Here is a 72089-nt window from a genome sequence, read left to right as displayed (position 1 = left end):
TTCGAGGTATATCGTGAATAGAATTAGACTCAAGCTGTCTCCTTGAGGGGATCCAATTTAGGTTGATATTGTTGTTAATTCTCTGCCGGATTCAAATTGTAATGAAGTATTTGATAATAGGTATCTTATGGAGTATATATATATATATATATATATATATATATATATATAAATATGTACACACACACACACACACATATATATATATATATATATATATATATATATATATATATATATATATACATTAATGCTCACCACCTTTTGGGTTTCTATTCTAATTCTCCCAATTACGGATTTCATTTAGTAATAAATAAAAATTGTAAAACTTAATAACAAGAGAGAGGAAAGTTCCTGACAGAATTTGTGCTCTTGAATTTTGGAGTAAAAATTCAAAAGATGGACGTTCAAAACAGTCGGGGGTAAGACTGTTCCCATTTCTATTATTAATGAGTATGTCCCTACCAGCCAGCGGGCAGATATATACCCTAGCTAATGTCACTTTTACCTTTATCTTTTGGTTTGATGATTTGGTGTACCGTGTAGATTACAGTTTTGAGTAATAAATGTGTTGGTTATTTCAAGGATTCGTTGTCTGTAGACAAACCCACCCATTCACGAAATACTTTGTTATACTTGGAGCTCATTTTATAGTAGACGATTATATTGATGCTACTGTTAAATGTCTCCATAAAGAATGTCAGCGAATACATTACCATGGCCAAGTTATGATATTTTCCTAAAATTCGTATATCACTATTTATCGTATACATAAGCAGGAATGTGAAATCTGGAATGTAACAAAATAAAAATATTACTGATATAGAGACAATCATTGTAATTAGTTTCTTCTCTTTTTGCATTTTGGAGCTTGACATGACATTCTGTTGAGACGCCGTCCCTGATTTCGTACTTATATCAGCATCACCTGCTTTTGTTTCAACAGCACCTCCAGTTACCATAGAGCTCCGCCATGTTTTTGAAAGTTGGACACGTGACGCGGTGATGAGTGTACAGATTAAGACAATGGCCACCGATCCGACATTGAAGGCGATAGAGTTAATGTACCACATGATGTCAACAACGTATTGCCAATCTGACGCCAGTACGAGTACAATTCGTGACCTATTTACTATAGGATCGTGTTTGTACATTAGCTTTTGTTTTATAAATGCTGGAGAGAAACTGAGCACAAAGCAAACGAAAATGGAGATGCTTATGACTATAGAGCGTTTAGGTGACAGGATAGTCTTAACTTTGAAAGGAAAGACGACACACATACACCTTTCAAAAGCGACATACGCAGTTATCGTTCTTGTAATCTGGGCAACCATTAAATGAGGCCATCCTGCCGTGACGTATTTAAAGGCAAAAGGCTCCCACGGGTGATTTGGAGGTTCAAATAAGACAAAAGAAAAACAAAAGCTGACGTACAGCATAGTGATGGCCACGAGCAAATCTGAGACGGCTAATCCAAGAAGATTTACGGTACCACACTCTTTATAGGCACCTTGTTTAACGAACACTATTATGTTGATGATGTTTGTGATTATTCCAAAGATACTGATTAACGCGCCCAGAACGACATAAAAAAGTAAAAGAAGAACAAATGCTGCATTGTCGCTGAGAATGACATCTTTGTAAATAGATTGGTTTATGGGAATTGTATCATGGCTGTCTTGGAATGGTGAGACGATCTCGCTGGAATGAGACGAGGATCCGTTCATTTCTCTTGTTGATTTTCCCGTGTTCACACCCTTCGGTTTTGATTAAAAGAAATAATAGGTCTAGAGAGACACGAGAGATTATTTAAAAGATTTTGACTGGTCTCTCTATAAAATGAATAAATTTCAGACCATTTTCAACGGTCACCAGAGATTGAATATCCTTGCTTATTTTATTAAATGTAAACAGACTATATAGAATACTGTTCTATGACAAATTCCTAATAAATTGATTTTTCAACTAATGCCAATGTTAATTCTAATTTAAAGGTATTGGATTAAACCCGACGTGAACATGCTTGCAAATAAGTTCACATCGACTAAAAAATAGCTTTTAAATTGCTTTTTGTGGGGCGACATATTATGATTTCTAAGTTTTTTGAGACTGGTATTGGGTACTTATAAAGATTTTTAAAAAACTGTGTGCAGATAGATTTAAAAATAGAGAAACGCTATTGTATCCTGTATCGTGGATGGATTTAAATTATGTTAACTCTTTACTGGCTTGGATTCGATTATACTCTAATATAATACAATTATCCCGTGTTATCTCCAGCAGATCAATAAAACAGCATTATGACTGAGGGATTCCATTGAAGATGTCGCAACTCTTTTGATAAAAACGCTTATGTTATGTAGATCAAATAAACAAAACAAAAATTATGAATTATAAACATTCGCATGTAGAGGGTTAATAGGATACAAATGTAAAAAACAAATCAGGGTGTTTTCAACAAGTGGATTGACATATTCAATAACTGAGAATGTCTTCGATATTATCGATGTAACGCAAACTCGGATTATCAGAGAAAATATATAATATAAATGATAGGTCTCTATGTTATCCTATTAGCCCCCTATTGTTATATTCATAAAACTAAAACACTAAATTATGCTAAATTATCTTATTTTACACCGATTTTATGTGCAATTCTGTAGCCATGTTAGACTGATATAATAATAGTCCCAAATCGTTATATTCACGAAGATTGAAATACAAAATTATGCCAAATTATATAATTTTACACCGATTTTATTTACAATGTTGATAACCACAAAGTTCTCCCGTTGTTCATCCTTTTGATATGTTTATCTTGCCTATCCTTTTCTATTGAAGCAGGTCGATTGATAATAGGAGTAATCGATAAAGATGATATACAAGTATCTAACGCTCAATAAAATCATATACAATATAAAAATAAACATATCATGACGATAATGGATAATGATAACAGTTAAGAGATAACATATCTAAATTTCCTATAATATGCGAACCGCCGTCTCAAAGCGGCATAATGTTGGGATGCACTGGTTGATGGAAAATCAATTTATCAGTGCAAATACGAATCTGGAGCCTACCTTTGATATTCGTAATTTTGGAGAATAAATACAGTTTCATTCTTTGCAAAAAGACCCAAAGTTCGTATTTCGTCACAATTTAGTTGTAAATTCAATTTTGCTGGTCAAAATTATCTTGAAATAATACCGTTTTGGGACGATGGGTCACATATTTACGGGAAATGTATTCGTCATTATGAATCAATAAATCTAAAAATAAAGTGTTTAGATTACATAAAAGAAAAATAAACTTTATTTCAATATCGTAACAAATCATAGTGGGAGACTGAGAATAAAACATATGATCTCCGAATTCTTTCATAAATTACTTAATACTAAAAATAATCAATATAATGTTATCTCATTATAAAAAAATAGGTTGTTTGTTAGGATAAATCCAATATTATTATGAGTCATTTTTGTATCTTTAGTTTGTTTGACTTGACATCATAAATTGCGAGTTACGTAACAATCATGAAAGGGAATGAGAGATGAGAGGATAGTCTAATGATTGATTCCCCGTAACAATGCCAACTTCCCATCTCTCTCATTCGTCTTTAGTGTTTCATTCATCCTGTTTTGTTGACAAATGAAAAACCCGAAACGTTCCCTTCGTCTATCTTTGCAAATAAAATCGAATCTTCAATTTTGTTTTAATATTTCTTATTTATTTATTTTAGTTTCGAGCAGTTACATTTGCATTGAAGATCTAAAAACGTGTGTGTGAAACAACGCCAGACAAAGCAAGAAAGAAAAATAATAGGGACGAAAAACATCCCAAAAAATCTTTCTTTTTCGACCCAGTCAAGGAAGACCAATTTTTGGGATTTATATTTAAAAATTTTTCTATCTTGTTTTGTCTGGCACTGTTACATACACACTTTTTCAGATCTTTGTCTTACACCAGTACCTGATCCATAATTTGTCACTTTGATACTTTCAAAAAAGTGCATTTTATTGTGAGATGAAAGTTAATGTTAAGGGTAGAAATATTTTCCTTGAAGACTCGTATGACTCAAGGGAGGAATTAATATGAACAAATTTTAAGTTAAGTTACATATTTACAAAATACAAAACTTAAAAATAAATATTTTAAATACATCATTAAAATACAAAAAATTACGATTAATAGATAATAAAATAAATACATAAAATTCCCTTTACTCATCCCCATGAGGAAATTTGTCTTTAAGGTCTATTCCAAGGGAAGACTGGAATAACCCAGACGTCAGCCGCAAAGTGAGATAGAGCGAAGTGACTTGCGCGGCGGATGATCGAACTCGGTATCTTTCGGGTACGAAGCAACGACCGTACCGCTGAGCAACGCTGTCCTCTTCAATGTGAATGGATAAATATTAAGAATCGTTTCTATATTCTGGCGCAGGATATTTGTGATTTTTTAGTACGAGGAATCGGTGTAATCTTATTTACAGGTCTGATCGCCCAAATTGTTATGGGCCAATTGTTGTAATGGAAAATACTCTCTAACCAACGTGAACGTATTTACAGGTCTGATAGCCAAAATTGTTATGGGCCAATTGTTGTAATGGAAAATACTCTCTAACCAACGTGAACGTATTTACAGGTCTGATAGCCCAAATTGTTATGGGCTAATTGTTGTAATGGAAAATACTCTCTAACCAACGTGAACGTATTTACAGGTCTGATTGCCCAAAGTGTTATGGGCCAATTGATGTAATGGAAAATACTCTCTAACCAACGTGAACGTATTTACAGGTCTGATCATCCAAAGTATTATTGACTCATTTACTTCACTCCTGTCTTGGGATTCTAAGTTTCCACGAGACGCAAACCAAGCCACATCTGTTGCTCAATTCTGTAAGAAAATGTCTAGTGTATTCCGTCTTAGGATATTTCTGTGATATTTTAACGGTGTTCAATGTCTTTGTGTCGAGGTATATTCGAGTCCGAATTTTAAATGGGTGGAAATTTAGTCACCGGTTCCCTTGTAAATGCTTTTAATGATTGTTGAGCTACATTAAGAAGAATTATTGTCAATGTAAAAGAGGGACTGAAACATGAACTTAAAGATAATCTGTTTAGAAATTGGTAAACGAGAGACAGGAACATAAAGTTAAAATGATTTTAATAGAGTAAAAGAGAGGCTGAGATATAAAATTAAAGTTTTAAGAATTAGAAATGGTTAAAAGAGAGGCTGAAATATGAAAAAGTTGAAGCTGACTGTCCAATGAGTTCATTTATCGTAAAGATTCAAGGAGAAAATTGAAAATTGATGGTCCATATTTCTCAAATGATCTTTCACCGAATATCTTTAAATCTGTACTTGTATGTACAGAAAACAGATTGTGTGGGGATTGTCGCAAACAGCAGTTTTTGGTATTACGCGAGCAGGAAATCTTTTAGATTAATGGGTGCTGATGGATTTTTTATTGTCGTAAAACATAACACAACGACAAATACTCCTCCGATCGTGGGCAGGGAGGCACTTACTGTGTCTTCTATTCCCCTATATCTGTTTTCTATTCCAACATGCTTTCTGTCTTTGTCTTGGAGTGAGATTACTTGGTTTTTTCCTGGCCCTGGCCGGATACCCTGGCTGGAAGGGAAATAGTCAAATATATAGTTAGAGTTTTGGGAGATGATTTTTTTTCCGTTTAAATCGTCTCTCTATTATGTACTGAATTTTTTTTTTTCATTTTACATATAGAATGATTTGTAAACATCCGAGTGTGTTCTAATAGGTGGGGACCTGTACTTGTGCCTGGATGATACTTTTAGATGATCTCAACTAAGAACACAAGATAGTGTGCTCTTGGAATCTACATTTGTACCCTTTTTGAACCCTTCCTTTTTGTCTTACTTTTTCTCGTGTGCTTTCACTTGTAAATCTATAATTTTTTACTATCTTATTTTCTTCATTTTTACTGGCGCTGAAATAATCTAAATGTGTTGCAAGCGCCGTAAAACCCTTAAAAACAAAAACTAACAACGACAAACACTCGACGAGATTTCTGGCCTAAATTTAAAATGTATATTCTTTTTGTTTTTTCTTTCAGAGTACGGCAGAGTCTGAGTAAATAGGGAAGAAAGGTGTGATGTCAAAAAACTGGTTCATGTTTCAATGGAAGTGTAAAACCGCTCTTCAGAAGGACTTGGTATATCCCTTGTATAATTCACAATCTGTTTTCAGAGTGATGGTATCTTATTTTCTAGTTTAAATAGTATGATGATCGCCAATAAAGATCATCCATCTTCGGTCTTTTACGTCTCGTTATCCAAAGAATCTACCTATAGGGAATGAGATTAGCGGAAGAGTAGCATCCCTTGATTGGACGTCACCCATAGTCTGTGACGTCACCGGCAGAAAAGTTATTAGAGAGAGAACGTCATGTTAGTTGTGCGCATGCGTCTCTCGTCCTCGCTTCCGAATTACACAGACATTGCCAAGGCTTTAGGAACCATAAGAGTAGAGGTTTTTATGACTTTTATTTCCTATTCATACCATCAAAAACTACCTTCCCAAACAGCTGGGAGCTACAATCCTGAATAGTAGTAGCGTATGGCTACACCTCCAAATGTATTTCGTCAACCCAGCTTCTAAAGTCTTCCTCCGCCCTAAGGATGGTTTCGTAGCCACCTTCTAGTTTAGTGACTGGACAGTGGAGGACGATGTGATCGCTGGTCTCTGGGGCTGCCTGACATTTCTCGCGGGTTTCCAAGTTTCCATCTGCACATATTTGATGCAGTTCTGCCATGTCCAGTTAAGAGGCGGTTTGAGGAAATCCAGTATTTCCTGGCGTTATTGAATGCAGGCACTCTTTTGGTTGGATCTTTAATGATCTAAATACACACATCTTAAATGTATATACCTTTTTTTTCTCAAAGTGATAATAAGCTGCTAGAAGCTGTGAATAGTAACAAGAAATAAACAAAACTGAATTTCACAGCTTCAAAAGAGAAGTAAATCCCGAACAAACTCGTAGAACGTTTGGGCACAAAACCCGACTTCAGCCAATAACAGAAACAATAAAAACATACATTTGAAATTTTGATATCCTATTACTTACAGAAAGGACGAGCGCAGAGCATCTAGTTGAACGGTGTGTTGTGACGAAGCTTCCGGGAGGGTTTTCGACGCTTTACGAATGCGGTGAAGAATTTTCTGATTGGGTCGATCGTCATAGTAGTGTGAGCACCATTAGAAGCTGCTGGCGTCTGAAGGGATATAAACTCCTCGAAACTGGGGGGAGAAGTTGCCAGGTTTCTCCACCAGTAAGAGGAGGCACTGGGTGGCAGCGAATCGGTTTCGGTCAAGAACCTGCCTAATGGCAAAATCCCTCCATTAGTGGGACTTTCTTTCTGTCCAGTATGTACCCGTTGTGGACGGATAAGTGCGATTAATACCAGATAGAAAATAAGTTTACTGCATAATCACAACATTTCACTACATTAAACATATAACTTAAAGAGCGATTTTTATATTTTCAAAGATGCTTGCAAAATTAAATTCGTTAAAAGATGTCCTCGTTATATGTATATATATATATAATATATATATATATATATATATATATATATATATATATATATATTATATATATTATGTTTTTGTGTGTGTGTGTGTGTGTGTGTGTGTGTGTTTGAGAGAGTGTGTGTGTATGGAAGATGCCATCCGCTTTTTAAAAATTTATCTAAATATTTAGTCAGCTGTTCATTTATGAAAAATGTTCATTCAGTTATATATTTATATGCCGGGGTAAGAAGAAAGCAGGGATGTCGTGACGTCACATCCTTTACTCTTCCTGTTCGAAGCTTCTTAGAAAGGTTTATGTAAACATTCTGTCGGGGTATTAATAATGAAAAGGTTACGTATTTAATCAGAAGGTGGCATGCCTATTTTAGTATCATTATCAAGATATATAGAAAATTCTTAGGGTTGGGGAGCGAACGAGAGCGAAGATGGTTGACTTTATTGACGGCCAGCAATATTTAGACTAGGTAATCTGATGTCATCACTCTGAAACCAGACGACCAATTACACAAGGTATGTATCCAGTCCCCCTGAAGAGTGGTTTTACACTTCCATTAAGATTGGAACCAGTTTTTGACATCACACATTTCCCCCTATTGTCAGAGTGTGTTAGTTTGCTTTTTTTTGTAAATATAATTATCTAGTCAAATTTCGTGAATTTTGTTATGTATACATAATATAATATTTCAACATTTCAAAAATGAATTAAATGTTTTACGTTTTAACCTGAAAGAAACAATCAAAAATTGATAGCACATTATGCTGTGAAGGATTATCGTCAACTGTTCATAGATGAATGAATTTTATGTTCAGCTCTGCACACTCGTTTTTCAACTGGTAAATGAATGGGAGCGATCTGTTATCAGGTTTTCGTCTGAGTCATCGATCACGTGATTTGTTGCTGTCTCAGGATTGGATAGTTCTTAAGAAATGTAAACATGCTGCTTCGGTTATGAAAAGTGTACACATTTCCATGTGTCAAGCTGAAGAAAATGACCTATTATGATGATAGATATTATGAAAACACTTAAAACGTTTCACTATGTGGGTCACTTAGGGAATATTTTGTAATGTGACCAATGACCTCGAGCACGTGTTAAATGGAAAGGTAGAGAGTATCGATGCTTGCGTTTCTCCAAAATTCTCTCAACATCCGGCAGCCGGATATATCGTAACAACACACAAAATTATGTGTAACCTTGAACGTTTATTGGTGCTGTGCATTTAGTTTAAAAACTCATAACATCCGCCAGCCGGATACAAAGTACCAACATACAAAAAATGTGTAACATTGAATGTTTATAGTCTGATTGAGAGAATTTAGTGAGGAATACTCATAAAAATGGCAATGACAAAGAGCTGAGTGACGTCAATTTCGTTCCTTCTATGTGTGCATTTGGCTAAGGAACTCGCAGCATTGCCATCTGGAAATAAAACGGACCAACATAGAAAACTATGTGCAACCATGAACGTTTATAGAGTGGTTAATTCTGTTTGGAATCAGTGATAGAAATGGATGGCAAAAAAACAATAACAAAGATCTAAGTGACGTCAACTTCGTTCTATCTATAGGCCATTCCCATTGCTATTCATCAACTATTCGGTTACAAATTTGTTCTACTTCAGAAGAGGAGGTCACAATGTCCGATAGCAACATGTGTGTGTGTGTGTGTGTGTGTGTGTGTGTGTGTGTGTCGTGAAATTAATATTTTAGGGGCTACTATAATGGCCACCAAGAAGAAGAAGGTTAGATGGCAACCATAGTTGAGAACTGGAGGGCGCTATCGGCTCTGCAATGGAACTCTATTTCGATAGAACCCTGTGGTTCCCAGCTTATGATTGTTTCCATCCAATGAAAACAAAACAAATGATGGTTCCTCCGTCACCTGATGTTGAGATTAGCTACTACTACTAGGATATATCATTGCGTTGACAAGATAGGAGCTATTTTATAGATTGAGAGAGCTTCGATTGGGAAGGAAAATACGTTGGTTACGAATGACAGAGGCAAAAAAAGATTCCTGTTGCTATTGACACTGGCTTTCAAATTGTTAGCTAAGTGCAGATCGTCGAAAGTACACATTTTTGTGATGTTTTTAAACTAAAAAAACAGAATCTAATCTGAAATCGGGCTCGCGAGTTGCGAGTGAACGGAGACTCGAAGTCGAAAGTTCGCTTCAAAGAGCAACCAAAAATAACAATCAGAAAGTATAGTGCAGACAAAAGTTCTGCTGGTATTGTAACTGACTGAAATAATGTGATTCATCAGTACCTTTTTTTCTGGTTGTGTGTTTCTTTTTTGGTTCAAACTGTTCGAGTTTCAATGAAGATTTCATTGACTTAAATATATAATTGACAGTCTAACATGGACATCATTGTAGTCAGTCTGATCAGTCAACAGTCAATATCACGTGATTTGATCCATCATGGCAAAAGTAAGTTCAAATATGAAAAGGAACGAAATATATCAATACCGGATGTGTTTCTAATTTCCTCTTTGGAAATCTTTTTCGTTGAAAGTATGAAGGCCGGTATCTTACCAGCCATCGTCCACTAGAGAGCTTGATGTAACCAGCACAAATTAACCAAATTAAGCACCGTCCTTACAACGCCTAATTCTAATATATATAATATATATATTATATATATATATATATATATATATATATATATATATATATATATATATTAAAGTTATCGGAAAATCCTGAGAGTTTCGTATTTGGATCACAATAAGGATATATTAGAAGGGGTAGATTATCGAGCAGGAGGGCAGGAACCACTGTTGTCAATAGTGAAAAGAAGGAAACTGTAATGGCTCGGACACACTGTAGAAGGACAGGGGAGAAGAGGAAGACTGAAAACAACCATGACTAGTCAATATCATATAGTGGGTAGGCCTGGATCTTAATAGACTCATCTACTCCACTAAAAATAACTAAACGCTAGAGGGTTAAAAAGAAGACAGAACACGTTGCAGACTATGAGGCATCATATCCCCTATCGAAGAGAAAATGTAGAGCAACTGGTAATGAACATATCAACGACATCTTGTATATATGGTTTAATTCAAGCTACAAACCGTAAAATCAAGAAAAGGCCTACCAATACTGTCCGCAAATGTGTCATAGTCATAGCATAGAGAAGGTCGATCAAAGAGTGACCATTAAAATCACAGAACAGAAAATGTCAATCTGTATAGGGAAGGTCGATCAAAGAGTGACCATTAAAATCAAAGAACAGAAAATTCAATATGTGTAGAGAAGGTCGATCAAAGAGTGATCATTAAAATCATAGAACAGAAAATTTCAATCTGTATAGAGAAAGTCGATCAAAGAGTGACCATTAAAATCACAGAACAGAAAATGTCAATCTGAATAGAGAAGGTCGATCAAAGAATGACCATTAAAAGCTTAGAGCAGAAAATGTCAATCTGTATAGAGAAGGTCGATCAAAGAGTGACCATTAAAATCATAGAAAAGAAAAGTTCGATCTGTTCGATCCTATGTGTATGAGTCCCAGTAAATAAAAACATAGAGAAAGCCAAACTGTGTTATAAAATACTCAATGCTGCCCAATTGTCTTGCCCTGTTCGTGACAAATAGCAAGAAAAGTGTGTCGTAATATCAAATATCCATTTTAAAAAAGTGTGCCTTGGAACTTATTCGGTCAAATCTCTCTCAGACACAAAAGGATAGTGATAAGTCTTGCGTGAAGTACGCGTGTTCGGTCAAGAGTGAAGAAGTACCCCTACTACACATCTTCTTCACGAGAAGCCAGACCTACTGCCCTATAAGAAACAAAGGAGACAACACCAAGACAAGATTTGTGTGTGTGTGTGTGTGTATGTGTGTATGTATGTATGTGTGTGTGTGTGTGTGTGTGTGTGTGTGCAAACCTCAGATATTAAATGATGGCATAATATAGTGTTGCATCAATATTTAAATCTTATTGCTCCTATACTATAATATTGCATGAAGCCGACGAAAATATATTCAGCATCATCAGCCATTCAGTTTAAATTTTACGAGTACATAACGTAAACTTCACGTATCTACGTGAGATTTTAAATACAGTATTTTATGTGTAAGCCGGTCGTTCCTATTTATTTTGTCAAACTGGCAACCTGGCAATCTTTCCCCATGTATTGACGATGCAATGTGTACCGGTGACAGCGATGGTTTGTCAACGTTTCCTAAACGTATAATGATACTTTAATAGGGAACAAACATGTGATGTCAAAATACTGGCTCCAATCTCATTGAAAGTGTAAAACCACTCTTCCGGAGGACTGGATAAATACTTTGTTTAATTTATCTTCTTGTGTCCGAGTGATAACATCTTATTTTCTAGTCTTAATACATGCTGGTCGTCAGTAAAGATAATACATCCTCTCTCTTTTACGTCCCGTAATCCTAATAATCTGTCTAAATATCTACTAATAAAATAGTTTTGCCGCCTTATAATTCAATATGTAACTTACTCATTATTTGTCTGCGGAAGCAGTCCTCCTATTCAAGTTTATGTAAGTGCAGGAGGCACATCAACAATACCACGGCCGTAGGTTTTGTGACTTTTGCCATCGTATAAGAGAAAAGTCTACAAGACAGAAGTAGGAACATGAATCAGGTCTCTCAGAAACAGCGTGTTTTCAGACCTCGTATCCTAACTAGGTAAAGGATTCTCCACAAAAGCAAACCAAATTTTATATGTTGTCAGAGATTGGGATATTTCACATGGTTTCTAGCGATTTATTGAAATAAATAAGAGTAAAAATCCCATACATCCAGATTAAGAGAAAGGTTGTATAAACAATTTCCTATCCCCGTTAATCTTCTATAGGAGGGGGTAGGGTTTGAAGGTGATATTTTTAATTTTTTAATCTATTAAACACAACTCTACTGAGAACAGGACAGCCAAGATACTGTAAATATAATGGGTCCTGTAAAATGGATTGAAGTGTTTTAATGAGTGGTCAGTTTATGGTTTTTCCGGTCTTTAGTCAATGTTATTCTATATCCCTAATTCTTTGGATGGCCACTCCCTTCTTTGTTACCAAATGTTATGCTTTGACCACGATATGCACAATTTTGGCCCTACTGGCCTTCACTAATAACTATTACGTATTCAATGCTTTTGTGGTGGTTGGTATCAATGGATATTGAAGCAAAGCCTTATTCAAATTTCAGTGTTTATGTCCAGACCATTATCTTTTAAATTAATTTGTCAATTACTCTTTGATATTTTTATATTTCCCCTGCCAGTAAATCAATATAACTACTATGTTATTATTCAAAGATTACTCCACCCATCCCATTGGAAAACCCTATCATTACTTAATAGATACGTAATCGTTGAATAATGCTTTGAACGCGTTGAATAAATATTTTACTCAACGATTGCAGAATATATTTGCACATTTTATTCGTTTTTAGTTTTGGGTCAGAATGTCATTCAACTTACTTACTAAGGCCGCCCCTTGGGGCGCCCAACATGAGCCACAAGTCTTCGCCATTCTGTCCTGTCCTCCATAAGAATACGCAGCTCCCGGGTGTTGTCCATTTCTGTGTCATCTAGCAGACAGTCAATGTAAGTTTTATTCTACTGCCTCTGCTTCTGGTTCTCTCAGGTGGTTCCCATAGCACAAGACTGCTTGCAATCTCCTCCTTGTTTCTCCAGCAGTGCCCCGAAAGTCTCAGTCTTCTCTTTTGTATCTTCTTCACTGGGGGGGGGGGGGGGGTCACTGTAGAGCACTTCATTTGATATGCGCTCTTTCCATCTTACATTGAAGGTCATCCGCAGCATACGGGTGTAGCAGCCGTCCAGATGCTTCTCAAGGGCCTTAGTTATAGTCCATGTCGCTGCTCCATATAGAAGTACTGACTCTATCGTTGCCAGGAACAGTCTCTTCTTTATTTCCCTCTGTAGGTTTGAACTCCAGATTTTCCTGAGTTTGTGACAGGCACTCCAAGCCAATGCTTTCCTGACAGAGATATCAGAGGAACTGCTTTGGATCCAACCTCCTAAGTACTTGAAGTTGTCAACTTCCTTCAGCCATTCTCCATTCTTTGCCTGTATGCTAATTGGCCTTTCTTGGTTGTAGGTTTGGAAAATTGTCTTCTTAGCATTACAGCACAGTCCTACTCGTCCAGCCTCAGTTTCAAGTCTATTGAGGACTTCTTGTGCCTGGTCCATCTCCTCGTTCAGTAAAGCCAGATCATCTGCGAAATCTAGATCCGTGACAATCATAGCTGGATTACGGCTACTTTTTTGTCTATGTAGCGTAAAGCCCAGCTCGTTCTCCATGCCAGCGTAGGTCTTTCTCATCACATAGTCCAGTACAATTGCAAAGAGATAGGGGGCTAATGTATCACCTTGAAGCACACCTGATTTGATCTCAAACAGCACAGTTTCACCATCTGGAGAAATAACATTTGCCCGTGTGTTCTCATACATTCTTTTGATAGCAGGGAGAAGTTTAGGGTGTATACCATATTCTTTACAAAGAGAAATAAACTAATATGGAACAATGTGATGGGTTTTTTTTTTTGTTTGAGTGTTTTGTTTCAATTGTGTTTTTTGTTGTTTTTGTTTTGTTTTTGTTTTGTTTTGTTTTTTGTTGTTTTGTTTGTTGGTTTTTTGTTATTTTTTTTATTGGCACTTGAAAAAATTAATCTAAAATCTTCTTTTAATCTCGTCTTACTTAAAAATTCTATTTATTCTTCTGACATTTTATATTTATATGTAGATCTGGACTGTTATAATACAGTTTTTGACCAATATCGATTATTTCGTAACCTCGGAGAAGCCCTCCCAAGGTCGGACCGGTCTTTCGTCGAAAATCCAATAACGGTCAAGAACTGTATATTGTTGTTTGGGAACAAAGGCAGGCGACCCACTGAAGAGAGCAGCGGCATCCTCTACTGACTTCATCACTGCCTGCGTGTGGTGTGAGTTGATGGCCGTGGAAAGAGTGGGATTAGTCGGGCTTTTCTCAAAAAGCACTCCAATATGACGCTGCATATAAAAGTTACCAACTACTTGTAACAACGCAAAAAAATAAACTTTGACACCTTTCAGAGTCGTTCAAACACAGGTCCTTTTCTCACAAAGCCCTATTGATGCTTTGCATTTAGCCAAAATAAACTCATAATATCCGCCAGTCGAATATAGATAGTATGCGATGACGTACTCAGGCCTTTGTTATTGTTTTGCCATCCGCGTTTGTGAGTTGTTCTCACTAACTGTATAACCAGACTATATAAGTTCATGGTTACACAGAGTTTGTGTGTTGGTCCGTTATACTTCCGGATGGCAATGTTGAACTCCTTGGCCAAGCGCATTCTATATATATTGTACCACAACACAAACAACTATGTGTAACTTTGGACATTTATAGTCTGATCGATAGAATTTAGTGAGAACTACTCATAAAAACGGCTGGCTAAAACCCATAACTAAGAACTGAGTGACAACAATTATCTTTGTTTAATTAATAAGAACATAAAGTTGTTTTGTAGAGAGATTGAATAAGTTTTAAAAAGCATTTTTTATGCTGGGTAAGCCCGCCATGTTGGGGAAATACTGAAAATGATCGGTAAGGGGAGAGTTAAGCACGTTTAGTGGATATTCCAAAAGCGCAAGCAATCTATGTGTCGATGTGTTTTTGTGTGTCAATGTGTCTAGAGGGTGATGATTTGATTGGGTTTGTGTGTGTGGGGGGGGGATGTGTGTGGTTGTGTTATTGTGTATGTGTATGTGTGTGTGTGTTTGTGTGTGGAGGAGTAAGGGGGAGGATGAATGCAAGATGAGTGTATTGTTGATACTACGCATCAACTTTTACGGAATTCGAACGGTATTTCCTCTAATAACCCAAAACCTCTTTGCTTTTATTTATTTGCTTTTATTTGTGTTTATTTCAAGTCAATTTCAGGATGTGTTATACTTGTACTGAGTGTTAAAGTAGTTGTTTATCTTTGTCAAACTTTGGTTTTAAATGACTTTATTTATGGAATATGCTATTTGTAAAGATGTCGATAATCTTAAAACAACGTTTCATAGACTTACCCAAGAGGATAAACTAAAGATAGAATGTTTGGGAACGCATCAGGATTCAGCTGTTTTTTTCAGCTTGTGCAGCTGTGTGGTCTGGTGGTATGACACTTGCCTTCGGATCGGAAAGTCTTGGTTTCGATTCCTGAGCGGCGCATAGTTGAGTCCTTGGAAAATGTGTTCTTTACTCACATTTTGTCACCGTACTCATGTGTAAAATAAGTACCAGGACGTTCACAGCTTTGTCTTTGTCCGAAAAAAATTGTAATATCGCTCAAAAAGGCGTTATGTTTCGTCATAAACGTAAAGTATGCTGTTGGCTAAGGACCCCTTGTAAAGAGCTTTGAGAACGTTTAGTGGATTTTCCGCTTTATAAAAGCTCAAGTGTTTTGTTTTTTTGTTGTTTTTTTTTTCACTAAGGACAACGAGATTCAAAATAGAAAAGGACGTTTTTAAATATAGATTGAGAAATTTGAATTGGTGTCAGTGAGCTTGGAAAGATCTGCCTTTTTTGGTTGTTGTTGTTATTGTTGTTGTTTCTTATCCTTTAATATTTTCAAAACCATCACGGTACAAGGAGTTGAAACAACACAACACAACAGTTAAACGTTTAAACAATGCTTTGAAATTGAAAACTTTTGCCTACCCAAATATTTTGACAGACACCGATTATGGACACATGCTTTTAATACAAAAACACAATCAAGAATTTGGCAGAAATAGACACATTTTGATCAGAATTATTGCAATTAGCGACGGTATTTAAATACACATCAAACACAATTCAGAATGAAACATTATCACATATTTATTAAATCCATAATAAACAAATGAAATCAAATCTAAACGGGTTGATTTTCTATTGCTATCCTTGCTGATGAGATGGCAGACTTTTCGCGTGTGTCTCAATTTACCATTACACTTGAACGTTCATTGAAATCGATAAACATAAACCAGTTGAAGAATTTGTTACGTTTATCGTGGTGCATGACATATCCACTCCTGGATTACCTGCAGGTCTAATGTTCGATCTCCAGCCGAGGCAGACTGATTTTTTGGTATGTTTTATTTTCTTGTATATTACTTTTTTGCTTTCTCTGACACTGTGACATATCGAATGTCCAGTTGGCACTGTTTTATACACACTTATTTCAGTTCTTTATCAATATACGACGTCGAGAAGATTCTTCAGCGCTAACACTGCCGCCATTTTGGTCTGTGACATATCGAATGTCCAGTTAAATGAACGATTTGGTCATTCAAAGCTTATCCCTGCGTTCTCAACTGTTGAGTCTATACATTTTACAACCTACAATACTAATACCCCATTTCACCACGTCGTATTTCCCATTTTAGGGAAACCGATGCTTGATATACAGTTGCAAGTCATTTACAGCAATGAATTATGTCCTATAGATGTGTGTCCTCCTTAGACATTACTAACTGAATTCTAGCAAAATAAAATGTCCAGCACTATCTGCAATACGACACGCTGGAGCTGGTTGACCGAATAATTTGGTTTCTCCTACAAGCATCAGATTCGACACGCTTGAATTCTAGCACGCTTTTTTATTTTTCAGATAGCGCAGGTCCTAGACGCTAGCAAGTACTGTATGAATATGTGATGGAATATGATTAATTCATTTTTAACAAGGTTATATTAAAGTAATGCAAAAGTGATTTTCATCTGAATTTGATCATTCCTTTTTTTAAAAGAATCTGTTAAATCATTGCTCATAAAATAAAATTTGCTTATTTGGATGTTCCAACTATAACTAACAAGGTTTGACTTACTAATCGCCCAGTTAAGATTAAAATACCAAAATTGAGTTATCGCCCATTAAGAAGTTGCATACCTCGAAGAGAGTGGTTTGTCTCAGTGAAAATGGAGATATTGTTCTTAGGGATGGCAATCCGTTTGACGACCAGCGGAGGGATTTAGTTTCCTTTGATAACAAGGTCTGTGAATCTTCAGATTTAGCAATGTCAGAATACCCCATTAAATCTCTGGGAAAGATGTGATTTGACTTACTTGACGTATGCGTCCTGGCGAAGCAAGGGCCTCAACATCACTATTCCGTCTTCTTCTGTCCTTGGCACAGACCTCTGACTAACTCCGGGTACGTTTGGAGACACACACATCTTGGTGAAGGCTTGTCCTCAGTCTCTTTTGAACGACTCCGTTTCCTCTTGTCCTGCGGATTCCATTCGAGGGCCTCCTTGGTTATATTTCAAGGCTCATTCCGCATGGCATGGCCAATCCATCGCCACTTTCTGCGCCTGACCTGGGTATCTATTTGTTCTTGTTTGTTTGTGTCCAAAGATCAGCGATTGTCACTTTGTCAAACCATTTCAACTTGAGGATTTGTCGAAGACAGCGATTGACAAAAGTTTGTATCTTGGTAAAGGTTGTTAGCCAGTGCCCTAACCCATAGAGAGGATGTAATCCAATTCATACCCAAAATTTGTTTTAGACTCAGGGTAATCAATAATCTCAGCCCCAAAGAAGAAAAAGCAATTCTGAGTTGTGCAAAGAAAAAAGAGTTCGTAAAAAAACCCACAATATATCTAAAATTGAAATAAAAATAAGCAGCAATCAGAATATGAATTTTTTCTTATACTCGATAATGATAGCCGTGGTTGGTAATCTAAACCAATTCTTTAGGTTGACGGGCCATAGAACTACACGCTGCATGCTACTTTAAATGGATATAGAAAAGTGAAACCTCGTTGTCTCTTTTATGAGGGGCCATACAATTCACTACACGCTACACGGGACTCACTAAATTCTATACACGTGTATAAAGAAATGGACATGCTCACTTTTTTGCTACACGTGTAGTTCTAGATCCGGCAAACATGGACGAATACAATAAAAAAATGAAAAACATTGATAGAAAAGGTAGAGCAAGGCCCCTTCTCTGGGATCTGGGAAGAGTTCTTCATTTTCATCAGGATTCTCAAGAAGATGACGCTAGAACTCTCCTCGTGATTCTCCGAGAATGAAATGTTCTCGGCACCATATATGCTTTTTCTCTTTCGTTTTCTTCTCCTTCGTAACAAAAGCAAAATCAGAATATCTTCTTCGTCGGAAGAATTCATCTTCGGAGAAAATAAAACAAAATCCCTCTGTCTCTGGCAAAATATGAAGCATGTAACATGATAGTGTGAAGTGATATAGCCCATGGTATGAAACGTGAAGCGTGTAGCATGTAGCGTGTAGTTCTATGGTCCGTCAGCCTTAAGCATGAATCATCAACCATTCCTTCTGCTTTTTCATCTGGAGGATTATTCCATACATGCACAAAGTCGGATCTCTTAAAATGAATGATGGGTTCTTAGTAGGGGGGATTAGGCCCTTGAATTGTGCAAATTAGGGTTGAACGCATGAAATTTACATAGGTTGTAGAATATTTTTAAAATCCTGTAATTTATGATATAGAACCACTCTGAAAGATCAGTTTTACTTGAGATACAAGTCTTTTAAGATTGAAAAAATTTGAAATGGACGACAAAAAAATTCATTTGTGTAAACTGTCAAAACAAAGCGACCCAAGGTTGATTTACGTCATCCTTGGATTTCCATTCATGACTATTTTCGCGTCCTCTTACTTTTACTTAACTTTCGATTCACGAACTATCCAAACTGTTTAATCGTCAATCTCATTCAATTTTGCTAGTTTTGAGGTAATTCTATCGTGCAAAATTATATTATAATAGTTTTTATCAAGTAGTTATAATCAACTACACTAATAACCACGGGCAGACGGACAGACAAACAAACTCGCAGAACACAGCTGGATCAAATTTAAATGTCGGCAACCGGTGTTGACACAGACAGTGTTCTTTCTCCCTTGCGTCTAATTATATTTTTTTCTTTCCAAAAATACTGCGATAATCATTTTACGCGTTTTTATAGCCTATTTTTGTCAGACTTGGTGACACTTGGGAGTCAAGATAACTCAGTTGCTAGATAGAGCACTCGCTTCACACGCAAAGGGACGGAGATCGATCCCGAGTGCAGTCGAAATTATTTTCCTGACCTCTCAGCCCAGCCGGCAGTGATTGGGTAGCTGGGTCAGTTATATCTGGCGGAAAGTACTTGAAAGTGTTTCAATCAATTACTATTGTCCGTTTCATGCTATAGAAACCGGGATAAACTCCGGTTCCATGGACCGAATGGCTCTGAAGGACTACTACATTTGGATGACAGTATGGAGTCGGCATACCTATAAAATTGTATTAGAACGCTATGACTATAGCCATCATCATCATCATCATCATCATCATCATCATCATCATCATCATCATCATCATCATCATCAGTCGTTATGATGCAGTATTGTGTCAAGCTATTGATGTTACGTGAATGACCGCATGGTGACAATGGGAGCATGTTTCTATTTGTACTGTTGTGTCCTTGTGTCAGGCACTGCATACAAATTGGCTGCTCGTTCGGGCATAATTGAGTGCTCGGCTAAAAGCACCCTCGACTGTTCTATCTGTTGTTGTCCAAAAATCACTCTGTACTGATGGCTTGTTTTGTATGAAATAGGTCTTACGTGTTTTTCTCGTGAACCATTGTGCAGTTAATGTAGCTATAAAACTGTACCGCCAACTGGGGTGAATTAGGCATAGTGGGGTGACTAAGGCACGAAACAGAAAAATAAAATTACTACTTTTGAAACTCGTTTACAAGATAATAATTGAAAATGGGTGATGTTTTTTGTCATTTTCTAATCTGATAGTAATTTTTAATTAAATAAGATGGCAATGTGAATATGTCAACAGAATTTTTAGCGCGGTCCTTTTTTTTTCCCAAGATGACTGTCCCACGTTCTTGACAATTGACTGCTGCATTTTTCCTGTAAACATTGATGAGTACCAACTTTACTATTGTAGCTGTGTATCTATTTTTTTTAATTTCAGGTTTTTTATGACAAGATTGATAATTGTATGACAGCTTTTAAAACATTTTTATCCTTTAAAAGGTTTTACCTGGGGTTCCTTAGTCACCCCCTTATTTATCGGCAGTATTGGGGTGACTAAGTCCCCTCTTTAGAGGTATTTTAAAGTCCTCGTTTTCATAACAGTATACCTACAAAATTTAGAAAACAGCTTTTATCAAACAAATGAAAGTGACAGAGGTTTTGAGCCTGCAGCAACAGAAGTAAGGAAAGAAGTAAAGTAAAAGACGCCCTATCAGAAGCTACCACAACCACACACGAGCGGTTGTTATTCAGATGACTTGGTCAATATCATTGTGTGGTAGAAAGAAATGGGATCCTATGGGTAAGGTGTAAAAATAAATTACAAAGCCAATGTGCAAGCCAGGCATCACTGAATCTTTCTGTTTTTCCTTTTTCAATTCCAGAAGAGCTAACTGGCTGATTGATACAGATCACTCAACATGCCGAGACATCACAAACCCAAGCCTGGTGCACGAGTCTACACTAGAACACCAGAAGACATTTTTATTAAAGCATAGGAAGAATGTAAAGCTGGTACTTCACAAAAAGCTATTTGCTTAAAATGCAGCATCACTCGTTCAGTCGTTCAAAGATACCTCAATCGAAAGCAAAGTCATCAAACACAACGACCCCCAGGAGGGCACACTGTTTGGACCATTGAAAAAGAAAAAGCAATAGTTGAACACTTATTATTCATTTCCGATTGAGGCTTTCCTTTTACACTTTAGATTTGCGCATGACGTTGAAGATGGTACTTGAAAAACAAGGATTAACAGTTTAAAAATTCAAAAACAATGTACCAGGACAAGACTGGGTGTATTCTTTTATGAATCGTCATAAGGATCAAATATAAAATCGTCTATGCCAGAACATATCTAAAAAGCGAGCTGGTGTGAATCATGACACGGTGTCAGCTTATTTCAAAGAGTTAGAAAAGAGTCTTGCTGGTGTAAGTCCCGAGAACATAATAAATGATGATGAAACAAAGTTAACGGACGACCCTGGGCGAAGAAGAATGATCTTCAAACGTTGTTGCCGCTATCATCCGCTAAGTCATCGACCAGTCTTATGCTCACAGGCACTGCGGCAGGAACTGTCCTGCCAGCCTATATAGTGTATAAAAATGATCATTTATGGAATACATTACTAAGAGAGGTCCTCCCCAAGCAAGATATAACCACACTAAATCCGGGTGGTTTGATGTGATATGCTTTCAAGATTGGTTCAGGACAATTACATTGCCATACTGCAGGAAACTTGACCCAGATAGCAAAAAGGTCTTCATAAGGGATAAAATCTCATCACATTTTTTAAATGAAATCCTCCACGTATGCTAAAGAAACAATATTTCATCTGTGTGTTTGCTACCAAACTCAACACATTTATGCCAGCCATTGGATGTGGCTTATTTTGCAACAATGAAGAGACAATGGCGGAATTTCTAACAGAATACAAACTGTCTTCCAGGAAAAGTGCCGGAACTGTGCCAAAGGATATATTTCCAAAACTTATAAAGAAACTTATGCAACAGCTACCAAATCAGGAAGTGGATTTGATGTCAGGATTTCGCAAGTGCGGAATTTATCCAGTAGACCCACAACCCGTTCTGAATAGACTTCCAAAAGATCCTCATACAGCTGCTCAGAGGGATGCTAATTCCTCTATTTCTAGAATTTTGAAGCTTTTTTTGATCGTTTGCACAAAATGCTGTTTGGGGACTCTACAGCTTCCGCGAAGACTAAGCCACGTAAGAAAAAGATTATGTGATTCCTGGACGCAGTATTGGCGTTGAGGATATTAACCCATAAGCAGGACCTTCAACAGCGTCCGATGATTTTGAAGAATTGCCATCAGAAGCTATAGATGTCCTGGAGGCAGATAATATATCCGTACCACGTGTAGAAAGTGATGATGCCGAAGACAATGCAGTTTTATCAGAGGAGTCAGACACCGACTTCGAGGGTGAAAACCATCATAAAGAAGATGACAATCATAGATCGCAATATTTTAAAACAATTTAATTAATATTAATATTAGAGTACCATTTTCTTGTTCCTTAAAGGGTCCAGATGGGTCTGGATGCTGATCCAATGTTAGTTTTTAAGTTGGCTCTACAATGGTGTTTTCTGCTTACTGATACAGTATTATTATTATGAGTTATTTTTACACACATTTTGAGAATGGCTATGTTTCATAAAAATGGTCAAAATTTCAAATATTTTTTTTAAATTTTAATATTCAGACTGAAGTCTCAACCTCTTCATAGTTATATGTTTAATAATTAAGTATTTTATATAGCGCTCACCTAGCACCATTAAAGTACAATGTAATATTTTACTTTATAGCATGCCATAGTCACCCATAGGTCGGGTTTACTAAGTTACAAAGCATAAATTAGTCAGACTGCCTTAGTCACTCAATTGCGGGGTGACTAAGGATCCCCCATTCTTGCTTCATATTCTCTGAAAAAAAAATGTTGGTGCTTTTTGACTAGTTTCTATCACAACTGCTTACTCTTCCCCTCCAATTGAACCAACAATTTTCAACTTAAAGATAAAACTAAAAAACGTTGTCCAATTCAAAAGTTCAAAAAGGTGGCATTACTTGTGTATTCCAAAAGAAATTATCATAACTCATAATTGAATTGTGTTGGGTCTTTAAAAAAAAAGAAAGAAAGTAGAGAGAGAGAGAGAGAGAGTGGGAGAGAGAGAGAGAGAGAGAGAGAGAGAGAGAGAGGTGACAAAATATTACATAATATGACTTAAAAAAGGAATGCGTTTGCATGTTTTCAGATACAATAACAATGGCAAAAAGAACTTCTCGCAGGGACTAATGGGACAAATTTGTAGTATGTCAACAAGATAACACCACGCTAATGTCTCATTTTTTCTTCAATCACCATGCTTCAACCACCCAGGAATACACCATTTCAATTCTTACTATAGATTGCTTTATGTCTTCAACTTCCCTTTGCTGACGAAGGGTTTGTACCCGAAACGTTCATTGTCTGTAATGTTCCCACCCGAAGCCATTTATTAGCTTCTGTGGATGGTCAACAATAAATTTAAATTATTAAAAGCAGATTGTATTCTCGTGGTTATTTTCCTTGGATAAGTAATGCTATATAGGGAAAAATAAAAGTGTTAAAAACGCACTGTTATGATAAATTGCGAGAGTGGTTCTAGCAGGTGTCATTTATATGGGTATTAGCTACTTGTATGCCAATTTTCATGCTTTTAATCCTTATGTAAACGATCTTAGCCCAAATCTCCCTAATACAATGAATATGAGGAAAATATATGTATTTACTCAGTTAATTCCTTTGTTTAATATAGTTGTAACAGGGATCATCTAAGGCCTTAAACCGGAGCGTTATGATTGATTGTCTGAGTGATTCTATAGCAGATGATTTTTGGGGGGTCTTAGTAAAATCTATGCAAATATTCATGGTTTCAACTCGAAGTTGCACGGTTTTAGCCTAATTCCCCCTAATATCTATGATTCAATGTTTGACGATGAGACAGGGTCTCCAAAGTTTTGTGACTTCATTGTGCACGGTGTTTAGTTTATTACTAAAAAAACAGAGCAATATTTATCTGCTGTCCATCTGGTTTTTTAAAGTAATGTATTTATACTTTCATTTGGTTTTGCTTTGTTTGGGTTTTCTGTTGACTGAGGAGGATTTGTGTCCAAAATTTGGTATGTTTGTAGTTTTTAAAGCTGTTAAATTCATTTTTGTTTATTATTGTTTGCAGTCCACAGCTACTAGCAGCTTAGCATCACTTTGATTTGCGTTTTTTCACACAAGAAAATAAATGAACTGCTTAACCCAATTATTCGTTTTCTTTATACTTGTGAGCTCATTCTACTGACTCGATGGTAGCTAGAATTCACGCTTACTGACTTGCATTCCAAAGAGGAGACAATGTCACATAGAGTTATATTTAATATGTTAGGGTTTAGTAAAAATTTTAAAAAGTCCTCTATCTCAGGGCCAAATTTTTCTGTAATTTAGATCATTTCGGAAGGTAAATATGAATCGATAGAGCTAGGGAACTAATTATATTACATCACTGATATTGTATAATCCCTTAAGGTGAAAACTAAAATCGATGCAGTGAAAAGAACAAAAATTAGGCAGATAATTCCTTTTCATCTTTATTCGCGTGTATTTCAAAACTCGCTTGCGGGACATCCGGCGGGTTGTGCCAAATCATCTCACATTTTGTCGTTAATCGATTCCATTTTGTCAGCCTATATTTGTTGGAAAATGGTATCATAAAATGTCAATGATTTCTTAACACCAGTAATTTAGATTTTAAATCGATTTAATGATTATATTATAAATTTCGATAATAGATCGGACAAGGCCCTAGGAAAAATAATCGCAACTTTAACAAGTCTATTATTAGGTGACAAAATTCAGTGGGCTACTCTGTAGTTTTATTTTCAGAAGCTCTAAAGACACGGATAATTTCTTGCCTCAAGTTACATAATCGGTTAAAATCAAACTCTACTCGTACTACTCATTCTTACCGTTAGCATAATAAAGACATATTTGAAAACATTTGAGTTTCAGGAAACATCTAATCTATTCAGAGGTCTGATCCGCCCAAAATTAAATTAAACTTTGTGTGCAAAGTTCGTATGTAGACGTTAGAGGTTTGTGTGATGGGGTTTACATGAGAGGGGGGCGTCTGTGTATTCAAATGGTGTGTGGTATCCGCTTTTTGTGAGTGCTTCTTTGTAGGGGGTGGGGTGGCTGCGACGTTGAATATCTCTCTGTTTTCCGAAAGTTTGCTCACCCTCAGTGCTATGCTTTTTGGTATGTTTTCAATGACTCACAAAAAGCGGATTCAACACACCATTTGAATACACAGACGCCCCCCTCTCACGTAAACCCCAACACACAAGTGAAGAACGCAAAACAAGAAAACGACAGATTACTTGGTTCAACCCACCTTTCGACAAACACGTCAGCACAAACATTGGACAGCAGTTCCTGAAGTTAATTGATACACACTTTCCAAAAAACCACAAGCTACATTAAATTATCAACAGGAATACCATAAAAATAAGCTACTCGTGTATGCGCAACATAGAACAAATAATTTCAAGCCACAACAAAAAAAAATATTAATAAACCACCGACAAGAGCAAAACCCACCCACCAGAAAATGCAACTGCAGAAATAAGGAACATTGCCCGCTAAACAAACAATGTTTAGAATCAAGTTTAATTTACCAAGCCACAGTCACCGAAACTAAAACAAACAAGCAAGAAAAATATGTAGGACTAACGGAAAATAATTTCAAAACAAGATACAACCTCCACACCTCAACATTTAGAAACACTACCAAAAAAGCATCCACAAAACTCAGCGAACATAACAGCTTGGGGAGGCAATTGCTTAGCAGTGGAAAGGAACAAAATAAATTCAAATATTAAAAAATCCATTAAACGCTATATAAATGATGTTGACGATGTAGATCTTTTATACGAGAAATTTTGTATAAATAAAATAACTAAAATATTAAATGACCAGTATCATCCACTAAGACCATCAATTATTATGTCAGAAAGAAGTGGTCGCCCTTTCTCTATTTCAACGAAAACAGAGAGACACCGAAAATCTTTTCTGCCGTCCAGTATTAGGCTTTATAACAACACGCAATAATCATTTTATATAATTATTTCTCATTTTTGCTTTAACAAATATAAATATTAATTTATTAATTCATTTGTTTTGCAATCTTTTCAATTATCAATTTATAGTGACAGTTTTAATTATTTAACAGTGTTGAAATTATTCATATTATAAAGCGCAGCTCTGGTTATGGAGCTGCTCCTTTTTAAAATATATATATACATCCTATTTCCATTGTATCTTAATCTTATTGTGTAAATTATAACACGTCTGTACAAAAAATTTCCTTTTTGGGATGCAATAAAGTATTATTATATTATATTATTATTATTATTATATTATTATTATTATATTATTATATTATTATTATTATTATTATTATTATTATTATTATTATTATTATTATTATTATTATTATTATTATTATTATTAAATTAAAATACAATAGTACATATTTATGGAAAATTTAAAAGAACAACAACCAACCAAAAAAATTTTCATGGAAAAATATTTATCAAAAAACCAGAACACACCAACACAAAATGAGATGTAGGGTCTTATCGCCGGAAGTTCTCGTTAATCAAACACCAAACGGGAAGCCACATCAACAAACAAAAAGTCAGAACGTACGTTCACATCGCCGAATTGTAATTAAACCGAACACTTCAACAAATAAACGTCACAAACATTTGGTCATGACTGTAATAACTGAATATATTAATTATATATATATATATTATAATATATATATATATATATAATATATATATTTTATATCAAGGAATTTACCCAATGGAAACCGTACGGTGCTCTTATTGGCTAGCCAACCAGCGGCATCGATGAGAAAACCATCCGCCATTTTGACTTGGGCTGGGAATTGCGTTACTATAGTAAACAAGTGCTGATCGGCCGTTCATGAAATCTTAGAAAATAACTTCCTGCTCGCTCGTTTAACTCAAAAATATTCAAAACGATGTCTCTAAAATAATACAAATGTGACTTCTTAAGGTTTTCTTCACGGTCAAAACCACACAACATTCTATCAATGATTACATCCTAGGCAAAAAGGAATATTGACAGGTCGACCGAGAGTTGAACTCGTCAGACGACAAACATCAATGCGAAGTGTAGAGAGAGTCAAGCTATTGTTTATCTTGTCCTGTTCTATATAGAGAAAAGGATAAATAGCATATCCTCGTGTGTGAGTGGTTAGGTGTCATAGTCGTGTTTTAAAATTATTTCTGTTGTTTATGTGTGTAGTGATGACTCTCTCACACTCATTGCATCATCATAGCACAGAGACGCAAACTTTAAATTTGGCTCACATGAATTTCAGACACCACTCGTAGGAATTTCAATGCCTTAAGAGGAATTCCTGCACACAAGAAAAGGGAATTGGGGTGGTATTTGGCATACATATTGTATAGTATGTAGTTCTAAATAGAAAACTGATTAAAATTATATTATGATATATAAACACAATGCCAAATACAATTCCGAAGTTTCCTTATTTCAAATGAAGCAAAGCTACAAAGCCTAATGGTAGTGATTGTAGTACTGGTGGTAGTGAGGATGATGTGGTGTTGGTGATTGTAGTAGTAGTGGTATTGATGATGATGTGGTGGTGGTGGTTGTAGTTGTAGTAGTAGTGGTAGTGATGATGATGAAATGGCGGTGATTGTAGTTGTAGTAGGAGTGATAGTGATGATGATGTGGTGGGTGTTGTAGTAGTAGTGGTAGAGATGATGATGCGGTGGTGGTGGTGGTAGTAGTAGTAGTAGTGATAATGATGATATGGTGGTGGTGATTGCAGTAGTAGTGGTAGTGATGACGATGTTGTTGTGGTGGTTGTAGTAGTAGTGGTAATGATAATGATATGGTGGTTGTGGTGGTTGTAGTAGTAGTGGTAATGATGATGATATGGTTGGGGTGGTTGCAGTAGTAGTGGTAGTGATGACGATGTGGTTGTGGTGGTTGTAGTAATAGTGGTAATGATAATGATATGGTGGTGGTGGTGGTTGTAGTAGTAGTGGATATGATGATGATGTGCTGGTGGTGGTGTAGTAGTAGTGGTAGTGTTAATGATGTGGTGCTTGTGGTTGAAGTAGTAGTGGTAGTGATGATGATGTGGTGGTGGTTGTAGTAGTAGAGGTAGTGATGATGATGTGGTGGTGGTTGTTGCAGTTGTAGTGGTCGTGATGATGATGTGGTGGTGGTGGTGGTTGTAATAGTGGTGGGATTGATGGTTGTAGTAGTAGTAGCAGCTAGTGGTAGTGAAGATGATGGAGTGGTGGTGCTTGTAGTAGTGATGAGGGACCCCGTTCTTCAATTTCATTACATTGATCGTGGCGTCTCCCAGCGCGACGTGGAATTGCCTTTCCCCCAAGATCGAAGAGAACAACTTCAAGGTCTTTTTGCACCTTATGATTTTTGCAAGTTTGAGCATCAACCCTTCGCACCAGACCGTATCGTACGCCGCTGATAGATCTATAAAGACGGCACTTGTTTGCTGTTTTCTCTCGAACCCGTGCTCAATATGCTCTGTAAGGGCAATGGCCTGCTCCGTGGTGCACCTCCCTTCCCTGAAGCCTGCCTGCTCGGGTGGCAGGGCAGGGTCTGGGACCGGCCCCCATCGGTTTAATAGAACACGCTCTAACAATTTGTAAAGACAGCTCAGCAGCGATATGGGTCTGTAACTGTCGGCCTCCTTCGCCGGTTTCCCTGGCTTCAGGATGGCAACTATCTTCGCATGCTTCCACACTTGTGGAAGCTTTACTTTTGCAAGGACGTCGGACATTGCCTCTGCCAGCCAGGCCCGTGCCCTGGGGCCCAGATGCGTCACCATATCGGGATATACACCATCTATCCCTACTGCTTTGCCGTTCTTCATATCGCTAATGGCTGCACCCACTTCTCGGGTGAACGGGCCGTCCAGTCCGACTCCTCCGCAGGTAACGAGTCCAAAATCGTACGATACGCCTTGCGGACACCGCGCTCAAAAGCCTGATTAGGGACCCGTTTGCTACGGTTCTTAATGTTCTTGGCAATTGTGTCTGCCTCACACTCCGGTGCAGCCTTCGCGTAATTCCGGTCCGAGTTGGCGAAAGACAGTGGAGTTAAAATTTGTTTTATTTTTAATTAAATTATGATGTTAATGATTTTTAAAAGAATGGTGTGGTGCCTGGCACCATTCGATCCAATGGCCCCACGCCACTATACATAAACATATATATATATATATATATATATATATATATATATATATATATATATATATATATAAATATTAGAAATCTTAAGTTATATTTCAGAAGAAACAAAAATGACCTTTGAAACAGGCATCAAAATGCTGGTTTTAAATAAATGGGCTAACTTAGAAACTGGCGTTCAAAACTGGGATTTTTTGACATTTCGGGTAAAAGCCATGGCTGATTTTCCTTTGCTATGTGGTGAATTTAACAGTACTTATGGATACTTATGGTCAAGGATCTAATTGATCAATAGATATGAAACATTTGGAGAGAAAATGAGGACCGAATGAAAGTTGTATTTCTATCATTATACAACTTCATACTGTCTCTATTTTCTATCTGCTTACCTACTTCACAATATTCATGTGATTTATTATATTCTTTAATACCCGCCGTTATATACATATATAAATATATATATATATATATATATATATATATAATATATATATATATGTATATATATGTATATATATATATATATATATATATATATATATATATATATATATATATTATATATATATATATATATATGTGTGTGTGTGTGTGTGTGTGTGTGTGTGTGTGGTTAAGGTGAATTGTTTGGAATCACGTAGAGTGCTCGACAGTTTTTTAGAGCGAATTATTTATTATCCTCACCTCATTTGGTTATTTCCTCCTTCGACGTTATTTCACCCATCCCTTTCCATTTTGATGGATAAATATATATATATAATATAATTCGCTCCAAGAAACTGCCGAGCACTCTACGTGATTCCAGACAATTCACATCAACCGCACATAAACACACACACACACACACACACACACACATATATATATATATATATATATATATATATATATATATATATTTTATATAAGGGGCTAGAGCATGTTTGATACCAAAACAGCATGTGCTAATTATCAGCTAGTAGTCTAGAGTTAAGATTATTTATATTTAACAGATAATTTTCCTTCTAGATCTACTATTTGGTTTGTCGCCTTGTCTGCCTTTGTGGTCTTGTGGTATGACACTCGCCTTCGGATCGTAGATCCCCGGATCGAGTCCCGCTCTACGCGGCGCTAAGTTGAGTCCTTGAATAAGAATTTACATTGTCTTACCGTACTCAGTTGTAAAATGAGTACATGTACCGTAACAGCGTTGTCTCCGTCAAGAAAAAAATGTAACTTTGCCTCGGGCGTCATGTCAGTTTATTGACATATTAATTATTGTTGTTAGCTAGAGACTACTTGTAAAATGCCTTGAGCACGTTTAGTCAATATTAATAGACAGAAATGCCAAGTCGTATGCCGATCCTATAACCATCATATAGATAGAACGAAGTTGACGTCAATCAGGTCTTTGTTATTGTTTTTTGCCATCCGCATTTATGAGTAATTCTCACTGAACTGTATTAACAAGACTATAAGCGTTCAAGGTTACACATAGGTTTGTGTGTTGTTGCGTTATATTTCCAGATGGCAATGTTGTGAGTTTCTTAGCCAAGCGCTCAGCATCTATAGAGCAAATCGAACAAGAGAGTAGTTAACATATGCAAACTATGATAAACCATTATTGATTATGTAACACACCTCACAGGCTGACGAATTATTGAAGCTCTTCTTTGATGAGATTTCAAGCGAGTCATTCTATCTTTTACTTCTGGGTGGTTATACCACTTGTTGTGGAAAATTTCAGTGATGTTAATTGTGTCAATAGGGAATAAAATTAGCGGAAGAGTAGCGTCCCTTGATTGGACGTCACCGGGGGAGAAGTTGTTTGTAAACAAACCAACTACAAGCCAAGCGCTCCAAATACAAAATTTATTATTCATATTTCTGTACAAAAATGTATACATCATACTCAACGTTATGCATTTTTGTACAGAAATATGAATAATAAATTTTGTATTTGAGCGCTTGGTTTTTAGTTGGTTTGTTTACAAATAACTTCTCCACCGTCGACTTCCAATCAAGGGACGCTACTCTTCCGCTAATCTCATTCCCTATAACATTTACGTATTTTATAGTGTTATGATTTTCAACACTTATCTTGTACGTTTTACACATCTTCATTGATTTATTGATGCTGTGTGTCAGTCGAATATAATTACCAAACACACAAAACTATGTGTAACCTTAAACATATATAGTCTGATTAATACAATTTAGTGAGAAATACGAATATAAATGGCTGGCTAAAGCAATAACAAAGAGCTCAGTGACGTTAATTTTGTTCTATCTACATCTACAATTTTTAAAGAATCTTTTCACTATGTCCACTTGTTGCCACAAGTCTTTGGCGCAAAAGAAAACAAATCGTGAGTTGTATTCCTTTTCGGGAACTAGACTTCACAATTTTAGAGAGTAAATGAAGAATTTATTTTTTAAAATCTTATAACAAAGTACCAACTAAATCTTACAAACAACTGGCTTACTAAGATCAAACAGAGAGGGAATGGGGATACCCCTCTCAAGCGCATAATGGACGGTACCTGTGTTTCTAGTCGAAATAAGTCCCTTTTACGTACCTCCCCTGACTTTTGACAGAGCTGCATTTACGAGATGGAAGTCGGTTTGGACGAATTCAATCTCTCGATGGGGCGGGGATATCGACCCCTCGAAACTGGGGGAGAAGTTGCCAGGCTTTTCCACCATCAAGAGGAGACATTGGGTGGCGGTAGCCAATCGGCTTCGGTCGAGAACATGTTTTTGTTTTGTTTTTGTTTTTAAGGGGTTTACGGCGCTTATTATTATTATTATTATTATTATTATTATTATTATTATTATTATTATTATTATTATTATTATTATTATATTATTATTATTATTATTATTGTTGTTATTATTATTATTATTATTATTATTATTATTATTATTATTATTATTATTATTATTATTATTATTATTATTATTATTATAACAACGACGACAACGATGATGACCACGACGACAATGACGATGTTGTTGATGATGATGATGATGATGATGATGATGATGATGATGATGATGATGATGATGATGATGATGATGATGATGATGAGTTTGTGTCTGTGTGTGTTTGTGTGTGTGCATTCCTGTGTTTCCTTTGTAATTAACAACATATCAAGGCTACACAGAAGCAAGTCTCGATTAATGACCTATTCATCAAAAAAGAATTAACAACCAATTGATCCCAATTTCCCCATTTTGTTGCCATGTCTTTTTCATCATTGTAAAAAGACGAGAAAAAAAAAACAAACAAACAAACAAACAAAACAAAGAATATTTTTTAGATCTATATTAAAAAAAAAACATTAAAAGATATAATGATAAAAATCAAACAGCCCAAAATGCATGAATACCAGTCCACACTCCCCCAACAGTGTCGCTTATAAGGGAAGTAAGGCAGGAAATAATACTTAAAGAACAGGATATGTATTGGTTACCTCCCATGAGCATCGAATTTTTCCGCATACTTTTGGCTTCTCCATAGACCGTAACTGGAATCCAACGAGTACAGTAGACTGGTACTGGTAGTACGCTCGTGGAATTTACTTTTTGTCCCTATTTGAAACTAGTCCCCTTTGTCCTTAATTTCTATTGGTTGCTTTTAATTGTAAATCTAGATTTTTTGGGGGGACTGCCGTATCATATTTTCTTCATTTTACTGGCGTGGAAATTACCTAAAAGTAAAAGATTCGCCGTAAAACCCTTAAAATATGCTATTACAATTTATTTTTCAATATAAACAACGCTATTACCAGTTATTAACAACGCATGAATACGGGTCCACACTCCCCCAACAGTGTCACTGATAAGGGAAGTAAGGCAGGAAATAATACTTAAAGAACAGGATATGTATTGGTTACCTCCCATGAGCATCGAATTTTTCCGCATACTTTTGGCTTCTCCATAGACCGTAACTGGAATCCAACGAGTACAGTAGACTGGTACTGGTAGTACGCTCGTGGAATTTACTTTTTGTCCCTATTTGAAACTAGTCCCCTTTGTCCTTAATTTCTATTGGTTGCTTTTAATTGTAAATCTAGATTTTTGGGGGGACTGCCGTATCATATTTTCTTCATTTTACTGGCGTGGAAATTACCTAAAAGTAAAAGATTCGCCGTAAAACCCTTAAAATATGCTATTACAATTTATTTTTCAATATAAACAACGCTATTACCGACCAAATACTCATTTTACACCTGAGTGCAGTGAGAGAATGTGAGTAGAGAGCTTTACCATTGATTCGACTTTGTGACGTCTACAGCGTATCGAACCTGAGGCCTACGGGTCCCAGGGTGAGTGCTATCCAACCCGACCACAAAGCCACACACCAATAATGCCCAATAGCAACACAAACCTTTTAGGCCAGTACTTGAGTATGTCACACCAGAATGGGACCATGGAAACACGATTTGGTGAAGAAACTGGAAAATAAAATGATTGACAGATGTAATGCTCGTTTTGTATTCTGTCATAGGATCTCAAACTAGGAGTTACATGATCTATAGAAACTATGGCTAACGTTAGGTTAATAAAAATAACAAAACAAAACCAAACACACAAACAAAAAATCACTTTTAAAAAGACTAACTAAACAACAAATAAACAGAAAGCGTCAACAAACAAAAACAAACCAAACCAAAAACAAACAAACTAAAATTAAGAATCAAGAAAACAAACAAAAAGAAAGCCCAAAAAACATACTAAACAGAAAATAAAAATTAAACAAAAACCAACAAACAATAACTAGATCTATCAAAAAAAAAACAACAAACAAACAAAACAACAACAACAATGTAACGCAATCACACAACTTTCAAAATAATATAATAGTATTTTATTGAATTTCCAAAATGACGTGTTTACACCGTTATTCGCAACAATAACAACAAAGAAAACTCGGCACCATTCCTGAGAATCAAGATTCGCGTTTTATTCCAGGACAACAAAAATGCCAACACAGTTGCTTGTGTGCTGGTTCTTTATATCCGGTCGGCGGTTGTTGTAAGTTGTTTTTTTTTTTTTTGGCTAACCGCGTTGCATCAATAACAATAACGAGGTCAATGTATTTTACTTTCATTTGTTAACACCGAGTATCGTCGTTAACAAGGATGTACAAGGGGAAAATGACAGGTTTATCCATTATAATATCGTATTGTTTTCTAAGACTTGACCTTTGATATAGAACTAATTAAGTTGACGTCACTTGCCAGTTAGGTGATTTGTTCTCAATAAAGTCTTTCTAAAGGACAAAAAAGTGAAACGGTTACATATTATAGTTTTGTGTGTTTGTACGATTCATCTGGCGGGCAGGACATGTGGGAATTTTACTTAAACGCATGGCATTTATGCAATGGAATCTTAGGGGGAAAAGATAAAACAAACGAAAGAAGAAGAAATAAACAAGAGGATACAAATACAATATTAGCAATAAAAGATGGCAAAAATAATGGAATATGAAAAATATATTAAGGGGAGGGGCGACACCTGAAATATCGATTTTTGGGTCAAAATATAAAATTTCAGTTTTTTGTTTATTATGAAAGAACAATCATTTTTTCACATATTTTCAGCACTGAGATGGTGATTTGGATAATATAAAGTTTGTAAATCGTCTTTCATAAGCATGGAAGTCGACATGAAAATACCAAACTTTTCAATTTTTTATGAAAATTCAACTGAAAATAATAGGACTGAAAAGCATTATAATCCATATCGATGTTGTAAATTTTGATATCGATAGTTTAGTCTACTCTTTGCCCGTCAAGTTGACACGGTTTCAGTCTCATAAATATCACAATATGGGCAGGGGAGAGGTTTAGAAACTGTTAGTCGCAAACAAAGATTGTGTGTCAAACAGCTGATAAGAGGTCAAGTTGTCAGGTAAATACAAGGTGATCACGAATGGTGCGATCTGATTGGCTGACCTTGTTCTCGACCTCTGACTCCGCGCCAGGGATTGGATGTTGAGTCAGGGTGAAAGTTCGCCTCTCTTACTATTATATTTTACTACGATTTGTTTACATTTCGATTGATTAGTTGTTTTATCAAATTTTGACACGTATTCACGTTAATTATCTCTAAATATTTCCAATTTTTACTGGATTATTATAACTATACCTAAAGTGACAAAAAAATCCAAACGTTGGCAACAGTTATTTGCTACAAAAGCCAAGAAAGCAAGAAAGTTATGATGGCTCGTGGTTGACCCGTGGCCACAAATCTTTGATTGGAATGTGGTGTGTGATAGTAGTATTATGATAAAGCGATTCCAAGCAATGCCACAGCGGAAAGAAATGAGATGGGCTATTCTTGCTGGTCTTTACCACGGTTATTCCACCAATGACTTCCCTCAACATAGGTATTGTCCTCCTGAACCGGACTCCAGATGCTTTTATAATAATATATATTGCTGCCAATGTGTATCCTGTTGACACAAGCAGCGTGTAAATACACCTTTGAATTTTGATTTGCTTCATGAGCACTTGAAGCCTGTATATGCTTTGTTTAAGTGTTGTGAGATGAAGACAACACAAAATCCAAACGAAAGGTTTCATAATTCTGTTTGGTCAAGATGCCATAAAACATACTTCCATTCCCTAAAAAAAGCTGAGTTTGGTGCAGAGTATAATTTTGGTCCAACAGAAATAACATCCCTGAAAGTGTCTTTGGGCATCGGTGGACTGGGAGAACACTCCCAGATGTTGAGTCAGCAAGCAGAGTCAAAAAGACTTGACCAGAGCATAAGGGTTGCTCAACATAAAGAGAAAAAAAAAGACGCAAAATGAAAGCTCAGACCCGTGAAAAAGCCCAGAGGGAGGCAGAAAAAGAACACGGGGGACCCTCATACGGTGCTGGTATGTTATGAACTGGTTGTACGGTTTTGTCTTATTATTTTCATTCATTGTTATCTTTGATCTCGTTTTTCTCAAAATCACATTTTTTAACACTATTTTTTATCTTATTTTGTCATTTATCAATCAATTTGTTTAAAACTTTGCATGTCAAGAGCTATAGTGATTATCTAAAATCATACAGAAGGAATTTTAAATATCTTTATTATTTTTTGAAAAATTGACATTTTTATGTAAAAAAACATGATTTTTATCATACCGAAAAAGTTTTTTTTTTTGAAAATTTATAAATAAAAATCTAATAAAAATATTTAAAAAATGCTCTGTATTTTTTTTAATAATATACAAATATACAACCATGCAAAATTTCAAGAAAATTCCATGGAAAGTTATTGAGAAAGTAACTTTTTAAAATAGCACCCAGAGAAGAGTAAAATCCAAGATGGCGGCCGTCACCATGGCAACCGGACACGCCCACCGAAATAAATCACATGGTTAGAATCCATTGGTCATAGGCAATGTCCCAATATAAAAATATATTGGATATAATCATTATTCTTGAAAATAGTTTCAGTGTCGCCCTCCCTAATAATATATAATAATATAATAATAATAATAATAATAATAATAATAATAATAATAATAATAATAATAATAATAATAATAATAATAATAATAATAATAATAATAATAATAATAATAATAATAATATATAATAATAATAATAAATAATAATAATAATATATAATATAATCATCATCATAATAATAATAATAATATAATAATAATAATAATAATAATAATAATAATAATATTAATATAATCATAATAATAATAATAATAATAATAATAATAATAATAATATAATAATAATAATAATAATAATAATAATAATAATAATAATAATGTTATTATTATTATTATTATTATTATTATTATTATTATTATTATTATTATTATTATTATTATTATTATATTATTATTATTATTATTATTTATTATATTATTATTATCATCATCATTATTTTTGTCTATTGCTGTCATTAGTCGTAATAGAAGTAGTAGTAGTAGTAGTAGTAGTAGTAGTAGTAGTAGTAGTAGTAGTAGTAGTAGTAGTAGTAGTAGTAGTAGTAGTAGTAGTAGTAGTAGTAATGATAGTAGTAGTTGGAGTAGTAATAATAGTAGTAACCGTAGTAGTAGTAGTAGTAGTAGTAGTAGTAGTAGTAGTAGTAGTAGTAGTAGTAGTAGTAGTAGTAGTAGTAGTAGTAGTAGTAGAAGAGTGATAACAATGATACCTAGCTGCCGGAAATGTTCGCTTCATTTTTTGAACAGAAAATGGACACAATTCAAAACGCCTTATCTTGTCTTGATCTCTATGCATCTAAACTGTATTTTGATGGCGACACGTTGAATTCCTTTCAGCCAGACTCCGAGAAAGTTCTGATATAACTCTTGTGGGCTGGATCCCCTTCCAACCTCGCATTTAAAATGGCGAGCCTATTCCATCAATAACTGAAATAATTCATCAGTCACTGCAGACTGGTAATTTTCCTATTTGTTTTAAGACAGTTCTCACACCCCACTTTTAAAGAAACGTTTTTAGATCATAACAATTAATAAAAAATCACTGACCCGTTTCAACTCTTCCATTTATTTTAAAAATCCTCGAAAAAGTAGTTCTTTACCAATTAACTTTACGTTTAAAATGCAAGATCTATATAAGCCAACGTATACATGCAAATTAGTGCACGTCGATATGAGCCTTTCCAATCAGCTTATAGAGAAAACCAGTGCACGGAGACTTCGATGTTAAGGGTAGTAAATATCTTGATTTTAAATGGTGACAAAAATGTGGTGAACATTTCATGTATGTTGGATTTATCAGTTGCATTTGACACAATTGACCGCGGGATTCTTTTGAACTGACTCGAAGCTATTTTTGGTATCATTGGATTGGCGTAGAAATGGTTCGAATCTTACTTAACGAATCGTCAACAGATTGATGTGGTTAAAATGTCAAACCATCTGATCATCCTCTGAAGTTTGGTGTACCACAAGGTTCACTATTTGGTCCTGTTCATTTTACAATGTACGTGAAACCAGTTGGATCAATTTTTCTCCTTTCAATCTACTTTATCAATTTTATGCAGATGATAGTCAAATCTTTAAAACAGCAACTTACGACCATTCACATCTCTTAATTGAACGTTTCCAATCTTGCTTTGCTAAAATAAAATGGAATTAAACAGACAAAAACTTAACGATGGCAAAACTGAAATAATATTTATCGCAAGCCCAACAATTCTTACAAATATAAATTGTGAATCAATAATTGTTTTAGGAAATAGTGTAATAAAAACAGTTAATGTTGATAAAAATTTAGGCGTATTTATTGATCTAGATCTGTCTTTTACCAGCCAAGTAAATCATAACGCAACGTTAATGTATATGGAAATGAGAAGAATACGTAGTGTTCGACATCTCATTACAAGAGGCATCTCGACGTTAGTTAATTTTCTCACTTGTATTGTAATTCTTTCCTCTTTTCATAAATAAAAACATGATAAAGTCCCTCCAGGTAGCCCAGAACGATGCGAACAGGCTTATTTACGGAAAGAGGAAAAGTCAATCGGCATCGGATTTGCTAAAAGATCACCATTGGCTTCCCGTTGAGAAACATAGAGACTACAAGATCTCTACTATTGTTTTTAAATCAAAGCACTCTGATTGTCCTGGATACATTGACATGCTTAAATTATACGTCCAAGTCAGATATCTGAGATCAAAGTCTAATAATCACATACTTGTGAAGCCGAAAATGACTCGCAAAATCAGCCAGTCGTATCTGAATCTCCCTTCCAAGACATATAAGAGGCAGTAATTATGCAGAAATTTTTTTAAAGACATCTTTAAACGTCTCTTTTTCATATGCACCACTGTGTAATCAATTAGAATAATTTGTTTTATGCAGAATGACTGACGTATGATTGAGTGACTTGTGGTACGTTACTGTTAAGCGCTTTGAGCTTGTTAAGATACGGGTTAAAGTTCTATATAAAAACCATATATCAAATTATAATAACAAAGTGTTACCATTACTATTTTTAACACTGATTTCACCAACATCATGATTATTACTACATACTATATAAACATCAACATCATGACCAATGTATTGTGAACTACAAAGGCTATCAGCAACAATCAAGCAATTTTCCGGTTTGTTGTCGCTGTTACTGTCATTGTCTTTCCCTTCTTCGTCATGGAACCGTCACTATAACAACCATTGCTGTTTCATCATCATTGTCGACGATATTATCATAATCGCTGTCATCCATCATCATCATCATCATCATCATCATCATCATCATCATCATCGTTATCTGCATCGGCGCAGCAACAACAAAATCGTTGTCATTGAAATAGAAATATTCATCATAGGCATCGTCATTATCAACATTGCCATCAAAGTCATCATTCTTGTTGTAATGAAATTCACTATTGTAACTGTCCTTAAAAAGTGTTGTTGATATTTGTATCATTTAATTTTCTCCAGTTGAGTGTAATCTACTAGCACGTTTTTGAGTAGAAGAGAGAGAGAGAGAGAGAGAGAGAGAGAGAGAGAGAGAGAGAGGGTGAAGGGGAGGGGGAGAGAGAGAGGAAGAGAGATATATATAGAGAGAGAAGAAGAAGAAGAAGAAGAAGAAGAAGAAGAAGAAGAAGAAGAAGAAGAAGAAGAAGAAGAAGAAGAAGAAGAAGAAGAAAAAGAAGAAGAAGAAAAAGAAGAGCAGAGAAAGGATGAGAGTGAGAGTATGAGATCAGAGAGAAAGGAAGAGCGGGAGAGGAAGAGAGGGAGGGGGAGGAAGAGTGGGAGAGGGAGAGAGAGAAAAAGAGAGGGTGAGACAGATAGGACGAGAGTGAGAGAGAGAGAGAGAGAGAGAGAGAGAGAGAGAGAGATATCAATGACACTATGCAACAGTCTGGCTATTATTCTGCTTTCAGACTTGAGAACAGAAACACTGACCACTCCTGTTCATATTCTTTCTCTCCATTGACGCTCCAGAGTGTGGGCAAGATGAATATAACGAATCGATGTGCCAGTAATTTCCATCGTTAAGCACGTGGGCCCCACTAGATCCTTGACAAGTCGGTGCATCGTATTCCATGTAGAACGGGACATCCCGCTCAGGGAACAACTCTTTGGCTGCACGAGATATGTTAAATAGGACTCCTTCCAGGCGAATAGTATATGTGTATCCTTCGTGTCTGAACAATGTGGCCTTAGGAAAAATAACCCACGGCTCCTTTCCAATAAAGCCTTGGCACAATTCACGCAAATCCTTGGGAAGAAAGACTACTAAAGCGTGAAAAACTGTGTACCATCTACCAGGCCTACATGATTCTAAACCGAGAAATCTTGCAAGCCTTACTGCCATCAAATGTAATGCGTTTTCCGGCAGTCTACATTCAACCAAACCCGGTGAAAATTTTATGGGAGAACCATGTTGATGCTTTGGTGGTCTTGGGATAACCATTCTACATGTGTCTCCAATTGTGATGTGTTTAGTTCGCCCATGAGGATGAGACACAATGAGGGAAAATGGAACACGGATATTTGTTGTTTTATGATCCAAAAATGTAAACATTCTTAACTCAAGCAACTCATGAGTAACGCACAATATATAGAAAACGTCACTCTTACACCGACCAGGCACATCATAATCATCGGGTTTTCCTCCCGTCACGCCGTAAAGAAGCTTTACCCCTTCTCTCTTTTCCGTATTGTAAAACGCGTCGCAAACCACACTCTCCGCTTCAATGTCATCAAAGACCACATGAGAGGCAGTTTTCACCCACATCCACGAATATCCGATCACTGGTTTTCCTGACGTTTTACAAGAAGAACAGAGACAAGGTTTATTCCTTTCCAAAGAAATACGACCAACAATAATACCCGAGCCGACCCTGACCACACGGTTATTTCCCTTGTATTTACTATACGGATAAGGTATTGTGGAGTCAGGGTAGGTATCCGGACGATTGGGGCTGGTATATTTCACACTGATTTTCACTGTTCTGTTACAAATGAATTTGATCAATAACAGAATATTTGGCGTTCGGTACTTAGCAGGAAGATGAGCGAGTTTGAATTCGTTCACAGGGATAAATCTTCCATGACCAGGATTCTTTTGGCATCTGTCAAAAAGTTGTAAGGAGTTGGGACCTCCTTCAAAGATTAACTCGCATTCTGGAATGACTGGTGAATTGAGAAAAAAAAAGATATAATTTGTTAAAACCTGGATGTAGATAATCTAAACAAATAATCGTCCGTATTCTAACAATACACATTTTTGTCATTTGTGACATATCGTCTCCAAATGGTACTGTCTCGGCGTGGAGCTGATGCTTAAAATGGGTTTTAAGCTTGACTCTTAAATTTACTTGAAAATATAAATGTATTCTTAAACAATATTAATTTACTTACTCTGATCATTTAGACTTTAAACTCATTTTGATTGTTTTTTATATCATAGATATGTATTTCATTTCCACATGATCCCAGATTGGTAGCGTGGGCCAACCAAAAAGAAATCAGCACATTTTAATTACTAAGCACTTTTGGCTGGAATATTCCATAGCATCAATTGACTAACGTAGGAAAAAAATGTCGACACTTTTTTTTTCTGACGGGTGTTGTCCATTCCTGTGTCATCTAGCAGACAGTCAATGTAGGTTTTATTCTGCCTGCCTCTGCTTCTGGTTCGCTCAGGTGGTTCCCATAGAACAAGACTGCTTGCAATCTCCTCCTTGTGTCTTCAGCAGTGCCCCGCAAGTCTCAGTCTTCTCTTTTGAATCTTCGAGGTCACTGGGGGAAGGTCACTGTAGAGCTATTCATTTGTTATGTGCTCTTTCCAGCTTACATGAGGCCATCCGCAGCATACGGGTGTAGCAGCCGTCCAGTTGCTTCTCAAGGGCTTTAGTAAGAGTCCATGTCGCTGCTCCATATAGAAGCACTGACTCTACCGTTACCAGGAACAGTCTCTTCTTTATTTCCCTCTGTAGGTTTGAACTCCAGATTTTCCTGAGTTTGTGACAGGCACTCCAAGCCAATGATTTTCTGACAGAGATATCAGAGGAACTGCTTTGGATCCAACCTCCTAAGTACTTGAAGTTGTCAACTTCCTTCAGCCATTCTCCATTCTTTGCCTGTATGCTAATTTGCCTTTCTTGGTTATAGATTTGGAAAACTGTCTTCTTAGCATTACAGCATAGTCCTACTCGTTCAGCTTCAGTTTCAAGTCTGTTGAGGACTTCTTGTCCCTGGTCCATCTCCTCGTTCAGTAGAGCCAGATCATCTGCGAAATCTAGATCCGTGACAATCATATCTGGATTGCGCCTACTTCTTTGTCTATGCAGCGTGAGGCCCATCTCGTTCTCCATGCCAGCGTCGGTCTTTCTCATCACATAGTCCAAGACAATTGCAAAGAGATATGGGGCTAATGTATCACCTTGAAGCACCCCTGCTTTGATCTCAAACAGCTCAGTTTCACCATCTGGAGAGATAACCTTTGCCCGTGTGTTCTCATACAGTCTTTTAATAGCAGAGAGAAATTTAGGAGGTATACTATATGCTTTTAAGATTTTCATCATGGTAAGGCGATGCATCGAGTCAAAGGCCTTCTTAAAGTCTACGTATAGAATGATTGCCTTCTTGTTGTAACTTTTTACTCCATCTATTATTCCTCTCAATGCCAGGAGGTGAGCAGTCGTGGATCTTCCTGGTCTGAAGCCGTTTTGACAAGCACGTAGATGAGGGTCTATCTCTGGCTGGACTCTGTTGAGGATCATCTTATTGGCGAGTTTGGCAGCTATAGCGGCAAGGCTGATTCCCCTGTTGTAGCAGGTATCACTTAGGTCTCCTCCCTTTGGGACTGGAATCAGATCAATTTCCGACCACCGATTTGTTTTTTCATTCTTGTTTAGTAATTCATTTGTAAACTCCAACAGGATATCATCTAAGTCACAGTACTTCCATACTTCAGGTGGGATGTCATCAGGTCCGGATTGTTTTCCATCACTGAGAGACTTTTTGGCCTTTTTTATCTCATCCACTGTAAAGTCACTCTCGTCTCTACAGATATCTTGCAGAATTGGTTCTAGGTCTACGTCATCTTCCGTTACTCTGACTGGATCTTCTCCCAGAAGTGTTTGGAAGTGTGAGAACCATTTCTGTCTTCTTTCTTCTTTTGTTTTACCCCTGAGGGTCCCTTGTCGACTTGCTTTCCTACCAGTTATTCTTTTTATCAGTTTCCAGCTTTCACCGTGTTTGCTTCTCTCGTCGGCTTTCTCCACTTCCTGGATGAGACTATCTAGCTCTCGTTCTTCTACAGAATACAAGCATCAGACTACATTTGTAAACAAGACGGACAAGGTCGCTCTTTCCGTTTGTAAAATATTGTCAATAATGTCATGCGCAGAGTAATATATGTCTCATATGGATTAGTGGGTTTACGTCACTGATGTTTGCCTTGGTTACTTTTTTATTCTCTATAAATAATCACTCGGAGGGTTTCGCTATTTTTTGTTATTATAGAGGCTGCTATAATTAAAGATTTCATCTCAATGTTTACGCCGAATTTAAAACTTATGTAATTCACTTGCTTGATTTCTCTTAACATTTAATAGTTTAAAACAGCCTCGCTTTGACCTCAGCCCTTTTTTCATTTTAATGATTTGATTAAGAGGAATGGATATAGACTGTTAGAGAGTTGGGGGTTTTTAATGTCACATCTCAGTCGGTGTAACTTTAATTCAGTTTATGTCATTTGCTTCAACCCGGCATAATACCGTCATGATTTGGCAGGTTACAATTCTCCGTCGTCATTAAAACAAATTAAATTAAACACATGTAGATCATAAATTCCATGAAAATAAATACAAAAACAGACGAATGGTCAATATCCAAGGCACAGATCTGGAGGAGGTGGAAAATTTCTATAACATGGACAGTTACATCACGGTCGATGGCAACATTGAAAAAGAATTTGGTACTAGAATTGGACTTGCAGCTTGCAGTTTTAATGGGCTCAGGGATATTTGGAAAGCAACATCCTTCCATACCAACACCAAAATAAGGATCTACCAATCCAACATCCGCTCTGTTCTCCTGTATGCAGCAATGTAAATGTTGCTGCTCGAAGCTCGAAGAAATAAATAATAATGTGAAATTGAATGTAAGCTTCAATTTAATTACAAAACAGATCAAATGAACGTTTCATTCGTGTTTCCCCTTTATCAACAAAACAGGATGAATGAAACACCACAGATGAACTATGCCACTACCACATTTTCTCATTCATCTGTGGTGTTTCATTCATCCTGTTTTGTTGATAAAGGGGAAACCCGAAACGTTCATTTGATCTGTTTTTGTAATTAAATTGAAGCTTACATTCAATTTCACACTATTATTTATTACCTGTATGCAGCAGGAACTTGGAGAATGAACTAGAAGATAATGATTTGCCACCGCTTATTTTGATCGCAGATTCTTTTGCAGAATCCTGGCATTTGGTTGGCAACAGCATATCACAAACGAAAAAATTCTCAGGCTCACAAGAATGCAAAACCTCTGAATGAAGTCAAGCACAGACGATGAAAATAGCTGGGTCACGTTCTCCAAATGAAAAAGTCCAGACTGCCTTAATCAGCACTAAGGAAAGAGAAAGAGAGGCAGACCAATGGGGACCCGGAGGAGATGAAAGAGGCTGGAAAGACATGGAATGAGCTGCGCTGGCTGGCCTAGGACTTTTTTTTTACCGGGCAAGCATTATCTGAAATGCTATCGCCGTCCACATCTAAGCCAGAATAGAAAGAGAGGGTGGAAACTACCATGATTTAACATTTTACAGAGCCCTAATTTCATCATAAAAGTTCTGTCTACTGACAGGTGGGTGGATATCTCTTTCCAGATCTGATGTCCTGAGATTTTTGTCCAATCACCGATTGCTCTTTTGATAACTCGCTTGTCAACATGTCTCAGCTCATCCCTTGATTTATGATCAGGCATCACAACCAAAAAAGGAAATCTGTGTTTTAAACTCTTGAATCAAACGAGGTACATGGGCGCGTTCGCCTCATTGAGAAATGAAAAACGATATATAAATCAAGAACATCGACCAGAAAATATGGAAACTATCATAAAATTATAAAATTTAAGAAAGCTGTTTTCAAGATCAAAACTATTACAAAAAAGGTTATTTCTATACCGATTTTTGTGAACAAAGACAGTTTTTCTCCATTTTTGAAGCTGATTCAACAATGTGGTTTTCAAATTTATCGCAATTAGACTATTTGTATTATTTCTTTTAATGCCCAATTGACTGCTCAGTATATGAATACGTAATCCTTGGCGGCTAGTGAGTAGGTGTTAACTTTTGCGTATCCCTTTCCCACGCAGACGCACACACCCACCCACCCACACATCATCTTGGAAGTGTAAAGCCACTCCTTTTGGAGGACTGGATACTTATCTTGTGCAACTGATCTTCTTGTTTCGAAGTGATGGTAACCCGTTTTCTAATCCTCGCTCTTTTACGCCTCGTAAATTGCCTTAACAGTCTGCTACTAAAATAGTTATGAAAACGTATGATTCAATATTTAACCATTGAGGAGGACTAATTACACACTTTCAAGAGTTTTCAACCGGATGAGAGGAAGGTGTTACGTACTGACTTCTCTGCCAGATTCACAGTGTCTAAATCTAAACGACATAAAACCAATTTCAAACAAAGAGTCAAATTTACAGATAAAACATTGGTATATATTAACCATGACTTACACGGTCTGTTATCCTGGACATTAATGTCATTCTGGACCGGTGATGGAACCAAAATCTGGTTATCCATGCTTGCTAGGTCTGGCTGACCTGACGGTGGATCGACTCCTGGTGATTTTACAGCAACGCTCTGGTTGGTTCTCTCTTTAAGCTTGCTATCCTTCGAGTTGCTCATTCCTCTTTGGATATGCTCTTCTTCCATTAATGTGTTATTATCATTCAGGTTTTTTTGCTCTCCTGGTTGGTAAAAATCTCCTTTTTCCAATACTGTTCTGATCATTCTTGTTACTCAATTCTCCAAGATGGTTTAAATCTTCTTCTCTATCAGAGTTGTTGTCAATTTTGTTGTTCATTTCTCCAAGATCTTCTTTACTGTCAGTGTTGTCTTATTACTCATTTCTTCTTGAATGTTAAAATCCCCTTCTCTGTCAGTGTTTCTGTTGTCATTTCTTCACGATGTAAAATCTCCTTCCGTCAGTGTTCTCATTTCTTCACGAATGTTAAAATCTCCTTCTCTGTCAGTGTTGTCATTCTTGTTGTTAATAACCTAAGCTGCTGGTTTCATTAGGTCTATTTATCTCTTTCTATTTTGCAATTTCAATCATTTTCGTTCTTGTTATTTTTGCATGCGACGTCGCTCGACGATCAAATTGGGATTATATTATCTGTTGATAAGAATAAAAGAAATATTAGTCATCCTCATCATCATCATCATCATCATCATCATCATCATCATCATCATCATCATCATCATCATCATCATCATCATTAACATCATCATCATCATCATCTTCATCATCATCATCACCATCATCATCAACAGCAACGGTATTTTATCATCATCGTTGTTATCGTGATTGTCGTCGTCGTCTTCAATGCCAGTACATTTCAACTATTATCATTACTATTTTTGTATAGATAGAATGCGCTTGGCCAAGGAGTTCACAACATTGCCATCCGGAAGTATAACGGACCAACACACAAACTTGTGTAACCATGATCTTTATAGTCGGGTTATACAGTTTAGTGAGAACAACTCACAAACGCGGATGGCAAAAACAATAACAAAGGCCTGAGTGACGTCATCTGCATACTATCTATATTAGGGTTATAATCATTATTATTATTATTATTATTATTATTATTATTATTATTATTACTATTATTTTGTTGTTTTTGTTGTTGTCGTTGTCGTTGTTGTTTTCGTTGTTGTTGATGATTTTGTTGTTGTTGTTGTTGAAAACTCAGTGTGGACATAATTTGCATTATTAAAATGATACTTAATATTCAAGAATGTTTTGGTTTATTCATGCAGCAAAAATACTTAATGCGAAGCGGCGAGAGGGCTTTTGCCATTTTCATTGGCTCGTCTCGCTGGATGCACATTGTGCAGAGCTCTGAAATTACATATTTAGACATTATGGCCAAATGCATTGTCCTCAAATTGACTTTATCATATCAAAAAAAAAAAAAAAAACTCTCAAACATCTGGGGTTTTAAGAAACGTGAAACAATTCCCGGATGTTTGAGAGTTTTTGACAAGATGAGGGTTTCTTCCATTGAAGACGAGATTTTAACCAAAATTTTTAAGATTTGATTATTTGTTTGCTTTGTTATTGTTTTTTTATTCATTTTTTTTTGGGGGGGGGGGGGGGTGTGGAGGGGAGGTGTCGGGTTTCAGATTGTCATTCAACTGAATTGATATCCGCGGGTCTACCCAACACTAGAATTTTTTTTTAAAACAAAGTCTAAAAGCATGCTTAGCCTATTTTTGTTTACAAAAGAAGCCCTAAAAGTTATTACATCAAATTCTTATCATTGAAACAAATCAAAATAAGAATATACGATTATTACACTCTTGTTTATTTTTAAATTCCGGACGTGTTTCCAACCGATGCACGAACTTGCGAGTCTGCATTTGGGAAAAGAGTTCAAATTCCAAAAAGCAAGAGTGTAAGAAATATTTTATTCTACCCCTCAATTGATTCTGATTTCGTCGTCTTTGAATAAAAGACGTGTTCAAAAACACTGATCTGGATTAAATAATCCTTCTGTTTAAAGAATCAAATGGGAAATTTACGATTGATATCTGACGTCACAAATTATCATTGCAAACATGATATAAATACGCGTTACTATTTAGGGAGAGGGGTAGAATAAAACTTCATTTTACCGTAACAAATGTGAGGAATTCTTTTGTAGTTGGAAAGAAAGGGTTAAGATCAATGGATGTAGTTCCACCAACTACGTAAGTCTTGAATGTTGTAAATGGTGTTTTCACAAGAGAAGGAGGAATTTTTGGAGTTTTGTCCACCATGACATGAAACCGATGGAATCCCCCCCCCCCCCTTCCCCTCCTCCTCTCTCTCTCTCTCTCTCTCTCTCTCTCTCTCTCTCTCTCTCTCTCTCTCTCTCTATCTGCTCTCTCTCTCTCTTTCTTCTTCTCTCTATTCTCTATCTCTCTACTCTATCCATCTATCTCTCTATCTCTCAACTACACTACTACTACATACATACTACTACTACTACTACTATCTACTACCTACTACTACATACTAACTACTACTACTACACATACAACTACTATACTACTACTACTACTACTACTACTACTACTACTACTACTACTACTACTACTACTACTACTACTATACTACTACTACTACTACTACTACTAACTACTACTACTACTACTACTACTACTACTACTACACTACCTACTACTACTAACTACTACTACCTACTACTACTACTACACTATACTAATACTACTACTACTACTACTACTACTACTACTACTACAAACTCACTACTACTCACTGTACTACTACTACTACTACTACTACTACTACTACTACTAACTACTAACATACTACTACTACTACTACTACTACTACTACTACTACTACTACTACTACTACTACTACATTACTACTACTACTACATACTACTACTACTACTACTAACTACTACTACTACTACTACTACTACTACTACTACTTACTACCTACTACTACTACTACTACTACTACTACTACTACTACTACTAACTACTACTACTACTACTACTACTACTACTACAACTACTACTACTACTACTACTACACTACTAACTACTACTACTACTACTACTACTACTACTACTACTACTACTACTACTACTTACTACTACTACTACTAACTACTACTACTACTACTACTAACTACTACTACTACTCACCACTGTTACTACTACTACTACTACTACACTACTACTACTATACTAACTACTACTACTACTAACTGTACTACTACTATACTACTACTACTACTACTACTACTACTACTACTACACTACTACTACTACTACTACCTGCTACTACTACACTACTACACTACTACTTACTACTACTACTACTACTACTATCTACTACTACACTACACTACTACTACTAACTACACTACTACTACTACTACACTACTATACTACTACTACTACTATACTACTACTAACTACTACTACTACTACTACTACTACTATACTACATTACTACTACTACTACTACTACTACTACCATACTACTACTACTACTACTACTACTACTACTACTACTACTACTACTACAAACTACTACTACTACTACTACTACTACTACTGCTACTACTATAACTACTACTACTACTACTACTACTACTACTACTACTACTACTACTACTATACTACTAAAACTACTACTACTACTACTACTACTACTACTACTACTACACTACTACTACCACTACTACTACTACCACTAAACTACTGCTACTACTACTACTACTACTACTACTACTACTACTACTACTACTACTACTACTACTACTAACACTACTACTACTACTACTACTACTACCACTACTGCTTCTACTAATGCTAAAATTACGACTATTAATATGTAACATCTACCTGTCTACATGCCATCCATCATACCTATTATGTACTGAATGTCTTTTGAGGTATCTTGTATAGTTTTATCAACGAGTCGATATAATTGCCTTTTTCTATTTTTAACATAGTAAGTAACAAACAATGATAAAATTAACTACTTTTGAAACTTTCTAAAAATGAGAATACTTGATAGCATATGACATAAAACAACTAGTAAATATAGAAACATTTACAATATCTAACTCACAGTCTGTGGTCTAACTTGTTGTCATTCTTGTTACTCATTTCTTCACGAATGTTAAAATCTCCTTCTCTGTCAGTGTTGTCATTCTTGTTACTCATTTCTTCACGAATTTCAAAATCTCCTTCTCTGTCAGTGTTGTCATTCTTGTTGTTCTTTCTTCACGAATGTTAAAATCCCCTTCTCTTTTCTATTTATTACATTATGGGGAAATCTAGTTTTGCGTCAGCGAGCTCAAACAAAAGAGTTACAAATACTGCTTACGCAAGGGTTGCCAGTTTAAAGATTTAACGCCAAATTCCATTAAAGGCGTATTTTTTTTAAAAAAAAGCCATTTAGTATTGAGAAACGGGGTTTGCCAATTCGGCATTTATGATTATTTTATTTTTACATTTATTATTGTAATCAACTTAATTTAACTCGTTTGATAGACCCAAGACCAATTGATAATGATGAAAATATTTGGTGTCGAATTTCCACAAATGTAACGAATTAAAAATGAAATCAATATGTTTATGTTGTGTATATCGCACGCGTGAAAGAAAGAGAGGAAGAGAGAGAGAGAGAGAGAGAGAGAGAGAGAGAGAGAGTGAGAGAGAGAGAGAGTAGAGTGAGAGAGAGAGAGAGAGAAAATAAGTAGGAGTTAAATATCTGTTCAATGTTATAGTTATCATATAACGTTGTAACTAGTGTAACTAAATGACAAATTGCCATATTTATGGACAATAAAGATCTATTATTATTATTATTATTATTATTATTATTATTATTATTATTATTATTATTATTATTATATCATTATTATTATTATTATTATTATTATTATTATTATTATTATTATTATTATTATTATTATTATTGCTATTATTATTATTATTATTATTATTATTATTATTATTATTATTATTATTATTATTATTATTATTATTATCTTACAAGACGTGATTTAACATTTTATAAATCAAGACACTCATAAAGAAAAGATTTACTTCAACTTATTGATAGTATGCACTTGGCTAAGAATTTCACAACATTACCACCCGGAAGTATAACGGGCCAACACACAAAACTGTGTGTAACGTAGTCTTGTTCATACAGTTTAGTAAGAATTATTTATAAACGCGGATGGCAAAAAAGCAATAACAAATACCGAGTGACGTCAACTTCATACCAGCTATGTATACGTGCTCATTAGAAGAAAATAAGTGATGGCCGAAAAAGTCAATTTTTAAAAAGACCTTTTGGCATTTTCTGTGACTTGGTTGGAATCTTTTACAAAATAAATCTGGCAATCCAGTTCACTCGACCACCAGACTTGGAAAACCCAACTTGTCGTTGTGGTTTTGCGCATACGTCTTTCGTCCTCGTCTCACGCCGCTTTCAAGTTACAAGTAAGGTCACCTGGAGAAAGCTTAGGTGTCCTTGAAATGACGAAGCGTGCTTTAACCCAAAGTAGACATAACACAAAACTTTCCATAATAAATGAGAGTTAATGATTTGTTTACCTTTATTAGTCATGATAGCGAAACAACACTCGATTCTGCAGCATTATTTACCATTATAGTTGAAAACGGTAGGGGCTGCCTGTGATTGTGAATATAGTAACGACAGAGTGAAAATGGAGAGGCTTCCTATAGGAACGATACAGACAAGGGACGTTTCGGATACAAACCCTTCGTCAGCACAATAATACACAAATTAACGTGGAAAACAAATAAAATAAAAGTACTAGAAGTAGTAGTAGTAGATGTAGTAGTAGTAGTAGTAGTAGTAGTAGTAGTAGTCGTAGTAGTAGTGTAGTAGTAGGTAGTATGTAGTAGTAGTAGTAGTAGTAGTAGTAGTAGTAGTAGTAGTAGTAGTAGTAGTAGTAGTAGTAGTAGTAGTAGTAGTAGTAGTAGTAGTAGTAGTAGTAGTAGTAGTAGTAGTAGTAGTAGTAGTAGTAATTTTATTTCTTGGCAACATTGTGTAAGAAATTATGGTAACATAAAAAATGGCTGCTACTTCTCTTGATCAACTTAAGACATATGGCTAACAAAATATCGGTAAAATTTCTCAGCTCGGAAAGGGCCACGTTTTTAAGTAAGTACTGAAAAATTTTGTTACGGGTGTAGTATGAAAAAAAAAAGAGATTTTTCAAAGCACAAAGTTAAGACCCAATTTTGTATGAAAATATTTCCCCCTAAGATTTAATATTTTGCATTATTATAGCCTATGTAAAAGTTAAAGCGGTATCCAATTAACATTATCTGCGGTTATGTGGCATAGTGGAATGACACTCGCCTTTGGATTGGAAGCTCCTGGGTTTGAGTCTCGAGCGGTGCATAGTTAAGTCCCTGGAGCAGGCTCTTTACTCACAGTCTCTTACCGTACTCAGGTGTAAAATGAGTACTTGGCCGTTAACAGCGTTATCTCTATCAGGAAATTTGTAATATCGCCTAACAGGCGTCATGACTCTTCCTACGTGTTAAGTATTGCTGTTGGCTTGAGACACCTTGTAAAGCGCGTTGAGTGCTTTCAGTGGATATTGCTCTTTATAAAAGTTTAATTTTTTTTAAATGTCAGTTATAAGAACACCAAGTTCCCAAATAAACCACAATCTTACCTCTTGGTCTGTGCACCATGATATACGTCAAAAATGCCAATAAGGAAGTCGGCGGAGGGCACGGTGGTGGTAGGCCTATTAGTGATGTTAAACGGCACTACAGCAGAAGTTGTAAAAACGAAGGTGCACTAACCAAACTTTCGCACCGTATAGACCACAAACTTTAAAAACTAAGGATATCTTTCCTTTGGTTAAGGAGATTTCACTAAAAGAATTAAAGAATGAAAAATATTTTCAAGCTTTAAAATATAATGTTATTGGGGTGAGAAAAAATGTTTCAAATTAAACACACGGTTCGATAAAACTTAAAGATCGCTGAGAAACGATTTAACTAACCGCGCGATTTCACCGGAAGCGAGGACGAGAGACGCATGCGCAATACCATGTTTACGTTCTCTCTGTAAAAGGCTCCATACACGCCCGGATATGATCCTGGTCCAGACCCCGATCAGGCAAACCGGGGTGAAAACGCAATGTGTGTGGCCAAATACCTGGCCGATAAACCTAGGTACGGTCCATCGCTCGCAAAGCCCGCTTTGCTTAATATTTTTCGAGGCGATCGGCGATCGGGGGCGTGGCAGTATAAAAAATTGGACAATTTTTTTCGGATTTTCGTTGTTTTGACGTGAGATTCGTGATCAGCGTCGAATTTACAATAGGTTTGATACCAAGAACTATGTTTTTACTCCAAAAATTGATGAAATTAGAAATAAAATTTAATTAATATTGAGGTTATGTGGCCGACAGAACAGTGCTCCTCCCTGTTTTGTGGTATGACTCTCGCTTCCAGATCGGAAGGTTCAGGTTTCGAGACCCGCTCTGCGTTGCGCAGAGTTGAGTACTTGGAAAATGCTCTTTACTCACATTTTCTCACCGTACTCAGGTGTAAAATGAGTAAATGGCCGTTCGTTGAATTTGTTAGGAAAAAATGTCACATCGCCTGACAGGCGTCATGTCTCGTCTTTCAAGTTTAATATTGCTGTTGCCTTGGGACCCCTTGTAAAGCGCTTTGAGCACGTGGATATTGCGCCAAATAAATGCTGTGTTATTATTTTTTTTAATAATATTTTTATAAATGTTGCGCCAGGAAGAGGTAGATGGCAAAAGTTTCGTTCTTGATCATCGTAAAATTTATAAAGGATTTCATACAAAATAAAAAATAGTTTTCATAATTTTCAATGTAATGATATAATAATATGCCAGTTCTTTTTTTTTTTTTTTTTCCTCCTCACCCGTTGACGCGACATGACGGTCGACCTTGACACAGACATTTGGGATTGGCAGATGCCAAAAAGCCTTGAATACGTGATGACGGGGGTGGGCATTGTAACCCTGAATTATACTCTACAAACAACGCCCCCCCCCCCCCCCCAAAAAAAAAAAAAGAGCTGTGTGCGTGTGTGTGGTGGCGGTGGTGGTTGGGGGGGGGGGGGTGCGAATGCGAGTACTCCCGAGGAGTACCCGTTTCACCTGCCACGGGAACACTGTCGATTTGTTTTATAAATAATAATAATAATAATAATAATAATAATAATAATAATAATAATAATAATAATAATAATAATAATAATAATAATAATAATAATAATAATAATAATAATAATAATAATAATAATAATAATAATGACGATAAATAACAAATCTTTATTGTCCACAAAATTGAAAAATTTCCGTGGTCTACGTTGCTTTTAAACTTAAATCGGATTGCAAATGTATGGATGTTATGCGTATTGGAAAAATACTCACGACATCTCCATCGGGGTATAACATATTAACACACAAAACTGCAAACGCGAACGTTCATTGTCTGATTGATATAACTTAGTGATAAGTTAATTATAAAATGCTGTCTAAAAGCAATAACAACGGGTTGCCTAACGTCCAATTCATTCCTTCTATTGATGCTATGTGTTAAATTAAAATACTCACAAAGTCCGCCAGCCAGAAATATCACTCCAGCCAAAGATCTACATGGAATCTTGAACGTTATAGTCTGATATATTTTAATGAGAACTAATCATAAAAATGGGTGTCTAAAAACAATAACAATGAGATGAGTGACGTCAATTTGGTTCCTTCTATAAATATCCAAGAACTTTACTCACTCCATCCGCTCTCTCCTCCTTCAATACATATGACTCTATTCTCTCATCACTATTTTGTGCGGCTATGCATGTGATCTTGTGAAATGACACTCGCCTTTGGATCGGACGGTACTGGATTCGAGTCCCGCTCTGAGTGGCGCATAATTGAGTCCTTGGAAAAGGCTCTTTACTCGCATTCTCTCACCTTGTTCACTGTTAAAATGAGTACCTCGCTGTTTACAGCGTCGTCTCTGTCGGGAAACAATTGCAATATCGCTTAACAGTCATGTCTCGTCTAACATGTTTTTATGTTGGCCAAAGACCCTTATAAAGTGATTTGAGCACCTTTATTGAATATAGCGGTATATATAGCGCAAGTAAATTGTTCTCTCTTTCTCTTTCTCTCTCTCTCTTTCTCTCTCTCTCTCTCTCTCTCTCTCTCTCTCTCTCTCTCTCTCTCTCTCTCTCTCTCTCTTATAGCTATTGCTACATATGATGGGAATATCTTGGACGGTTATTGATGCTATGAGTTTAGGTAAAATGCTCACAACATCCACCAGTCGGAAATAACGTACCGTCACACAAAACTACAAGTAACCTTGAACGTTAAAAGTCTGATTGATATAATTTAGTGAGAACTAATTACCAAAATGACTGCCTTAATACAATAACAAAGAGTGGAATGATGTCAATTTCGTTCCTTCAACAGTCTAATTGATATAATTTAGTGAGAAGTAATCACTATTGTGCGCAAGACGAAAGATAGAATAACAGACAGTAACTGGGATCGTAGCCTCACTATTAATTAAAAGTTATTTCTAATTTCACCAATTTTTGGAGTAAACACACAGTTCTTAGTATCAAACCTTTTGTAAATTTGACGCTGATCACGAATCCGACGTGAAAACAGCGAAAATCCGAAAAAAATTGTCCACTTTTTTATACTGCCACGCCCCCGATCGCCGATCGCCTAAAAAATATCTCCCCGTATGTGGGCAAAAATCATCTGCGATAAACGCAGGGATCGGGTCACAGCGATAGGTCATCCGTCCCGCTACTAGCGGATGTCGGCGTCTATGGGGGGCTTAAGGGCATGTAAGGCTTACTACTTACTTGCAGTGGAGAACTGAAGGAGATGCGTGGCCTGCGCATGTCTGCACGTTGTCAACCATCTAACTCCACGATGATCTAAACTTTGCCTCCCTCGTGTACTCATTTGTTTATAGAGATGTTGCATGTTGACAGTCTCAAACTGACCAGGAACGTCAACCTATATATGTAGCCACTGAGTGTTAGGCTTTCAATGTGCCCTCGTCGCCACACTTTGCCAAAAAAAGCCATTTGCCTTTTCTGATGGTTTTCACAAGTTGGATGGTGTTCCCTATTCTATGCAAAACTTCTACGTTTGTATTCTATCTGACTATTTGATGTTTAGCAATCTTCTGTACAACCACTTTCGAAAGCTTCTAGGCGGTTTCGACATTCCTTGTCATTTTTCATACGCGTAGAGGAGAGACGAGAGAACGTAAGTTTGGATAACCTTTAGTTTCGTGTTTAACTTAATATTGGTGGAAGAGATGACTGGTCATAGATTGTGGAAATTCTGATAGGCGATCACAATTCTTGTTTTATTTCTACAACAGAATCTCTAGCGTCTTTCGTGATGGTTGCACTGAGATATTTAAAGTTTTGCGGAGTGGTACGTCATATCCGGCAGGCGGATGTTGTGAGTCTTTCAGCTAAAAGCATAGAATCAATAAAAAGGAGAAAAAAATAAAGTGAGTGAATGTGACATCCATTTACTTTATTCTCCTCTCCGTTTAAAAGATAAATTCACTTTTCAAATTTGGGTCCTCTCCGACATAACACCATTTCAAGGTGTTCATTTTTCACTTAGTATATCTATGGCTGTAAACTGAGTGCATTCATTATCCTTTCAGGTCCGTTTTGCTCTCAGTTTGACATTTCCTCTCAGCCAGTCTCTTGCTTTATCATATCAAAGTGTGTGACCCCTATCATTATAATATCTTTCAGTTATCTCCCAGTAAACGGAAATAACACAAGTAGTTTCATTGTTATTGTTTTTAGAGCACCTTTGGATGATCAGTTCTAACTAAATAAATGTATGAATTAATATTTTTAAGACGTGTTAGCTTATAAGTGGGTTTATGTGCTGGTATGTTTCATGTGTTTGTTTTCGAGTAAATTACAGAAATGTATAGCGTCCATGACACATTGGTTGATCACGATATGGAGCCGACCGGAGACGAAAATGAATGCACTCAGTTTACAGCCTAAGCATGTTTGATGACAATTTGTCCAGATGTGTACATGTTATTTGAGATTGTTCGATATTTTGGGTGAATGCCTCGAGCAACCTGGAATCCACGTACACACCAGAACATTTGGTAGGACTTGGTGTGTATCGTTTCCAATGTAATGGGAAACAGAAGTCATGACGTCACACCTTCATCTCCTCCAGTTCAAAGCTCATTGGAAGTGTGTAACCAGTCCTCCGGACAATTTATGGATAGGTATAAGCTGACGTCACTCAGGTCTTTGTTATTGTTTTAGTCGGCCATTTTGGTGATTGGTTCTCACTATATCAAGCAGATTATAGATAGAATGCAGTTGACGTCAGTCGGGTCTTTTTTATTGGTTTTTGCCATCCACGTTTATGAGTAATTCTCACTAAACTGTATTAACCAGACTACAAACATTCAAGGTTTCATATAGATTTGTGTGTTGGTCCGTTATACTTCCGCCAGTAAAATGGAAGAAATTGAGATAGTAAATAATTCTAGAATTACAATTAAACCACCCAAGAAAAAGTAAGACACATAGGAATTAGTTTAAATAGGAAACAAAAGTAGATTACAAGAGCACACAATCAGTGTACTTTGTTTGAGAGCACCAAAATGTCTCACCCAGACACAAGCACAGGTCCCCACTAAAAAATGTTTACAAATCATGTTTAAAATTTAAAAAATATGATAGTACATAAACAGATAGATGACTTGCAAGGAAAAAGAATTTCTCCCAAAACAATAACAAAACATTCAACTGATTTCCTTCCAGCCAATGACTTCAGCCAGGGTCAGGACAAAACTAAGTAATCGCATTCCAAGACAAAGAGTAAGACAGAAAGAAATTGAAAAATAGATAAAGGGGGATAGAAGACACAGCAAGTACCTCCCTGCCCTCTATAGAAGGTCAGGAACCCCACCCAAGTGTGAGGGTGGAAGATCTTTAATGACGACCAGCATCTAGTTAGGCTACAAAATAAGATTCCGTCACTCTAAAACCAAAAGATCAGTTGCACAATATATATATCCAGTCCTCCATATATGCCCATCCACTTCCACCTACTCACACTTTCAAGGAGATTGGAACCAGTATTTTGACACCACACTATTATTTCCCATAATGTTGATATATGTCGGTTGCTGTAGTGTCCAAATACGTCAAGAAGCCCCCCAAACACAAGCTAAATGTACCCATTGCGGCACACTGGAATTAAGGGGCAGCGTGGCTCAGTGGTATGGTCTTTGTTATGTACCCCAAAAGGTACCGAGCTTGACTACCCACCGTGCTGTGTGGCCTTGGGCAAGTCACGCCCCCCCCCCCCCCACTAGCTCACTTAATGGAGCTGCTCTGATGCTCATGTCTGAGTTAATCCAGTAAGTCTGCCCTCCAAACAAACCCAGAAGACAAATTTCCCCTTGGAGGGTTGGGGGCGGTGTATAAAGTTGATAAAACCAAAGTGTTTGTGTCTATAAAATAGACATTTAATCGTCTCAATTGTCGGGTGGCGTCTATGGTGCAATGGTAGCACGTCTGAATGAAATATCTTGTGTTGCTGACAAAGGGGAATCTCGAAACGTCCACGTTATCTATTTCGGTTGATTACATTGAAACTTCCGTTCAATTTCCTATTGTTATTTATTTATATGAGCTACAAGCAGAAAAGTTTTCATTTCTGATATGAGAACACTAAAAACTGTTGAATTCTTCCTTATAATGAGAACTCGCATTGTGTCTTTTACCATCTAGCACAATGCCTTTATAAGGGAATAGATAGGTCACAACTGATGTGTCAATGTTCATCATTTTTTAAAATGATGACAAGATGATACGACACACTTGAGAATAAAATATCAAAATGACAAAATGGCTTTTTGCATCGATCTTGTGATATATCTAGAAGAGAATGGAATTTGACGTCACTCAGCTCTCTGTTATTGCTTTTAGCCAGCCATTTTAAAGTGTAGGTCTCACTAAATTGTATCAATCAGACTATAGTTGTTCAATGTTACACATGGTTTTATGTATTTATACTTTTTTCCGGCTGGCGGATGTTATGATTTTTTAAAACAAAACGCATAGCATCAATTAATAACGTGGCTTGACTTGTTTGACATGAAAACACAATTGATGGAATTCCTCCCTATAACGAGAGCTCATACTGTTATAAATAAAGATAGTTACACTTGAATTTACGCTGACAAAGAAAACCATGATGTAATAGGCCAACCGCTCTGAGTAAGCGTAATAAAGAATTCGTTGAATCAGTACGTATCTTAAAACAATATCATATGGAATGAGTAATATATAACACACTGTGTAAAGCAGGGATGCCACGACTATCATACGTAGAAGATTCATCTCTTTTGTATTCTTATTCATACTTTTATGAACAGCGGCTGAATTAAAATTGTCACCCATTTCAACGTTATTACTATTTGACTTATCTCCCCTTGTTTTAGCAGAAACGGAAGAACCAGTTTGGGACGTTTCCGGTATTGCGACTCCAGCAGATTTTCTAAATTTTTCTGACAAAGTGACTTTCCAAAATATGATAATATTACAGACGATCACAGTTATGATCGTGGTGAAGGAATTTGCAGCGGCAATGAACGCATCACAATCGTCACAACTTTTGGGGAAAAGTTTATTTTCATAAAGCGCAAGGTAAGATTCGTTTGTATTTGGATGAACATCCCGAGCCAAGTAGAAATGAGTCCGAGAACGAAAACCAAGAGCGAACCCGATGATATTTAAAACAATAACGACGATGAAAGAACGAGTCGGGGTGAATATCCTCTTGGCAGCGAATGGAAAACAAACACATACCAGTCTTTCAACGGTCATGTAAACTGTAAGCCAGGCTGATATAAAGATAAAATGGCCGCTTTGCAGATCTATCACAGACGCCAAACTGTTTGCTGTGGAGGGAATGCCCTCTGAAAAGCGTACAGAGAATCGTGAAAGGATGTGCATAAGAAAAACCAAACTGACGCCAAAGTCGAACAGGGCAATGCCTGTGAAAATAACGTTAGGACTGCTGGATAAAATGCCTTGACGGTAAAAGACGGTAAGGTTGATTATGTTGGAAACGACTCCGAATGCAGTGACCAACCCCCTGGCCACCATATCAATACATAATTCCATCACCAGTAACGTTTCCTCAGCAAATGGGTCCAAAGACCCGATGATGCTTTTTGGAGATGCTGTTGTTCTGTTTTTTCCATTATGTCTTGTTCAATCTGTAAATATATTTTAAAAACACGTCATCGAGTGAATAGGAACCAACGTGCAAATTTTGTTTTAAGTTAACGTAATTCTGATTTTCATAAAAGTACATTTAGGACATAATATTGTCCCAAAACAATATTTTGTCTGGATGATTTTCAAGCTAAAAATTGAATTCATGCCTAAAATGTGAAACTTTGAGTAGGTTTCTAAGCTCTATTGAGGAGAGAGAGAGAGAGAGAGAGAGAGAGAGAGAGAGAGAAAGATAAGTGTAGTTACTTTGTATTTTTACATTCAACGCGCTGGATTATAAAAGATTTTATATCAAAAACAAAACTCAAAACAATTGATATCAAAACATACCAACGGCTGTTATTGTCTAAATTATCGATTAAACGTTTTCATGCAAGGTCTATTTTGAATGTTTGAAATAATGAGACATGATCATGCATAGTTGACAAAGACATAAAATTAACAAATTTAATTTCATAACTCTGCAATATTCGTTATATAAAAAAGGATTGTCAATATATTTTACCACTGATGATGAGCACCACCTTTTTGATAATCAGTGTGTGTTTTTAACTTCGAATGTCAAAGAATCATAATGTCGTTCAAATGGTCCGATATGACGCAATTCTCAAGATAGATTGTAAAGGGCAAATTATCATTGAACATCGGCATTGCCGTCGTCTGAATTTGCACACGTCACACAAGACTTCATTTTACACGTCACACAAGACTTCATTGCACACTTCACACAAGACTTCATTGAACGTCGGCATTCATTGTAGTCTGAATATGCACACAAGACTTCAATAAATATCGTATTTTTCTCTATGTTCCATAATCTACTTTAAAATATTACTTACTTATAATAACTGTAACAAGTCAATAAAGACATTTACAAATTATCTTCATAGTATAATTTTATCTCAAAGACACAGATTAGTTCAAATGATAAAAACAAACGATTTTTTCCCAATATTTCCTCTAGTCAAATATCAAATCATGTTTGATTTTGAAATTAATGAAAAATAAATTATTTGATCAAGATTCTAAAGCAAAACTTTATTTACACAATAATTTTACTCACAATTAAAACACACGTAATCGGCGAAATGCTCCATTAAATTAAATACGAAGTTACTTAAGAATGATAACAATACAAACAGTTGTAAAACATTACTTTTACAATCAGTATAAGAATAAGAATGAAACTGCGATGTTATGGAATGTATTATTCAATTAAAAGATAACAAGCTGAGAATTAGAAATTTGGAAATAACCATCAAGTCACAAAAGTAAGTTCAAATATGAAACGGTACGAAATATATCAATACCGGATGTGTTGCTAATTTCCTCTTTGGAAATCTTTTGTGTTGAAAGTTTGAAGGCTGGTATCATACCTGCCATCGTGTACTAGAGAGCTTGATGTTACCAGCAGAAAATAACCGAATTAGTCACCATCCTTACAACGCCCACTTCTAGGCAAGAGCCTAGCTAGGCGGGGTCAAGAAAATGTTCATATAATTCGATTTTTCAATTACTTGCTTTACTCAGGCTTTAGACTAGGAAGTCATTTATTAGACTAGTCAAGAACTAAATCTAGTGCGCTTACATAAAATTGGGTCCTGGTGTCTTTTTACCTACATATAATTTGCAGATTACACAGACTTACATTTCTTCAAATATAATTAATACATCACAAAACGATCTCCTGTTTTTTTTGTTTTTTTTTTTTGGGTTTTTTTTTTTGTTTTTTTTTTTGTTTGTTTTTTTTGCTTGGTTAAAGGATTTATATTTTCAAATATCACGGTTTACGTATTACAAAACACATACACACGCACACACGCATACACGCACGCATACATACACATAAATGACTAGGACAAATAAGGATATTATATTAGAAGAAAGAGAAGATCGAGCAGGGCACGAACCACTGTTGTCAATAGTGAAAAGAAGGAAACTGTAATGGTTCGGACACACTGGAGAAGGACAGAAGAGAAGATTAAGACAGGAAAAAAATATTACTAGACACAATCAAATTAATAGTGGACAGGCCTGGATCTTAATAGCCTCATCTACTCCACTAGAAAATAACTAAATATTAGAGGGTTAAAAGGAAAGCAGAGAACATTGCAGACTACGAGGCATCATATCCCCTATCGAAGAGAAAATACAGAGCAACTGGGAATGAACATATCAACGACCTCTTGCATAAATAGTTTAATTCAAGCTACAAACTGTAAAATCAAGCCAGCAACAAAATTCACAAGATACGAATTTGGGGATGTTTCTTACATTGTTTTGTAGGTATATCATTGTCCCTTTACTCTTTGAAACGTTTGGTACCAAATAACCACTTGTTGTAAGTCAGACACTCAATTGTTACAATTAGGACACCCGGTTGTTCCAATCAAAAACCCAGTTGTTCCAATTGGGACGCCCGGTTGTTCCGATCAGAAACCCAGTTGTTCCAATTAAAACTCCCGGTTGTTTCGATCAGAAACCCAGTTGTTCCAATTCAGAAACTCGGTTCTTGCAATTCAGACATGAGTTTGATTTATTTCTATCGCTCCATTTCGGCTAAGCTATGTCACGTTACTGTAGAACGACCTTAAGTCTCAATGGGAAACTAGCTTAAGGCGAACATGAGTTGTTTAATTTCAAAACTGGTGTTAGGCTATCTTGTGTTTACAACCCCTCTAGGTCGTCCACAGAATTGAGGTCGTCCAATGAAAATTACACACCATGATAAAATAGAAACCTATAGCAGGCCTCAAATCATCACTTAATATTCTTGATCGCACAATGCAGGGTTGGTTGTGTGTGTAACGTTCGGGGCCGGATAATAGCGAGGCATAGCGTGGATTACTATGTTATATGAATCGGACGTTGGAACGAGTGACCATCAAATCATAGAATAGAGAAGGCCGATCTGTACTCTGTAAGTCCACAAACGGGTTACCGAAAAGAGTCATAGCATAGAGAAGGTCGATTAAAAAGTGACAATTAAAATCATAGAACAGAAAATGTCAATCTGTATAGAGAAGGTCGATCAAAGAGTGACCATTAAAATCATAGAACAGAAAATGTCAATCTATATAGAGAAGGTCGATCACTTATAATGATACTTTAATAGGGAACAAACGTGTGATGTCAAAATACTGGCTCCAATCTCATTGGAAGTGTAAAACCACTCTTCCGGAGGACTGGATAAATACTTTGTTTAATTTATCTTCTTGTGTCCGAGTGATAACATCTTTTTTTCTAGTCTTAATACATGCTGGTCGTTAGTAAAGATAATACAACCTCTCTCTTTTATGTCCCGTAATCCTAATAATCTGTCTAAATATCTACTAATAAAATAGTTTTGCCGCCTTATAATTCAATATGTAGCTTATTCATTATTTGTCTGCGGATGCAGTCCTCCTATTCAAGTTTATGTAAGTGCAGGAGGTACGTTAACAATGCCAAGGCCGTAGGTTTTATGACTTTTGCCATCGTATAAGAGAAAAGTCTACAAGACAGAAGCAGGAACACACAAGCCACTGATCTCTCTGTTTGGACCATCAAAGCCGATTCCAGCACTGGCAGCAAAATGACTGGCAAGATGGGCACTTACCTTGAGCCAGTACGATTACAAAATCGAGTTCCGGAAGACGGCGGACCACGGAAACGCCTTGACCAAATATTCGACAAACGAGAGACCGGAGATGATTCGTCAACAATCTGCGCCATTCAGATGGTATCTCCCTCTCACCCTGATGAGCTGACTAAAGAATCCCAGGACGATCCAGTGCTATCGCTGTCTTCAAATACTTGGAAGAAGGATGGCCAAAGAAAATGACACCCAACAAACAAGAGTCCTGGTCAGTTGGGTCGTTCAACAAAATCAAAGACTTCCTAACTTCATCGAATGGTTGCTTGTTCTATGGTGATCGTGTGGTGGTTCCGAAGAAGCTTCAAGAACGCATTCTTCAAATACTACATCTGGGCCATTTTGGAATGCAACGAATGAAACAGCTAGCCAGAACAGCTGTATACTGGCCTGGAATCGACACAGCGATTGTCAACACCACCAGAGGATGCATGTCGTGTGCTGAGAACCAAAACATGCCTCCAAAACAGCTGGTACATCCATGGATTATGCCTGACAAACCATGGGAACGTGTCCATATCGACCATGCCGTGAATTTCAAAGGACACAACTGGCTCGTGATGGTGGATGCATACTCCAAATATCCGTGTGTCCACCAGATGACATCCATCACCATGAAGGCGACAGATCAAAAGCTGGACGAGGATTTTGCGCATTTTGGCTACCCGCATACCATCGTCACTGATAATGCGCAGTGCTTCTCGTCAGCTGAGTTTGCCAGTTTCTGTGAGAGCCGGGTATTCAACACCTACAGGGAGCCCCGTATCATCCAGAGACCAACGGTGCAGCTGAGAGACTGGTGCAGTCATTTAAAAAATCGCTAAGGAAGTCCAGCCTCAGTACCAGTGAGGCCTTACACGAGTTCTTGATCCAGTACCGGAGAACTCCCCTGTGCAGTGGCTATAGCCCAAGCGAACTTCTGATTGGTCGACAGATACGAGCGAAGATAGATGTGCTCCTGCCTCAAAGCCGTGTAAATCTTCGCTCGTCTAGGAAAATTAAGTTCACAGTGAACAGCCAGTGCTGTGCCTTGTCTTTTCAGAGGGGCGTAGGGACAAGTGGGTGCCAGCGATTGTAGCATCAGTGATTGGAAACCGAGTGTTCGATGTGAAAATCGTGCCGGATGGTCCTACTTTGAGAAGACACGTCGACCAACTGCGCACACGCCACAGTAGTTAACATAGTGGTTATATTATAATTGTGACAACGAGACTCACGTTCTTGTAACAGATTATTCCAGTGCATGGACTGTCAAATGGACTTGATATAGTGTATGTGATCGCCGGACATTTGAAATAGTATTGTTCGTACGGACTTTTAAATGTTAATCGCAACGGCAATCTTCTGGATGTGTAACATAGAATTTCAAATTAACTTTGAAATAGTGTTTTAAGCGGACTGTTACATCATGTGTGTCTATGTTAATATTTTGATGGGAGGTGTTATGGTGTATTGTTATTATTGAGTTATTGCCCTTTGCAATAACTTATAATTTACTTCCATAAATAATACACTTACTTACGTTTAATTATTTCTAAATAATGTCACAATTGAATATATTAATAGAATAAAATACATTCGTATCATTAGTTAACTACACTTTTGCATTAAGGTTATATTACATAACGTATATTTCTGTTTATGTATATTTTTATACTGCATGTTTAATATTACTAAGTCTGTGATATATTATGATTTAAAATGCTTGAATCTATAATTACTTGATGATTGGCAACCAAGGAGTGTCTTCCCTGTCAGTTATTTTATGTACTGCGGTTGGTACATAACAATAATAATGATAATGATAATAATAATAAATAATAATAATAATAATCATAATCATAATAATAAAAATAATAACAATAATAATAATTATAATGATGATAATAATAATAATAATAATATGATATGATATGAATTTTAATGGGTGTAAAAGTGACGAAATATATAAAATCATCATATAATCGAAGTATTTAATTCCAGCATCAACACCAGCACAAGATCTCACTAAGAGGAATACACTCAAATGCTTACATTATACATTCAAAATAACACGTATAACAATACATAACAGAGAGATGATCTACACGGAAAAAATATGATCTCCTAAAACAATAACTGAGCATTTGACTCTTTCCCTCCCAGCTAAGCACTACGGCCAGGGCAAAAGCAAGTAATCTCATTCCAAGACAAAGACAGAAAGCAAATTGGAAAACAGATATAAGGGGATAGAACACACAGTAAGTGCCAGCCTGCCCATTATTGGGAGGCCAGGAACCCCACCCAGGTGGATAAATCTGATCAAGTTATTAAGAGGTATGCGCTCAACGATTATATAATGATAACATATCTCAACATCAACATATTCTATTTTCATATAACGGAACCCGTATTTACATAGAGGGAGGTAAGTAAATTTATAGAAACAAAATAGCCAAGACAATCAAAATATAGTCTAGCATCATCTCCTAAAACACAGGGTGCCTCAAAACCAGATAACCAAGACCTAATACAAAATGCCTATTCATCTCAACCCTCCGTAATCATTCCACGCTTTCCTGTGAGAGCACGTGACAAGTTTTGAGATAACCCTGATTTATATTAAAGAGAAATATCAAGAGAATGAACTCTTGCAGAAGGAAAACTTCTTCAGTTTGTAGGCCTTAAGGTCAAGTATCGAATCATTTGTCCACAGGTCCTATAGAGTTGGAGACAGAGTGCCAGGACATCATCTTTGAATACTGTTTTATATAAACAATACACTAAAAGTTGTAAAACTAGAGCTATACATAAATATTACTTTTACAATCAGTATAAGAATAAGAATGAAACTGCAATGTCATGGAATGTATTATTCAATTAAAAGATAACGAGCTGAGAATTAGAAAAATATATTTGGAAACAACCAACAAGTTGTGCGTCACTGGCCAATCATTTACATCAAAATCATGATTCATTCAATAGTTACATAACTCTCATTTTATATTCTTTTATATTTAATCTCTAATTTCAAAATAAATTTATTAACAAGGGGAAATACAACAGTATGATTGAAGTTCAACAAGGACAAAAATTGAAATCATTTAGAATATTGTTACAAAATTTTCTGATAAAAGAAAAAGTGACAACTTAAGTGATCAAATTCGTTTGTCCATGATGAAAACTAATGAAATGATTGATAAGCAATGAGAACATTGATTCAATCTGGTTACACATTTAACCACCTAACACAACAGAGCATATTCTCATGTATTATTTCTCGCTTTTATTTTTTCATACCTGCCTACTTGTAAATGTTGCTGCTCGAAGCTCGAAGAAACAAATAACATTGTGAAATTGAATGTAAGCTTCAATTTAATATACAAAAACAGATAAAATGGACATTTTGGGTTTCCCCTTTATCAACAAAACAGGATGAATGAAACACTACAGACGAATGAGAAGAGATAAAATGAACGTTTTGGGTTTCCCCTTTCTCAACAGAACAGGATGAATGAAACACTACAGACAAATGAGATCTCATTCGTCTGTAGTGTTTTATTCATCCTGCTTTGTTGATAAAGGGGAAACCCAAAACGTCCATTTTATCTGTTTTCGTATATTAAATTGAAGCTTACATTCATTTTCACATTGATATTTAAATCTGCCTACTTGAAAATTTCAAAATCAGTAACCAAAACAAATTTCATCAGGAATAAATAGTAACATTTCAGTAATACTCGACTCGACCAAACAAAAAATGCTTTTACACAACCTTTTATACAAGAGGGTATCAAGGTTTTATTGTAGCAAGCTGGTGAGCTTTTTTTTTTGCTGTTGTTATGGCCACCATTATGAGTTAACGATTGACTTGGTTATCATGGGCGTGGAAATAAGCAGTTAACTTTATAACTTTATGGTAATTTTTTAAAAATCTCTTAACACTAAAGAATCTTAAGAAAAAATGTATTTTCTATTCTAACACTGTGGCCAATTCTTGTGAAATAAAATCTGTAATTTCTTCCATTTCCGTAAGACTGTAAATCTCATCAAAATTCCCGTAACAATTAAAGACGATCAGTTAAAGTAGACAGGTATGTTTTTAACTCTTTCAGTGCTGAGGCTATATACGCATTTTCCGTCACAAAATGGCTGACACCTGACTGAGGCAGCAGCTTCTTATGGTTCACACTATTATGTTATGACGATCGACCCAATCAGCAAAGTCCGGTCCGCATTCGTGCTCCGTCGCGAACCCGCCTGGTAGCATCGTCACAACACACCTTTCGACTAGATGCTCTGCCGTCTCGGGTTCTTGCCCACAGCGTGGACATATTGGACAGGAAGTTAGACCCCACCGATGTAACGCACTTGCCGTTAGGCAGCTCCTCGACCGAAGCCGATTCGCAGCTACCCAGTGTCTCCTCTTACTGGTATCAAAGCCTGGCAACTTCTCACCAAGCTTAGAGGAGTGGAGGTCCCCGCCCCCACGAGGGATTGAATTCGTCCAAACCGACTTCCATCTCGTATGTGCAGCTCTGTCAGGGATTCTGCGTACAAGGGTTGCCGGGACTTATTTCGGCTCGAAACGGGGGTACCGTCCATTATGCGCATGAGAGGGGTATCCCCATTCCCTCTCTCTTTGATCTTACTCAGCCAGTTTCCCGTAATGGTCTCCCTCCGGACATCGGGGGGGGGGGGGCTGGATCGCTGCCATTATCGGGCCCCATTCTCTAGGGGTCGTTGCTAGCGTTCCCGACACTATGTGCATCGACTTGCGAAGTTTTACATCCACCTTCTCAACATTCCTGCTTCTACCCCACACTGGAGCGTAATACTCCGCGGTGGAATAGCATAGTGCCAGGGCGGACATTCTCAGGAGCACTTGGCTAGCGCCCCAAGTCGATCCCGCCAGCTTCCTCAGAAGTTTGTTGCGTTTCTCTATCTTCCGGGCAACCCCTTCGAGATGAACCCGATAGGTAAGGCTGCGATCCAACGTCACCCCTAAATATTTTGGACGCGGCTCATATGGGAGTGGCTGGTCCCGACTAGGACATTCAGTTTACGGGTGTGCCAACCGCTGCATAAGTAAAATGCAGTAGCCACGGTTTTTGAAGTGTTCATCTGAGACGACATGAGAATGACAAGCTAAGACAAAGCGACATTCGAATTCGGCGCAAAATCTCAATTAAAATACCCACCAAGGGCCAATTGAATGTTCTGGTGAAAGAAATGATACCATTGGTTCAATTTATAGTACTTTTGTTGAAAATAGGATTGGATTACATTATGGTTTTTGCCTTTCAAGACCGGCCGCACTGTGTGCCATCGGCCAGTAGAACAGATTCTGCTCTAGTGCAGCCAATGGCGCTGAAAGAGTTAATGTTGGCTGAAAAAAGGTTTGGACCAACAACAAAAAATCAAATGATAAATATTTTGTTCTTTGTCAAACTGTAATATTCAACATTTTAGTTCAATCTTTTAATCTTTTACAAATATGGTTGGATTTTACTCTCAGAAGACACAATTCATCTTACAGAATTTATCATGACAAGAGTAACAACGAGGCAACTCTGCAAAAGTCTGGTCATAACATGAAGACAATTAGGTCTGTACCTATAACAACATAAATATTGGGAGTCACAATGATTTCAAATAAATCTAATATGAACATGAAAGCAAAAGGCGTAACAACCCCTTTGAGCAGGTAGTACAGAAATTAATTTTTTTTAATACAAAAATGTAAGCTTTTATATAGAACAATATCCACTAAACATGCCCAAAGCGTTTTACAACGGGTCCCTGGTCAACAGCAACACTTAACATGTAGAACGAGGCATGAGACCTGTAAGACAATATCACAATTTCTCTGACAAACACAACGCTGTTAATGACCAGGTAGTCATTTTACACCTGAGTACAGTGAGAGAATGTGAGTAAAGAGCCTTTTCCAAGGACTCAACTATGGGCTATCAGAGCAGGACTCAAACCCATGACTTTTCAGTCAGAAGGCAAGTGTCACACCAATAGAACACATGGCTGCACGAAAACACTCAAACCTGCTTTACAAAACAATGCAAGATTTGGAATTCCTAGATTTTGATTTTGAGGGATTTCGCTTCTTTTTGGTATCCATTAAACCATCCTTTTCCAATTCTTCCATCATGCGCTTTTCATCAAGAGCCAAGGCAATTTTTGTTTCCTTCTTTGCTGGAGTTTCCTACTCTTTTGCTTTATTCTTATCTGGGTTTTCCTCGACTTCGCTTTCACTGTCAGTTTCATTTTCATCCCAATGTGCTTTAGGAGTAACATAGGCTGACACGGATACCGCCACCTGGTTGGAAATAAAAGTGTTTCAAGTTCAATGCAAATGCTGTGGATCGTGAAAGTAAAAAAGCAAAAATATAAAGCATTAAAAAAATACCTAATGAGGCTCACAGGCTCACATAATCCGTCTTCGGCCAAGAGCAAAACTAATAAATCAAAATGATGTTTCAAAAGCAATTGTTGGTGGTAGATGAAGGAAAATCTAAGAATAAAAAGTCCTTGTTAGAGATTTTGTAATTTTTTAACCTGTCATATTCATTTTTAGTTCCATGATTTTTCCACATTATAACAATGATGTGTTCCATGACTTCTCCACATTAGAACAATGACGTTTTCAATTACTTCTCCACATTATAACAACGATGTGTTTCATTACTTCTCCACATTATAACAACGATGTGTTTCATTACTTCTCCACATTATAACAACGATGTATTTCATTACTTCTCCACATTATAACAATGACGTGTTTCATTACTTCTCCACATTATAACAATGACGTGTTTCATTACTTCTCCACATTATAACAATGATGTGTTTCATTACTTCTCCACATTATAACAATGACGTGTTTCATTACTTCTCCACATTATAACAACGATGTGTTTCATTACTTCTCCACATTATAACAATGACGTGTTTCATTACTTCTCCACATTATAACAACGATGTGTTTCATTACTTCTCCACATTATAACAATGACGTGTTTCATTACTTCTCCACATTATAACAATGACGTGTTTCATTACTTCTCCACATTATAACAATGGCGTTTTTCATTACTTCTCCTCATTATAACTATGACGTGTTTCATTACTCTCCACATTATAACAACGATGTGTTCCATTACTTCTCCACATTATAACAACGATGTGTTTCATTACTTCTCCACATTATAACAATGACGTGTTTCATTACTTCTCCACATTATAACAATGGCGTTTTTCATTACTTCTCCTCATTATAACTATGACGTGTTTCATTACTTCTCCACATTATAACAATGATGTGTTTCATTACTTCTCCACATTATAACAACGATGTGTTTCATTACTTCTCCACATTATAACAACGATGTGTTTCATTACTTCTCCACATTATAACAATGACGTGTTTCATTACTTCTCCACATTATAACAATGGCGTTTTTCATTACTTCTCCTCATTATAACTATGACGTGTTTCATTACTTCTCCACATTATAACAACGACGTGTTCCATTACTTCTCCACATTATAACAATGACGTTTTACATTACTTCTCCACATTATAACAATGACGTGTTCCATTACTTCTTCAACTGACTTCTATCCGCAATTGTAGTTCAATTCATGTTATATGAGATTTTCATAACTTTTCTAAAATGAATCGTTACATTTTTTTTTAATATTAAAAAAAACATTCTCATCATTATCACAAATAGGCAATTTATAGTAAGAATCTGTACAAATCTGTAAAATTTTATTTTAAAAACGCTTCACATCAAAGATAGTTTTCTTTTATGGAATTTTTTACGACAAACATTTTCTCAAATTAACCCCTTTACACAAAAAATAAATAAATATATAAACAAATAAATAATTTTTTAAAAT

At 36.3% G+C, this 72089-nt stretch overlaps 2 protein-coding genes across 2 annotated transcripts in view; both read right to left on the bottom strand.

The window, feature by feature from the left end:
* The window catches only part of LOC144964393 (uncharacterized), a 2239-nt gene extending 172 nt beyond the window's left edge, over nucleotides 1-2067 (bottom strand). The window contains exons 1-2 of the mRNA XM_078898581.1: nucleotides 509-2067; nucleotides 1-82 (exon numbers count right to left, since the gene is read on the bottom strand). The exon at nucleotides 1-82 is cut by the window's left edge and continues 172 nt beyond it. Coding sequence (XP_078754707.1) covers nucleotides 576-1727 — 1152 coding nt within the window. The 5' untranslated portion in view covers nucleotides 1728-2067 and the 3' untranslated portion in view covers nucleotides 1-82; nucleotides 509-575. The remainder of the gene's footprint in view (nucleotides 83-508) is intronic.
* Nucleotides 2068-38688: 36621 nt separating this feature from the next.
* LOC144964396 (uncharacterized) lies at nucleotides 38689-50509 on the bottom strand. Its single transcript, XM_078898584.1, has 3 exons — nucleotides 50312-50509; nucleotides 46161-46822; nucleotides 38689-41579 (listed from the first exon to the last, which is right to left on the bottom strand). The coding sequence occupies exons 2-3, from the start codon at nucleotides 46435-46437 to the stop codon at nucleotides 40321-40323; spliced, it is 1536 nt and encodes a 511-aa protein (XP_078754710.1). The 5' UTR covers nucleotides 46438-46822; nucleotides 50312-50509; the 3' UTR covers nucleotides 38689-40320.
* Nucleotides 50510-72089: the final 21580 nt, after the last annotated feature.

This window comes from Berghia stephanieae, chromosome 2, assembly GCF_034508935.2.
Source record: "Berghia stephanieae isolate SIO BIC M18660-M18661 chromosome 2, UCSD_Bste_1.3, whole genome shotgun sequence".
Classification (NCBI taxonomy): Eukaryota; Metazoa; Mollusca; class Gastropoda; order Nudibranchia; family Aeolidiidae; genus Berghia; species Berghia stephanieae.
Note: the sequence above shows the minus strand (reverse complement) of the source record. Positions and strands in the feature narration are given on the sequence as shown.

Bases quoted from the DNA above. Each gene is read 5' to 3' on its own strand.
- LOC144964396 (XM_078898584.1), bottom strand. From the start codon at position 46,437: ATGATCAGAACAGTATTGGAAAAAGGAGATTTTTACCAACCAGGAGAG. The intron at 41,580-46,160 runs GTAAGTCATGGT...TCAATTCACCAG, and splicing joins TGTCCAGGATAACAGACCGT to TCATTCCAGAATGCGAGTTA.